General features: G+C 34.0%; 15 protein-coding genes, 1 long non-coding RNA gene and 1 other non-coding gene across 19 annotated transcripts; 9 read left to right on the forward strand and 8 right to left on the reverse strand.

Annotated features, from left to right (window-relative positions):
- Window positions 1-2603: 2603 nt before the first annotated feature.
- On the reverse strand, window positions 2604-3747 carry LOC108221209 (probable BOI-related E3 ubiquitin-protein ligase 3). Its single transcript, XM_017395105.1, has 3 exons — window positions 3689-3747; window positions 3206-3557; window positions 2604-3149 (listed from the first exon to the last, which is right to left on the reverse strand). The coding sequence occupies exons 1-3, from the start codon at window positions 3745-3747 to the stop codon at window positions 2604-2606; spliced, it is 957 nt and encodes a 318-aa protein (XP_017250594.1).
- Window positions 3748-9433: 5686 nt separating this feature from the next.
- On the reverse strand, window positions 9434-11332 carry LOC135152678 (uncharacterized). The gene is made up of 4 exons (XM_064093296.1): window positions 11050-11332; window positions 10341-10716; window positions 9843-10221; window positions 9434-9739 (listed from the first exon to the last, which is right to left on the reverse strand). Exons 1-4 carry the CDS (start codon window positions 11330-11332, stop codon window positions 9434-9436), a joined length of 1344 nt encoding a protein of 447 aa, XP_063949366.1.
- Window positions 11333-11335: 3 nt separating this feature from the next.
- On the reverse strand, window positions 11336-12061 carry LOC108221210 (uncharacterized). Its single transcript, XM_017395106.1, has 2 exons — window positions 11833-12061; window positions 11336-11718 (listed from the first exon to the last, which is right to left on the reverse strand). The coding sequence occupies exons 1-2, from the start codon at window positions 12059-12061 to the stop codon at window positions 11336-11338; spliced, it is 612 nt and encodes a 203-aa protein (XP_017250595.1).
- A 133-nt stretch (window positions 12062-12194) lies between these two features.
- On the reverse strand, window positions 12195-13378 carry LOC108221211 (uncharacterized). Its single transcript, XM_017395107.1, has 2 exons — window positions 12866-13378; window positions 12195-12818 (listed from the first exon to the last, which is right to left on the reverse strand). Exons 1-2 carry the CDS (start codon window positions 13376-13378, stop codon window positions 12195-12197), a joined length of 1137 nt encoding a protein of 378 aa, XP_017250596.1.
- A 2283-nt stretch (window positions 13379-15661) lies between these two features.
- Window positions 15662-16536, forward strand: LOC108220989 (protein PAM68, chloroplastic). The gene has a single exon (XM_017394893.2). The coding sequence runs from the start codon at window positions 15763-15765 to the stop codon at window positions 16330-16332; it is 570 nt and encodes a 189-aa protein (XP_017250382.1). The 5' UTR covers window positions 15662-15762; the 3' UTR covers window positions 16333-16536.
- A 4316-nt stretch (window positions 16537-20852) lies between these two features.
- Window positions 20853-23145, forward strand: LOC108220648 (protein EMBRYO DEFECTIVE 514). Its single transcript, XM_017394465.2, has 2 exons — window positions 20853-21221; window positions 22691-23145. Exons 1-2 carry the CDS (start codon window positions 20916-20918, stop codon window positions 22997-22999), a joined length of 615 nt encoding a protein of 204 aa, XP_017249954.1. The 5' UTR covers window positions 20853-20915; the 3' UTR covers window positions 23000-23145.
- A 3124-nt stretch (window positions 23146-26269) lies between these two features.
- On the forward strand, window positions 26270-27748 carry LOC108221212 (protein RKD2). Its single transcript, XM_064093297.1, has 3 exons — window positions 26270-26387; window positions 26613-27010; window positions 27101-27748. The coding sequence occupies exons 1-3, from the start codon at window positions 26270-26272 to the stop codon at window positions 27431-27433; spliced, it is 849 nt and encodes a 282-aa protein (XP_063949367.1). The 3' UTR covers window positions 27434-27748.
- A 102-nt stretch (window positions 27749-27850) lies between these two features.
- On the reverse strand, window positions 27851-31173 carry LOC108219659 (malate dehydrogenase, chloroplastic). The gene is made up of 2 exons (XM_017393145.2): window positions 31006-31173; window positions 27851-29306 (listed from the first exon to the last, which is right to left on the reverse strand). Exon 2 carries the CDS (start codon window positions 29296-29298, stop codon window positions 28069-28071), a length of 1230 nt encoding a protein of 409 aa, XP_017248634.1. The 5' UTR covers window positions 29299-29306; window positions 31006-31173; the 3' UTR covers window positions 27851-28068.
- A 4719-nt stretch (window positions 31174-35892) lies between these two features.
- Window positions 35893-36390, forward strand: LOC108221213 (probable calcium-binding protein CML46). Its single transcript, XM_017395109.1, has one exon. The coding sequence runs from the start codon at window positions 35893-35895 to the stop codon at window positions 36388-36390; it is 498 nt and encodes a 165-aa protein (XP_017250598.1).
- A 732-nt stretch (window positions 36391-37122) lies between these two features.
- Window positions 37123-42017, forward strand: LOC108222248 (agamous-like MADS-box protein AGL65). 2 transcript variants are annotated; one of them, XM_017396170.2, is made up of 12 exons: window positions 37123-37386; window positions 37872-38057; window positions 38251-38310; window positions 38396-38414; window positions 38508-38572; window positions 38687-38702; window positions 38828-38889; window positions 40024-40120; window positions 40399-40446; window positions 40539-40666; window positions 40909-41290; window positions 41657-42017. In XM_017396170.2, the coding sequence occupies exons 2-12, from the start codon at window positions 37873-37875 to the stop codon at window positions 41666-41668; spliced, it is 1074 nt and encodes a 357-aa protein (XP_017251659.1). In that variant the 5' UTR covers window positions 37123-37386; window position 37872; the 3' UTR covers window positions 41669-42017. The 2 variants fall into 2 exon arrangements, with proteins under 2 accessions (XP_017251659.1, XP_017251661.1); XM_017396172.2 differs by having other exon boundaries at window positions 41660-42017.
- Window positions 42018-42300: 283 nt separating this feature from the next.
- Window positions 42301-43843, reverse strand: LOC108222103 (thioredoxin-like 1-2, chloroplastic). The gene is made up of 4 exons (XM_017396004.2): window positions 43437-43843; window positions 43149-43331; window positions 42888-43052; window positions 42301-42774 (listed from the first exon to the last, which is right to left on the reverse strand). The coding sequence occupies exons 1-4, from the start codon at window positions 43626-43628 to the stop codon at window positions 42583-42585; spliced, it is 732 nt and encodes a 243-aa protein (XP_017251493.1). The 5' UTR covers window positions 43629-43843; the 3' UTR covers window positions 42301-42582.
- A 71-nt stretch (window positions 43844-43914) lies between these two features.
- On the forward strand, window positions 43915-45071 carry LOC108222449 (uncharacterized). The gene is made up of 4 exons (XR_010291795.1): window positions 43915-44502; window positions 44601-44700; window positions 44783-44904; window positions 44984-45071. It is a non-coding gene; the product is annotated as an uncharacterized LOC108222449 (long non-coding RNA).
- Window positions 45072-50428: 5357 nt separating this feature from the next.
- On the reverse strand, window positions 50429-52021 carry LOC108220784 (photosynthetic NDH subunit of subcomplex B 4, chloroplastic). The gene is made up of 6 exons (XM_017394647.2): window positions 51760-52021; window positions 51615-51662; window positions 51372-51531; window positions 51131-51186; window positions 50963-51034; window positions 50429-50747 (listed from the first exon to the last, which is right to left on the reverse strand). The coding sequence occupies exons 1-6, from the start codon at window positions 51862-51864 to the stop codon at window positions 50616-50618; spliced, it is 573 nt and encodes a 190-aa protein (XP_017250136.1). The 5' UTR covers window positions 51865-52021; the 3' UTR covers window positions 50429-50615.
- Window positions 52022-52112: 91 nt separating this feature from the next.
- On the forward strand, window positions 52113-52186 carry TRNAI-AAU (transfer RNA isoleucine (anticodon AAU)). The gene has a single exon. It is a non-coding gene; the product is annotated as a tRNA-Ile (tRNA).
- Window positions 52187-52278: 92 nt separating this feature from the next.
- Window positions 52279-53682, forward strand: LOC108220828 (2-hydroxy-palmitic acid dioxygenase MPO1). The gene is made up of 4 exons (XM_017394691.2): window positions 52279-52753; window positions 53035-53097; window positions 53321-53392; window positions 53483-53682. The coding sequence occupies exons 1-4, from the start codon at window positions 52418-52420 to the stop codon at window positions 53594-53596; spliced, it is 585 nt and encodes a 194-aa protein (XP_017250180.1). The 5' UTR covers window positions 52279-52417; the 3' UTR covers window positions 53597-53682.
- Window positions 53683-53733: 51 nt separating this feature from the next.
- Window positions 53734-57472, reverse strand: LOC108220827 (pentatricopeptide repeat-containing protein At1g59720, chloroplastic/mitochondrial). 2 transcript variants are annotated; one of them, XR_010291775.1, is made up of 3 exons: window positions 55549-57472; window positions 54532-54580; window positions 53734-54418 (listed from the first exon to the last, which is right to left on the reverse strand). XR_010291775.1 is itself a non-coding variant. In XM_017394690.2 (2 exons), exon 1 carries the CDS (start codon window positions 57046-57048, stop codon window positions 55564-55566), a length of 1485 nt encoding a protein of 494 aa, XP_017250179.2. In that variant the 5' UTR covers window positions 57049-57472; the 3' UTR covers window positions 53734-54580; window positions 55549-55563. The 2 variants fall into 2 exon arrangements, 1 of the variants encoding a protein (XP_017250179.2); XM_017394690.2 differs by having other exon boundaries at window positions 53734-54580.
- A 7685-nt stretch (window positions 57473-65157) lies between these two features.
- Window positions 65158-66872, forward strand: LOC108220689 (NAC domain-containing protein 100). The gene is made up of 3 exons (XM_017394527.2): window positions 65158-65536; window positions 65723-66000; window positions 66117-66872. Exons 1-3 carry the CDS (start codon window positions 65356-65358, stop codon window positions 66684-66686), a joined length of 1029 nt encoding a protein of 342 aa, XP_017250016.1. The 5' UTR covers window positions 65158-65355; the 3' UTR covers window positions 66687-66872.
- The last annotated feature ends 844 nt before the right edge of the window (window positions 66873-67716 follow it).

Below are 67716 nucleotides of genomic sequence, written 5' to 3' on the forward strand. Positions count from 1 at the left end.
GTGGCAGATTTATTGATATTTTAAATTAGTTTTAGTTGGTTAATGTGTAACATTAAAAAATTTTGTTCACTTATTCTTTAGATGTTTCTTGTCTTTCCTTTGGATTTGGATACACTTTGATTGTAGTTGTTTGTTATTTGAAATATACGCATTAGTTTTCTTATTTTTGCATACATATTAACATATTATGTATGATATGGAGTGCTACCCTAGATATTAGTCCTTCTAATATTAGTTTTTCTAGTATTTGCATAGATATTGGCCATATAAGAATATCTCATATTATTACTACTATCAATTTGATTATAATAAAATCTCCTAATTTTATATTATTTTTTTATACTTTGTTAAAAGATAATTTTTTCCAAAAATATGGGTGACCTTTTTCTCTACAAACACTTTTTGAGTCAAAATTTTATTATTCTAAAAAATCATTTTTAGATTTATTTTAAATCATTTTTAACTACTTTCTGAAAGAAAAAAAACTGATAATGCTTTCTGTAACAATAATAATACTAAAAACATCCATATATGTGTGGGCCAACTACACCATCATAAATCATCAACGTCATTTTTTTTTCTTCTGAAACAGAGGTGTTAATCTAATAATAAAAAGTCATACGGCATCTACACACCAGTGATCTAAGTTAGAACAAAAAATAAATTGTAATCGATGTTCTCACGAAGAGTTTTGAAGATAATGTATATAAGTGTCCACTTCATGCATTCTCACCATATTCATCATACTCCGATGGAGCTATCATTTGAACTATCGACAGAACTGCAACTCCATATGAAATTTCTATCACAAAATTAAGACCACCACTTATAATCAAAAAGCGAAAACAAACCTCTCACCAACAAAACAACCTGAAAATCCAAGTCAAAAACTGAAAGAAAAGCAAACTGAAAATAAATCAAAATAAAAAATAGATGTGATAATTGAAGTCACAAGATATGCGATTAACTTTCGAATCCGATAAACTCCGCTTGAATCGAATAAAAAAATAAATCAGAAGCTCCCATAATATAGATCTAGAAAAACAAACAAAACTTTATTGAAATGATAGAACACCTTCCCCCAAGGGAAAGATTATTGAAGAAAATAGATTAAATAAAATAAATATGAGAGTTTGGGGCTTTACACAGGTGAAAATTGATGGAAGCCCCTCAAATAATAAAGGGGCTACTCGAAGAATAGAGAGAATTTTAGGGCTTGTTAGAGAAAGGTTTATTCCTTCATTTAATCATTAATGTTATTATAAATTGTATTATAGAATACATATGAAATGTGATTGTAATATAAATGCAATAACATATATTTATTATATAATTTAACACTTAAATTTGAAAAGAAAAAGTTTACTTTCAAAACTGATTCTATAGCAGAATAATTATTAATGATTATTATTCTAGGGTCGCGCTCAAAGACAACCCGTCCTTAAAATAGAATCAGAGACCACTAAGGTACAGAATCCTAAATTTTAAATAGATTTTCGGCATCTAAATCTAAAAACATGTTTTTTCATCGTTGGGTTTCATGGGTTCTCTCCAATAGTTCTCTCTTGAACATGACACTATTATTCTATTGTAAAATCTAGGTTGAGATTCTTCTATTTTATAAATATTTCTATATCTTAAGTTACTGTACCTTTTTATGGATACATGGACGAAAAAAGAAAATGTCACCGTTAATGAAATTCTCCTTTTTTTTATCAGCTAGCATTCACGAAATATATTGCTGTTTCTTGTTGTTTAAAAGATTGAATATGCATGTATAGTGGTGTGAAAAGTTACATTAAATATTATTCTGGATTAACATGCAAGAAGATTAGCCCTTTTTTCCAGAACCATGCAAGAGTATTGGTCTATACATTCTTGATCTTATCTAACTCGCGATTAGTGTCTTATGATTAGGTCAATAGACAAGTAGAGTGGTTGGACTAATGAGTCAAAGCTGAAATTCTTTCCGAGTCCTAATTGCGAGGTCACTCACCCCCACCCCACATGTACCCCCAGAGTTGTCTAAAGTCTATAAAACATGCAGAGACACAGCTTGATTCAAGAGCTCTTTTTTGTACTTGTCCTCTCTGCTCTGAAACTTTCACGGATGCATTACCATATATATATACATGATATATCTAGGGTATTTGTTTTTATATTACGGCGGGTGCAGTGTGCAATTCTACGAGTCTTTGTTAAAAATGTCATCAAATTTTATCTATTAAGATTGAAAGCCTCTTAACATGTTACTAAAAAATAGGGTAAAACCTACTGACAAAAATGGTCAATAACATCCAGAAACGGTCACACTTACTAGTGATGAGCTGATACACGAAAGAAAAGGATTCATTACTCAGAACCGGTCACACTTACTAGTGATGAGCTGATACACGAAAGAAAAGGATTCATTACTCAGAACCGGTCACACTTACTAGGGATGAGCTGATACACAAAAGAAAAGGATCATTACTCAGAACCGGAGAAATGATCACACGTTACATAGTTAAACAAACCACTGGTTTATACTTATCATACTACTCATATCTAGAGGAGCAATACATGTTGCTCCTTTTATTGAAATACATAAACATCTTTTTGATTCATTTCTTGGGGCTAGCAGTCTTCGGGGAGGCACAGGCATGACTGCATGGCATCCCCCAAAAGGTCATCTCCCTTTTACCGCAGCTCTTACACATATTCTCGCCACTACCCTCCCCAGTTTCAGCAGCTCCAGTCTGCACTTTCTTCGCCACAGTTTCACCGGCCTCTTCCACTTTTACTTCTATGCACTCTTGAGCATCACTTCCCCAGTAAGACTTGCCATCCTGCTCCACAGGGGGGCCAGCCACAGCATCACATGCCCACACAAGCTCCTTCAGCCTCCTATTTTCAGCCATGAGCTCTTCCATGTCGTTGCGCAAAGACATGAGCTTGATTTCACAAGTGGTTGCATATTTTTTCCATTCTTTGGTCAGATGAAGAAGACTGTTTCCTTTTTCTATGAGGTCCATCTTGGTTTTCCGCATGTTCACAATCTCCTCATCTTTTTCCTTCAATTCTTTCTGAAGAGAGTTTCTGACGCTATCAACTAGAAGCCCCACTGCTTGGCTTTGTTTCTCCGCAAACTGTGTTCTAACCCTCTTGGTCTACACCAACAACTTATTAAATATTGAAGTAACTATATGAGAAAACTTAAACTCACTTGTTGAGAAAGCATACGGTCAGTCTCCAAAAGTACTGTCATGTCATTTTTGATACTTTCAAGGGCAGGAGAGTCCTCAATAGGAATATTGACATTGAGATTGTAAAACAGATTTTCCATTGAAACTCTGGGACGCTTTCTGTTTTCATCAGCTGGTGGGCTGTTGGCCGGTCCACTGTGAGTGGAAGTGGTTGGAGTAGTTTGTGCTTGAATCACCATCTCATTTGAACCTAAGAACATGTGATTCATGCCCAACCAAGGGTTCTCCATGGTCGTAGCAAAAGGATTTGTAGCACCCATCTGCACAGGAGTGTTAAACCTTGCTGCAGCTGAGTGCTCAATCACAGATTCGCTGCCAATGAAAATGAAAAGAACACATAACAATATATCAGTCTTACAAGATATCAGCAACACACAAAAAACACAATCATATGGTGATGATGTTACAGATATTAGTAATATTGTTTTGGATAGTCTTAGTACCTCTTGGTTGTAGTGATGTGCCTAGAAAAGTGGATTTCTTGAGTTTGCTGGAATGCCATAGTAGGTGCAGGAAAGGTTTAGTGAGGAGAAAGTAGTGTTGGGACTTGTAAAGATGTATGCAGAGTGTTTATGTTAGAGAAGAGAGAGCATGTGATGGTGGGGGTGAATGTCTGAATGAGTTTGGTTCCCAATTTAAAGACCCTGAGAGTCGGTTGGGGGGATTGGATTAGATGGAAGAAAACAAATTAATGAGATGTTAAATTTGTGGAGTGATCGATTAACACTGAATTTAAGTAAATCAGTAAGGACAATGGATTGCAACTAAAATATACTAACACGGACCTTTCCTCAAAAATTAGGGTTCCAAGAGTGACCTCCATTCTTTTGTTTCGTTATATATGTTTTTGTTTATTTGTATTCAAATTTGTTCAATGTTGGATCGGTTAATAATGATTCTAGAGCTCACATTTCACAATCAAGATTCATCTATCACGGTTTACAGGGTTTACGGACATATATGTATAGCGAACACTAGTTTAATATTGATTTTTATGTGATAATGTATGTTGCTTTCTGGGAGGTTGGTGTAATTTGGACCGCTTCCATGTGTTAAACAATTAGTAAACAAAATAATAATTACTTTTACTTTTAGTATGTTACTTATTTTACGATCTCATTTTATATAGTTGGGGGTTTATCCCTACTGTATTTTATTCTAGCATCTTTGTTTTCTCATAAAAAAATAAATATACTAATTATAGTATCCTGAGTGCTACTCTTGTGACATGACCTCCCATTATATTTGTATGCACACCATCCGTCCATTCACATTGTTAATCTTAGAAGGTTTCACACCTATATTTTAATACTCAGTTCCATATATTATTTTAGTTTTTGATTATTTTTCTTTTAATTTTATTAAAAATTTTCAGAAATAATTAAGTTATTACATATTCGTTTAAATTAGTCAATGTTAAAAAATTATAAACATATAAATGGGATGATCCTTTAGTCTCAAAACCCTAAAAATTCTCCATCGGTTTTCGGCTTTCCTGTTTACTTGAATAAGTTCACAATTTATTTAGATTTTGTTTGTTCTTTTGTAACAGTTTGATTTTTGTTTGGGTTTTTTGTGTTGATGATGACCCGGATTACAAATGTGTTCCATTTTCATGGTGTTGATTCAGTGATAAAATTTGGATGGTGATGTATTTATGGTTGATTGCTCAAAGCAATATGGGGAATATCACAAGATGTATATATCTATTCAAAAAAATGGTTTAGTTGCAGAAGAAGAAAAGATTCAACTTTGTTGAATTTCGATTATATTTGTAGATGTTGTATGCGGCCTTTTCATTATTGAATTAATTATTATTTTTTAAAAAAGAATATATATATAAATGGGGTGGAGTAAGTTGCATAAAATTCAATAAGAATCATTAATGAACAGTATAATATATAAAGTTTGTATCAAAGTTTCCTTTGAAAAAAAGAGAAGAAGTTTGTATTCAAATTATGGTAAAACTCATATGCGTGTTGTTTAAGTCCACAACTATATTTGCTGAAGTCTTGGTCAGTTACTGAATATTCATTTTAACTTTAAAAATATATTATTATATAGTTTATAATATTATGTGCCAATTAAAAATTTATTAGCTATATTATTGAAACTAACACTATTTTTTGACCAAACATATTTCATGCTTTACATGACACCATTAAATCAAATATTATATATAACAGATTTGTGCTAAAAATACATATTAACTTACATGTTGCTCTGTAAAAACATGGTTGTTTATAATTAATATTCAAAAAATAATATATTTTCCCTCTAAATCCCTCAAACTGAAAGCCGGGCATACATTTTAATACTTCCACAAAATAGTTTCATAAATTATTTTTAAATTATTTTCTTATAAAAGTTTATATATATTTAAGTTTTTAAACAAAAACAATTAACTATGAAATTATAGTTTATGTACATTTTAAAATACTTTTTTTTGTCAAGGATTTTAAAATACTTGTGGTAAAAGAAATTGTAATTAAATGAGGGAAACGGGGAATATCTGATAGTCTAAATCTTTTTATGTTTCTTATTATGAAATATTAAAAAATATATTTTACAACATATTATTAGAATTATATACAAATAATGTGTTTCATTAATTAAATATATTTTAAAACTTATAAAATATATACTCATAAAAAATTCATAAACGACAAGAAAAAATACCTGACAGACAGGAAAACAGAAAATCTGACATCAGCTGAACAGTTCCGACACATGCAGAGCGGAACTTTCGGATCAGTGTGCTAGGGTTTCTGTCGTATAAATCTTTCCTGTTTTCACTGAATTCATCAGAATGACATCGTTATGCATGTAATGTCAGACCTTCGTAGGTTTAACAAATGCAATATTTACTTTTTACTGTTTTCTATCCTACCCTAATGTGTTCTGTTAAATTATTTATAACTTTTGATATTTAATATATACTATGATTGTGTGTTAATTATTTTGTGATATAGATGGGAGTTAGGTGTTAGTTATGACATTGTTTATCTAATATATAAATATATTTTAAGTTTCAGAAATAAATATATGATCAATTAACTAATTATAGTTATTAAACTTTAATTCGAATAAAACTTTAAATCTCTATTGTATAATACAAAATTTAATATTTATTCAAAATAATATTGTGTGGCATAATTTTGTTAAACAATTATATTATAATTATTACACATTGTTCCCAAAGAATTATAATAGGCTAATATTATTATATTATTATAATTACTTTCGAAATTCTTCCTTCCCCGATTTGATATATATATTATTTTGTATTTTCTTTTTTAATTAATGTTTAATTTCTTCCATAATTTTATTTTAGTTAAAGATCAACTTTAACATTTAGTAAAATATTGACTATACACCTAATCATGTATTAATATATCAAAGCATTTAAAATTAATGTTTAAACAAATTTAAAAAAGACTCTAATAAGTATATTGTATATATATAAGAATTTTTTAAAATTATATATATATATATATATATATATATATATATATATATATATATATATATATATATATATATATACTGAAAATCAAATATTCTGCGTATAATAAGCTGTGTTGATTAGGGATGAGCATCAGGATCATGACCAGGGACGACCTTCACCACAACTCGATCCTAATTTCGGAGGCCTCGCTCCAAGAGCATGGCCTGGGCGATTTGGACCCCCTGTATATTCCTTTTCTTTGTTCTTTATTATTTTTGCGATTTGCATATGTTATTGGGCGTTAACCTTTTTCTCGTGTTTTGCTTGCAGCCCTCTTTACTCTGGGTAATATCTCCAGGAAAAGGGAGGCCCATGCTTCCCAGGTGGTTGCCACGGAAGTCCCCCGGGTCAAACGGTCAAGGAAAGGGGGGGATGGCCCATCGGTCGAGAAGGTCCCGACCTTCCTGAGCCCAAGGCCCCCAGCTGTGTATGAGGACCCCAGCCCATACATGGTACAATGGGGCCTCCAGAATAAAGACACCATTGTCGAGGACTCTCGGGCCGCTGCGGAGTGGTTCAAAAACGTGATCACTCCTCAAGACAAAGCCCACGTTGTGGAGTCCTCCGACGACCTACAAATCGAGCTTCTCGGGGCCCCGGCCGTCGCATCGGTACTTCTCGAGCCCTTCTTCAAAGGATTTTTGTCCCTTTTACTTGTCTTCTCCTTTGTTTCTTATTTACCTTAATTTTACAGGTGAACACTTATCTCCAAGCCGCCCTTCATAATTTAAGGGAGGTGAGGACTAAGAAGACGATCACCGAGCGCGATCGTCATAGATACTTTGAATCTTCGGCCGCAAACTTTGAGTGCTTCCTCCAAGTGGAGGAGTTGGCGGATGAAAAAGAAAGGGTTGAAGACCTTGGAGGCGGAGTTGGCGCGAACTCGTGTAGAGGCGATTGCTGAGTAGAAAGCATCCCAGGAGTTCGAAGATCTTCTGGGGGTTGAGTACGACGCTAGCTTCCCAGAAACGTTCAATACGTGTTGGGAGACTATCATAGTGGAGTTGGGCTCCCAAATTGAGGGGTCACTTTGGAGAGGTTCCCCGTCCCTCCGATCCCGGGGAAGACACCGATATCCCCAGTTGACCTCGAGGAGACAGAGTTCGGGGAATCCCATCCGAATGATACCTAATATGGGGATGCCCAGGACGGGGTCAACTCCCTAATGGCCGAGGACGCAGCGAAGGAGGCTGATAAAGAGGAAGAGGTCCCGGAGAAGGCAGCGGAGGCCAAGGAGGGGGACGACATTTTCGATGATGGATTAGATGATTAGGTTGCCCTGCGTGGCTTAGTTTGTAATTTACTCAAACTCTGGTTTTAACTTAATTCTAGCCTTTGAGGCTTAACTTTTGTATTTAACTTATTTATCTAAGTTAATTTCTGTTTTATCGTATATCATATTTTGCTTTGAGTTTTACTTAGTATTTTTTGGCTTCCAGCCTTTTGTTTTTGGTACATACTATGCTTCGATCAGCTTCGAGCCTTTACTCTGTTTGCCCTTTACTTAGGATTTTTGAATCAATCTTTAAAGAACATGTAAGTAAAATAAAACTTGGAAAATCAAGTTTGAGAATAATCCTCAGGACTTTTTATTAATGCTATAGTAAAAGAGACAAAATATCTTCGAAAATCAACTAAGTGGCAGTGGTCAACATGACCTTCATTCTGTGATAACTACTAACTTCTACTATCTTGTTGGAATAGATATCAAATATAATATATCTTTAAGTTGGTCGCATGCCAACTTCGAGGAACTTCAACTCCTTCCAGGGTCTGAAGTTTGTATGAGCCATGGCCTGTGACATTCATGACTTGGTAACGTCCTTCCCAATTTGTGGCCATCTTTCCTTTAGGGTCAACACTAGAAGCCTCGATCTTTTTGAGCACAAGATCCCCTTCTCGAAATATCGTTCCTTAACCCGAAGGTTATAATAGTAAGAAGCTCGCTTCTGATTTTCCACTATTTTAGCATGAGCTTCCACGAATTTCATCAATCATATCAACTTCATGTCTCATTCCTTCCTCGTTTGACTCTGGCTCATATTGTTAGACCCTGGAGGAAATATGAGTGATTTCAAGTGGCATCACTGCCTCAGCTCCGTAAGCTAACTGGAATGGAGTCGCTCCAGTTGAGACCTTACGGGTTGTTCGATACGCCCAAAGTATAGGGAGTAACTCTTCGGCCCATGATACTAGGGCTTTCTCAACTCTTTTCTTTAGTCCACCGAGGATTATTCTATTAGCCACTTTGCATGTCCATTAGCTTGAGGATGGGCTACCGAGGTAAAACGTAATTCGATTGCGTAGTCTTCACAATAACTCTTGAACTCAGCATTATTGAATTGAGTTCCATTATCAGTCACCATGACTCGAGGTATCCCATACCTGCAAATAATGTTTTCCCATACAAACTGAGCAACTTTCTTGGTGGTTATCTTAGCCAGTGACTTGGCCTCAATCCACTTAGTGAAGTAATCAATCGCCACCAACAGGAATTTTCTCTGTGCACTGGCAAGTGGAAACGGTCCAAGAATATCCATCCCCACATTGCAAAAGGGATCGAAGTATTAATGGAAGTCAACATCTCAGGAGGCTATCTTACAATTGGTGCGAACATTTGACAACGATCACACCTCTTCACATAGTCTTGAGCATGTTTTAGCATGTCTATCCAATAAAATCAAAAGAGAGTGATCTTACGAGCCAATGCCCTTCCTCCGAGGTGTTGGCCACACACGCCTTCATGAACTTCTCTAAGGGCTTTTTGAGTCTCATATGGCCTTAAGCATCTCAGATAAGGAATTACAAACGAAAGAATTCCCTCTATGAGTATGTATTTAAGAGCTCTTACTTGCAATTTTCGTGCTTCATCGGCATTAGGCGGCAGATGACCGTTTTCAAGATACATCTTAATCTCATCCATCCATGTGGCTCCCGTGTCAATTGGAGCAACTAACCTTGCATCGATGCTCGAGGTTCTCAGAACCTGAAAATAAACACTTCTAGAGCAAACCTCGTCATCCGGGGATATATGCAAATTGTGATAAGGCATCAACATTCGTATTCTCTTCCCTTGGTATATATTCTACCAGACAATTTTCAAATTGTGCTATTTGGGCCTTTACAATCCTTAAATATTTCAACATAGTCTCTTCACGAGCTTCAAACTCACCATTCACTTGAAAGACCATGAGCTTCGAGTCTCCACCGACTATCAAACTTTTTACCCTCAGGGTTCTAGCCAATCCTAGTCCAGCTATCAATGCTTCGTACTCAGCTTCATTGTTGGTGGTAGAGAAGTCCAGTTTGATAGCATACTCAACAATGAAACCATCAGGGCTCTGGAGCACTAGTCCTGCACCACTACCTTTTGCTTTTAAGGCTCCGTCAAAAAATAATAGCCAATATTCTTTAGGCTTTGCCTCCTCAACGGGCTCTTCTACCTTGTCCTCTCCCCCCCCCCCCGGACTTCCAAGTTGTTAGTTGTACATTCAACGAGGAATTCAGCCAGAGCCTGAGCTTTGATTGCCGTTCATGGCTTGTATCGAATATCAAACTCCCCAAGTTCAAATGCCCATTTGATCAACCTTCCACTAGCCTTCGGGCTATGTATAACATTAGAAAGGGGTTGGTCTGTCAAAACTTCTATCTTATGCGATTGAAAGTAAGGCCTTAACTTTCTCGATGTTATAATCATGGTCATTGCAAACTTTTCGATCAACGAATAATTGAGATCCACTCCATGCAGAACTTTGCAAACATAATAAACAGGTTTCTGAACTTTTCCATCCTCTCGAACCAAGACAGCACTCAGTGCTTGTTCTGAGACAGCCAAATACACGTATAAAGTTTCATCATCTACGGGGTTCAACAGAAGGGGTGGCTCTGCCATATAGTTCTTCAACTCATCAAAGGCCACTTGGCTTTCATTCATCCATTCGAAGTTCTTAACCTTATTTAATGCTTTGAAGAAAGGTAAACACTTGTCACCTGACTTAGACACAAATCGTCCTAAGGCTGCAATCCTTCCTGTCAACTTCTATACGTCCCTTATACTCTTGGGTGGTTCCATTTCAAGGATAGCTTTTATTTTATTGGGGTTGGCCTCAATGCCTCGCTTGGAGACCATCAAACCTAAGAATTTTCCAGACCCAATTCCAAAGGCACACTTGGCAGGGTTTAACTTCATCTTATGTGTCCTCAGGACTTCAAAAGCCTCTCTCAAATGCTAAAGGTGATCCGCTTTATTCAAGCTTTTCACTAACATATCATCCATATATACCTCCATGGTCTTACCTATCAGATGTTTAAACATCTTGTTCGCAAGTCGTTGGTATGTGGCTCCTGCATTCTTAAGTCCAAAGGTCATAACCAAATAGCAAAATACACCAAAGTCCATGATGAATGATACCTTAAGTGTGTCGTCCTTGTCCATCCGGATTTGATTATATCCACTGAAGCCATCCATGAAGCTAAGCATCTCGTGACCAGTAGTGGCATCTATCAACGTATCTATCCTTGGAAGAGGGAAACAATCCTTTGGGCAAGCATCATTCAAGTCCGTGAAATCTACACACATTCTTCACTTCCCATTAGCCTTCTTGACCATGACTGGGTTGGCTAACCACTCCGGAAATTGAATCTCCTCAATGAAACCTGCTTCCAACAACTTATCGACTTCCCGATTTATGGCTTCCTGCCTTTCAGGATCAAAATTCATCTTCTTCTGCTTAATGGGTTTTCTTTCGGGGTTCACATTCAGCTTATGGGTCATGAAGAGGGGATCGATCCCTAGCATATCAGCAGCTGTCCAAGCAAAGACATTACAGTTGTTCCTCAGAAATTTCACAACTTCTTCCTTCAAATCCTCTTGGAGTAATGCTCTTACATATGTGATCTTATCAGGTTCTTCAGTATATAAAGTGATTGGAATCAAATCCTCGGCAGGCTTGCCTCTCCTTTCCTCTTCTCCTCAGACATCAAGGTCCTCTATAGGCAAAACTTGCCCCCTGACTCCTCCATATTTTAAGGCTGCTACGTAACAACTCCTGGCCATTTTTTGATCTCCTCTTTCTTCACCCACTTCATTCCTTGTCGGAAATTTGATTTTCAGATGATACGTGGACGCTATTGCCTTAAAGGCGTGCATCCCTGTCTTCCCAAGGATTGCATTATAAGTTGACGAGGCTTTGACAATCAAAAAGTTCAACATAAATGTAGCTTGACGTGGTTCGGTCCCCATAGTAACTGGTAGTTGAATCATCCCTTCGATTTTTGACTCCATGCCATTGAAACCATATATGGGCATATCTTATGGTGTTAACTGCGAATCAGCATGTCCCATCTTCTCATGATAAGCGTCATGGAACAAAATATCTACGGAGGCTCCGTTATCAACGAGCACCCTCTTCACAGACGAATTCCCAATCACAGGGTTATTACTAGAGGATCATCATGGGGGAATCATCAAATGTTAAAGCAACTTCGGTCTTCGCCCTCTTCAGGGGTTCTCCTACTATACTCGTTACCTCCCTTGCATAGGCCTTCCTAGAGTTACTTGAGGTACCGGCAGCGGTTGGTCCTCTAGAGATTACATTAATTACAGGCCCTCGAGGTTGAGTTCTCCTGTCATCGTTATCCCTTCCACTGTTATCATTGTCTCGAGGATTTCTATCTCCGTCCTTCGTGTACTTCGACAACTTGCCTTTGCGGATTAAAAACTCAATTTCATCTTTCAGTTGCCGACAGTCATCGATCTTATATCCCGTATCCTTGTGAAATCGGCAATACAAATCTTTGTTCCTTTTCTCCGGATCAGTTCTAATAGGCTTCGGCCAACGGACACTTCCATCCTTTTCAATCTCCATCAAAATCTGACTCCTTGGGGCGTTAAGCCTTGCGTATTCAGCGAACCTCGGTCCTAGTTTCTTCTTAACAGGTGACTTCTCACCATCCTCTCTCTTCGAGTACTTATTATCAGCGTTATACTTAGTATCACTTCCACGCTTCTTAGGATTAACATTCGGTCCCTGATTGTTCTGGGATTTTCTCAAACTTTCCTCCGCCTTAAGTTATCATCTGTGTTACCCTGCTGGAGTGCAATCATAGCTACCTTCTGATCTAAATTCGAGACCTTTAAGGCTTCTTTGGTTAATTGATTCATGTATTCTCGGAGGGATTCGTTCCTACCTTGATGTAAATTCATCAACGAAGTAGAACTTTTGGCATGAGTCTTGCTCCCAACAAACTGACCTATAAAAGCCCTGCTCAAGTCCGCAAAACAAGATATAGAATTTGGGGGTAGAAAACTATACCAGTGTTGTGCCATCCCGCTCAAGGTTTGAGGAAAAGCCCGGCACTTGATGGCCTCCATGACTGGTTGCAATAGCAATGCATTCATGAAGGTCTGTACATGATTAGCGGGATCACCCGTGCTGTCATAAGCTTTAATGGTTGGAAGCTTAAGCTTCCTTGAGATCTTTGCAACCATGATTTCTTCTGTAAAAGGTTGGATGGGGTTGTCCGGATCACCTGCGGGCAACAAATGAATTTGGTTCATACCTGAGCGTCGAGGGTTCTCGTCCTTTGGTTCAGGAGGTTGCTGCCTAGCCATGTCCTTCTTCATCTGCGCAATATCCTCCTCGAAGGCTCGGATTTGTTCCTCATAAACTTGGTTCGTAGGTCCCCGGGACTCATTATTGTTCTGCCTCGAGCCACGTCGGTTGCCTCAGCTATGGTCAGTATCTCTTCTCCTCCGTGGAGGGGTATCATGATCTTGCTCCAAGTTAGAGGAAACATCATCAGTAACGTGCATATCGCATTCGTCCTCATGTCCTCGAGTAGTCGTCACGACTGTTGAGTAATGGGTGCCGGTGTCGGTGACAGTTGCAATCACACGGGTTATTGGGGGCATCGTGCCAAAGATTAGGCGAGTGGATGTTTGAGCGGCGGTAGTCCTGAGGGTAATAGTGGTGGTGATGGGAACCATTGCGGTTGGGACTCCGGTGGTTGTTTGGCTGGATGGAACATGTACTTTGGAGAGTATTCTGGGTGTGAACATTTCGTGGTTCAGACTGCTCTCGGTGTGAGATGCATACGTATCCTCTGCTTAGTGAAGAATCAAGTTTAAAACGTAGTTCTAGTTTGGAGGGGTAGAGCCCTTTATATAGATGCTTCGGAGTTAGAAGCTGAATGGAAGTATGATTCCATGTATCAGACTTCTCATAGAAGTGTGACTCGGAGCAATAGATAAGATAGAACACTTATCTCGAACTCCTGAAGTTTTATCCATGAGAATTCGTTGTATTGTAGGACTTGTATTCGTAGCTGGACTACAAATTAGGCTCCGGGCTCAATTAAATCCCCTTCATATAGTCTCTGAACGTTAGGCCCAGATCCGTATTGGGTCGGTGCTGAATTTCCATGAACTGAATTAGTATCCGGGCCCTTATTGGGTGGGCAGTTATTTAATTATTTCGACACCTATCACCTGATATGATTACTGATATGATCACCGATAGATGTTTATCTCTCGAAGGATGTTTGTTTGATACTAATAAATAAATTTGGTCTTCTGAACTCAATTGATTATGATTTTCCTGACAATGCTCAAGGGAATTAATATACACCGGAAGCAAATTTTCATTCTACATGAGAGTTTTTCTGAATTTGAGATTCTAGAACATACAGACTGCACCTGAGGCAATCACACAAGAATTTTCACCTCAAAGTGATGAAGCAGATCACACCAAGACTCAAATATCACAAAAACCTGCATCTCAATGTGATGTAGCTGATTAAGCAGAAGTTGGAACTAACACACAAGAACCTATTTCTCAAAGTGAAACAGAAACTAATTATTAAGCCCCGGGATGAATCGATATAGCCAGTACCATCAAAACAAAATGTGTTACAAGTTTAACAGATTTTATATAATATCTTATAGGTGTAATTTGACTAACTGTTATAGCCATCCTTATTGGAGATGCTACAAGTAAACAACAACACAAAATAATTTATTATGCAACTAAAATACTTCTTCAGTTCCCCCTTTAATCGTCAATAAGAGAAGCGAACGTAAACAATTAGGTGTGTTTTCTAGAAGTTTACTGGTGCATTGTACTCAAAACAGTTACTTAAAAAAGTAAATTATATATATATATATATATATATATATATATATATATATATATATATATATGTGTGTGTGTGTGTGTGTATGTATGTATATATGTATGTATGTATGTATGTATAATATTAATTTAATCGATTTAGTTCCAGTTTTTACTGGATTTGAACTTATAACCGGAAACGAAATTTTAGGAACAATTCGGTGTTCTATTTCGATTTTCTGCTCACCTTTTATACGAGTGCTGTCATTATGATTGATTGCTTATTATATATTTAAATAATATTATAATATTTATTATATAGTATTTGTTGCGTGTTATTTAGTTATGATTTATTCGATAAAATATTATCCTACATTTCATCTAAATATTTATATTCGAATCGTGCAAAAATAAGTAAAGTAAGAGGGAAAATGTAAGAAAAATGAGCGAGTGAAGAACGAATGTAGTTACTTACTTTCATATATTAAAATTTTATTTATTATTTAGATATCCATAAACATCTTTACACTCAGTCAAATAATAAATCTTATTAAATATTAGAAGTCCCCTCACAGCTTTGGACACAATTTATTTAAGCGATAGTACCTTTGAAGAAAGAAAACAAGAAGACACACAGGTGCACTATTTTCCTATTTCTTTGCCAGAAAGCAAGCCCATTATACAGATTTTACAGTTCAACCCAAGTATCTAAAGCTGCCGTGCTATGCTTATGCACTAACCAAGCCAGCCCAAAGCCCATCAAAATATGAATATGTACATGATCAAATTCCCAATAGATACACACCAACTAGAAGCAAGATAAGCTCTTTTGTCTGAGCCAAGCAATTTAAACAGACATGTAAGTAAAACAGAAACCAAACTAGCATCACCCAAAAAAATGGAAACATGCTCATTTTCTATATCATCACCACCTTTACAATCTCCACAAGCATTTCACAAGTTTAAACACTTGCTCTACTTGACAAAACCCCTACTAAAACAACAAAAAAGAGCACCCTTGTTAGCTAGCTTGAACTCACCAAAAGGGTTTGGACCACCTCCAAGAAAAACCAAGAACCCGAAAAGAGATCTCAAAAAACAAGAAAACAAAGATGAAGAAAATGAGGTTGAGGTTAGGAAAGAAGCTGATGTAATACCAGAGATAGTGACCAATAGAATGATAAAAAGAATGGGTCTTTCAGTGGGGATTCCATTGTTTATTGGGCTGATGTTTTTTCCATTGTTTTATTATCTGAAAGTTGGGTTGAAAGTTGATGTGCCAAGTTGGGTTCCTGTGATAGTGTCATTTGTGTTTTTTGGAACAGCCCTTTTGGGAGTGAGCTATGGGATTGTTTCATCAAGCTGGGATCCAATGAGAGAAGGTTCGGCTTTGGGTTGGATTGAAGCTCAGAAGAATTGGCCTGTTTTTTGGCAATCACTTAGAGGCCCTGATTCAAGAAAAAGGTAGAACATGTTTTGATCATTGGAATTTTGATGTTTTATTTTGATTGAATAGTTCTGGGTACTACTTTGGATCCATGTACTTCATAGACTTGTGTTCTTAATGACTTATGATGTGAAACCAGAGATTGTGTTGATATGGAAACAGTATGCAAGCACATTCTGATTATAATTTACATCGACATCTATAGAGTTGATTAAGTCCTTTGCAGATCACTTACGATTGCAGAATATGTTGTTTCGAGAGGAAATTTTAATTTTATCATTGTGCTTAAACACAGAAAAGTAAACTAGTCCTTGCACTCACATAAAAGATGATTATTATCATCTTTAGTATCAATTAGCAAACTAATATGTTGGGATCAAACACATAGGGCTAGTATTTATGTATTGACATTGGGTAAAGAATTTAAGTTTGTAGCAAGGGACATTAGTTGCAATTGTTATCATGCTGGTCACAATGCCATTTCTAGCCCCATATCCAAGAACAAACAGTTGGAATGGAAATGCTCAATAAATTTCTCCGCCTTGAAACCGTGCATTGCTACAGTTTCTTTCAACATTTTGTACATATTCCTATAGGATCATCAAAGAAATATAATCTAAACATGCTGCAGTTGCTAGACATTGACATATAGCATTGGACCGAATCCTCCCTGTATCATGTTTATTCCTGTATGCAATAAATATCAATCCCATGAGCTTCTGCAAGGAAATTTTCCATAGCAGGAATTTTGTCTTCTGTGTCCCTAAATACAGCTCTCCTCCCACGACCTGCAATTGAGTATAGACAATCAAAAGTCAAAAGTAAGTATTGTTAGTGGAAGATCAATTTCTTTAAATCATCCTGCTTGGTAATATCCATTCAAAACTGAAATGCATCAACTTCTCAACACTCTTATCTGTTTGGGGATGGTCAAATACAAGATGCTAAGAAAAAACAACAGACTACTTTGTCAGCTCTGCTATGGACCTGTTTCGTTCATGTTGAATGCAACATATCATTTTTGCAGACCTCCTGATCGAGTGAATGAAAAAGAACAAGATACTAAGAAAAACAACAGAATCATCAAGTACCTTCAAGTCTGATATCTGTAAATCAATATTTTTTTCCCTCCAAGGCTCCGAATGCATAATCCAAAGTTTCCCATTACCACGTGATCCCTCGCAAAAAGCACCTTGAGTCCTTGAGTGACCTGTATAGCAAGCACACGGACCAGCTGTTGACATATCAACCTACTGAGACAACTATAGGGCAAATCTTTATATGAAAATCTCAAATTTTAAGGCAAATCAGAGTTCCAATTACGTTACAAAGAGTCTAAAAACAATTCTCTCTAAATTAGTGATTCTTTTTTTTTTTCTTTTTTTAAGAATCGACCGACTACAGAGTGTATGAGAATGCCTGTGAATGGCCATTGGATTCTTTCATGGTTTCTTTTCAACCCAATCAGGTAATAGAATTCATGCCACTGCCTTAGTCTTATTCAATTATCATGATGTTAATATGTCTGGCTCACACAAGAGGCTAATAATATCCTTTTAAATCCTTTCTAGATCATTCATTTCTCATACAATTTACAATGTACCGAAATACACTTTTATCATGACATGATTAAAGGCAACTAATCAAAGTATATTAATCATTGTATAGAAATATAATGATTTCAAATCTATGGATCATTAGATTATTATTATTGTCGTCCCTAATAATAATACTCGAATAGAGATTTTTAGAAATATCAACACTATTCTTAAAATCTCATTTCTAAGTCACGTACTTAAAGATATAAAATTCATTTTATATTCCAAAGATATTTGTTAACCTAACATTTATATCGCAGTAAAGAAAGGTATAATAAATTATAAAAAAAAATAATCAATAGAACAATATTATTAATAATCATGTCTTTAAATAGAAAAATATAATCTAACGTTATCTCTAGAGCGCACACACTAACAATACGAATCAAACAGCCTTTAAAGTCGATACTATTTTAAGAATCGATGAAACTTAATATTTTATGCTTGATATCTAATTTAAGCATACCTAATATTTAATTATATATAAAAAATTATTTAGATTGATATTCATTTGGAGAATGCATAATATTTAATACCCAGTCGTAACAGGTCTTTTGAAAGAAAAAAAATTCCGTTAGAAACTCAATCTAAGATACCAATTTTAAAGTTATAATGATAAAGTGATTCCCGTATTAATAATTAATAATAAATGATAAAAGAGATAATTTTGTCCTTGAGTCACCACTATTCTTGTATTTTTAGAACAAGATAAATAAATTATTATAAATTTCAGTAAGTTTAACGTAATATTTTAAAAGTTTACTAGTTTTGATAAATTTTTAGCCTAATTTCTATTATACGTTATTTTGCCAACAAATTGTTTTTGCATAAAAATTGGATAAAATTATATTTCTTGATTGTTTAACAAATTGTACTAAATGTAATTATTATTAAAGAGTTAGTTATATGAAGTCCATATTTTAGTTGAAGTGTTGTAGTATCGGTCATAATTTTTTGATTTAATCATAAATAATATTTTTGATTGTTAAGATTTAAATTATACATTTTCAATTATTGATAATCTTAAATATGATTATCAATTAATTACCGACATCTTTCAAATTTAATAATCATTAAGATTATTATTCATCTTATTAATTGTATTATAGAATATAATGTCTTACTATTTATAAAATTCGATTGTGTATGTTGATTACATAATGGAACATAATTTTAATATTGTTCGAAATCAATAAATACTTTAGCATAAAAAATTAAAATAAATATTATTAGATTATATTTCATCAAATTCTGAAGGATGTGGATTCCACTGAAAAGTGGAATCAATATAATTTTACTCGTTTAGTAAAAATTTAGAGGTAATTGCATATTGCACCCCCTAACTTTCGTTCAAAAACAATATTCTATCTAGGGGTGAACCGTCCGAACCAACCCAAACCGGTCATATTTCACACGAACCAATCCGAACTTTTTTGACCCGATTGATAATTGGATTAAATAATGAGTAACCCGATTTAATTGGATTGGACACGGGTTTCGATATTTTTAACCGATCCAACCCAACTTGATTAAAAAATATTAAATTACACATAAAAATTATTCACCCCACCCCAATAACCCATAATATGTTAACCTAGTCCATTTAACTAATTGTTGATTTGTTTTGTGTTGCTAATTGTTGATTTGTTATGCTTTACTAATTGTTTCTGTTCAACTTAAATTTATTGCTGTAATTTTAAAGTTTCTGGTATCGAGCTTAACTTGGTATCGAGTTTTAATTGTTTTGGTCAGTAGTGCTGGTTTTTTAAGATGTTATAGTGCTTAACTCGTTTTGTATATACTAGGTATTTCACCTACTTGTTGTAGTACATTCAATTAAAGTTTTATTTTTGATGTGTCGAAATTTGGTTTTGCTAGATTATGAAAAGGAAATTATTTTATATTTCATAATCCGATTAAACCGATCCAAACCAATTCGAACCGAAGTATTACATATTGGTTTGAGTTATGAATTTAATTTTTATGTTTTGGGTTGAGAATTTGAAAACCCGATTTAATTGGGTTGGGTTGTTAAATTTGTTTAACACCCCAACCCGAACCGTGTACACCCCTAATTCTACTCATACTTTGAAAAACTCAACTCGCACCCCCTATCTTTACATTTCAAAAACGATACGCACCCCCTCCGTTAAATTCTGTTAACTCGTTAACTTCTGTTAAAATACTCTCCCGTCTAAATGTACATGTCTTTTTTGCTTTTCGAGGAGTCAAATTGACTAATTTTCGACCAACTATTAGAAAATATTTATTTATTATTTTAGGAAATTGAAAGTTACATATTAAAATAGACTTGATTTACATTTTGATGATTTTTTTTTAAAATTTTTTGTTTAATTAAGTACAAGTCAAAATGATTTTACATTTCAAATTTTTATTTAATAAAAGTGTATATATTTATTATAAATATCACATAATATTTATTTTTTATATTTAAAATAGTGTATATTTTAAGTATTTAATATACATATCCCTCAAAATTTAAAATCATTTTGACTTGGGGATAGCTTAATTAAACAAAAAATAAAAAAAAATCATCAAAAAGTAAATCTAGTCTATTTTAATATGTAACTTCCTATTTCCTAAAATAATAAATAAATATTTTCTAATAGTTGGTTAAAAATTAGTCAATTTGACTCTTCGAAAAGCAAAGGGACATGTAAATTAGACGGAGGGAGTATTTTAACGGAAGTTGACGGAATTTAACGGAGGAGGTGCATATCGTTTTTGAAATGTAAAGATAAAGGATGCGAGTTGAATTTCTCAAAATATGAGTACAATATTGTGAGTGCGATATGCAATTACCTCATAAATTTATATTAAATTTAGTTTAAAACCGATTACATATAATAACGATGTTTAGTTTGGGATTGTGGAATATGAAAATGGGTCGGAGTCGGGTCAAGAGAATGAGTACTTAAACGAGGGTTTATTTCAGATTTATAGCTAGGGTTTAACAAGCTGTCTCTTGTGAAATACACTACAACAATGGCGGAAGAAGCAAAAACCCAGATAATTGACGAGACTAATAAGGACCCATCTGCACAAGACATGGAGCTTGAACCTCAGGCGCCTGTATCCGATCAAACTGACGGCGATGTGGCTGAGAACGGTGGCAAACGAAAGAGAGATGATGCTGATGAATCAGAGGATCAGAATGGTGAAGGGGAAAACGGGTCGGGTTTAAAAGGCCCGGTGAAATTGGGGTTCAAGAGTTTTGCAACAGCTGTTGAGATGTTTGATTATTTCTTCGCTTTCTTGCATAGTTGGTCCCCAAATATTAATATCAACAAGGTACTTACTAATTTTTTAATGATTTCATAGTGGTTGTGCAATTTAGATAGAATTGATTTGGTTTTTCTCGAGTGTTATAATCATGAATGAGCGGCAAGCCCGCAACTTTATTAAGTGTCTGCAAACGATGAGGCATTAGATGTATGCAATGTGTAAATCTATGAAATTTGATTTATTGCTGCGATTCCTACAGATGAAAAGTTAGTACCTTCAGTCATAATTTGTTAGATTGTTGATGCGACTTATAGTAATGAGCCATGTACTCTGATAATATATGAATGAATCCATGTAGTTTTCGGGTAGTCCCTGTCTAGTTACAACCCTGCTGTCTGTAAGCGTAATCTCTTAGCGGCATCGTAGGTTGTACATGTTCAATGTGTCCAATTTTACAACTTTATGGAATTTTGACACTTGTGTACGTGATAGAGCTTTTCTCTTAAATTGTGGTATGTCTTATTTAAAGTTTGAGTTTTGGTTCTTGGTGTGCTTTTTGTTTGTGAAAATTTTTTAGATTCATTGCAAATGCAAGTAAAGACCGTGGCCGCTTGTAGTTTTGTTTTCTCAACCAGAGGAGAGATGTCTACTAGATTGGATTTCTTGTGTAGTTGGTAAGGGTATGGAGGATAGAATGCAGTCATGGAAGTTATTATTATATATGTCAAGGCAACTTACTCTTCCTTACTAGCAGTATGAATAAGTGTTTAGACCCATAGAGTTACCTCCTTTTCTTTGTTAGTTGTCTCTGTTTACTATCAGAGTTGGTCCATGTCTCACATTTTCTCCAAATCAGTTTGAGCATCAGCAGACTCAAGTATCAACTGTCTGATTAACTATTTGGCAGTTGAGATCTAGAATTTCATCTAACCTCTTACGCCTATTAGTCAAGGAATGAAAGCTCCTCATCTGCATAATTGGTGTTGGGAAAAGTTATATCCATTCCTAATAATTGTAGGTGCTGAAGCGAAATTTGCATCCACACCTGATAGGTAATTGAAATTAGTAAGATCTTAACCATGACAATTATATCACAGTTTTAAGTCGTGCAACATCGCGAATCGGGGAAGTAGTGTTTCTTTTTGGTTTGTAGTTTCAAGTCATCATGAATTGTAATGCTTGTACTGAATTGTTGCTTAATTATTTTTGATCAAAAGACAGACTTCATAGGCATCTCTTCCTTGGACTGTAAAACTACTGAATTTTGTTACAAAAGAGAGCAAGTAAAAATCTTTTTGTAAATTACAGAGTGTGCAATTGCTTTATGTTATCTGCTATTATAAGCATCTGTCTTGCTAGCACAATGGTTTTAGGTTAGGATTTCGTCCATGCATATTTGCATCTGATTCAGCCATTCAGGTGTATTTTATTATTGCCTGTGAAAATATAGATATTCAAGATTGCTTACTCGGGTTTTGTATGTGGGCGTGAGGGATTGAGTTGCCTACTTATCCTTAACTGTTTGCCTTTTGCAGTATGAGCACGTGATGTTGCTTGAGTTGCTGCAGAAGGGTCATCAGGAGCCAGAGAAGAAAATCGGTGATGGTATTAGTTCCTTCCAAGTCCGGTATCATCCAGAATTCAAAAGTCGTTGTTTCTTCCTAATTAGGAATGACGATTCTGTTGACGATTTCAGCTTCAGGAAGTGTGTGGACCACATACTTCCTCTGCCAGAAAACATGCAGCTGAAACCTGATGTCAACAAAGCACTAGGTGGACGCGGTGGTGGTGGAAGAGGTTGGCGTGGTCGTGGCCGCGGAAGAGGTGGTAAACCTAGAAATTGAGATGGCAATATCATTCTAGTGCTAGGCAGTTGTGTTATTTTTGCTGTGTAACATTATCTATCATGTTATTTAAATTTTGAACTGTCAGGAACAAATGATACTTGAGGTACTGTTTTTCTTTTATCTTATTGTTCAATTTCTCTTTCTATATTTTCTAAATATTTTGAACTGTATCTTAGTTTTTTACTTAAATGACAAGAACGGTAGTAGTGTAACACCTTTATTGTAAGGGATAATGAGCTTTATTACAATAATGTGAACTCCAAAATCAGAGTTCTTAATTTAACGCAGGCAAAACTTAGAATTAAGATAACCAAGACCAATTTGTGTTAAATCTGACATACAAATTAAGAACGCCTTTCGGTAAATGAATTTTACAAACTTAGAATAAGATATAAGTTTAATTGCAGGCAAAACTAGGAGATTTGTAGGAGCTGTTCCAGTCCTAGAAGCAGCTAGCAGGCATTTGGAAGCTATGTTATGGTCGCATGAGGTATCAGATGGTCCTGTGATTATAGAATCTGATTCACTCCTGAGTGTTGAAGCTATCAATCATGGCCATGACAATGTTCTGAAAAATGGAGATCTAGTGCAGCAATGTCAAGAAATGCTTGGAAATCATGGTAGGATCTCACTTAGTCACGTTAAAAAACAAGCGAATAAGGTAGCCCATAATCTGGTTAGGTTTCCTTGTGAGCCTAATTGTTTGATTGTTTTATTGTTTTCCCGTCTCCTCCATCATGTTTGTTGGAGACAATATTGTCAGATGTTTTCGAGGTTAAATAAAATTCTCATTCTCAAAAAAAAAAAAGATATAAGTTTAATATATTATAAATATAAAAAACATATTCTGGAATATACAAAAATTATTTTCTAATTAAGAATTGAGGATACGTTTCATGTAGATTTATAACCGAAACACTTTTTGCAATTACACACTGGGACTGGGCAGCAGTTTTACAACGGTGAATAAATGCATCTTAATTCAGGTTCGTTCGTAATAGTCCTATCCATATAGCCACGATTAAATTCCACCATAAACTGTCAAAAATGATTGTACTCGCATACGGACGGTAACGCTTTGCCATGAAATAAGCTTTATGTACCGTTAATTGTTAACAATAATATAGAGTCTTGCAAGTACTCTACACTCTACAGTCTACTGTGAGTCGGCGCCTTGCACGGGAGAACATAGAAATTGTCATGCAAAATTACTAAGAGGGGACACGTAAACACAAGAGCCAATGGCTTAGAATAAAAATTGACTGAATAGTGAATATACAATCCGATCTAATGATGATGTTATTGGAATCGTGAATCAGGTGCAATAAGTACTTATTCTGTTGAGCAGCTCATCTTGCCCAGTTTTGGAAACATAAACAACTAAGCCGTCTTTGTGTTCTGTGTTGTATCACAGAGAGTAGTAGTCGATCTTATGGCGAATTTTTAAGCACAATTGTTGTATCGATGCACACATTCTTGCTGCATATTTAGATGTAGTCATGAATTTACACCAAAAAGAACACCTATATAGCCGAATGTGCAGAAGGACATTTTATAGTGCACGAAAATTCCACATCATTATTATATTAAACATATAATATACTTTATTTATGATAATATAAAATAATAGTAACATGTAATATTTTGAAAAAAAGCGAATAATATAGTAAATACTTTATGAGCAAAATACATTCCATATTCAGCAACTTTTACATAATCGGTATTTTAAACCATTTTAGTCCATCGTTTCATCTAATTACACTGTTAAAACCTTGGAATGTTGTTGCAATTTCTGAAAATTATTGTTTTGCTAAAAATATACAAATATATGAGCGGATTTAAAATGATTTCATCCAAAAAACATTAACTTTTAAATTTATAAAATACTTTATAATTTTATAATTTATAAAAAGAAAAGATATGGAGAAAATTTTAGGGATACAAGACTGTATGTAATGTACTCCTTTGATCTAGGATGTTTGACTTTTTACACGTATATTTAGGAGGTTTCACCATGTAGAACGTTTGTAATAAAAATATTTATATTTTTTTTTGAAAAAGAAAAATATTTATGTTATATTTTTATTCAGAAATTTTTTTTAGAAAAATATCAATATGTGGCCAAACCTCCTAAACTTACATGCAAAAAATCAAACGCAGAAAATTTTTTTAGAAAAATATTAATATGTGACCAAACCTCCTAAACTTATGCGTAAAAAATCAAACGCAAAGCTCCGTTATTCTCCACCGGCCCTATATAATGGAATGGACTTAGAGAGAGTACATGTACTCTTATTATTTTTGGTGTGATCAATTACTACTACTCAATTACTCCAAGTAATCGTATTTGAATTTCTCAACCTATGATATCATTGGAACTAATCATAAAAACTGACACAGTAATCGATGCTAATGTTGATAAGATTATAGTGAATGGATGTCTCTCATAAAATAAAAATCTATGTGCATGCATGTACATTCATCCATAACTATAAGACGGCACACGTTCTAAACTGAACGCCACAGTAATTATTACTCCCTCCGTCCCTATTTATCTGTCCACTTTGGAAGTAAAAATTTGTCCCTATATATCTGTCCATTTATACTTTCAAAACTAATTTAATGATAGTTTTTCAAATATATCTTCATAATTTCAATTTTCAAGGCTTGACTTATTTAAAACTTGGTTGAATTCATGTTTTCAAGACATAAAGTAGGGGTATTCCACCATTTTCAAGATATTAATTAGAGTTATTTAATGGAAAAGTTTACACAATCAAGTATTCCTTGGTATGTGTTTTTTTTTCCAAAATGGACAGATAAAAAGGGACGGAGGGAGTACATTAATTACCCTAATTACCACTTTCCTATTCACGCTCCTCCCTCCCGTCTTTTCCCAAGAAATACACTCTCTATATAATCATCCCACCATGTAATCATAGATATCTATTCTCTTCATTCCATGCTAATTAAATTAAGAGCTTTCTTTCATATTAGACCTACCTGATCAACACTTGAAATCAAACTTGAAGAATGTCAAGTCTTGAGCCTTGGAATGCATGGTCAAATCATCAAGTTGAAGCTAAACAAGAGTTTGCTCAAGACTTGTCCTTCCCGAGCCAATGCAGGTAGTAAAAACTTTGTGGTTTTCCTTGTCTTTGGTACTACATGAGAGTCTTGTTTTCTGTTTGGTTGACGATAATAATAATGGGTTTTTTTGTGTTATTTTGAACATCAAGTCAAGTAGATGTTCAGTGGGATTTCGGCATGCAAGAGAGTGAAAAATTCACCAGCTTTCCCTTGCTGGACATGTTTGAATACAGTGATCCTCTTTATGCATCTTTGGACATTGTTCCAGCTGAAGAGAATACTACTCTCATGCAAGGTAATCCATATATTTTTCTTTCTTCTTTTTTTTTTTTTTTTTGGCTAATTGATTACACATGCACACCCGGGAGTCGAACTCCTGACCTCCCGCAGGGGGTACCAGAGCTCAAACACTGCACCAACACCGCAACACCTTGTTGGCGTAATTGATATATTTTTCATTGGTTCTTGAGTGGACTGTTTATTCTTTTGTACAAGTTATTTCTTTTGTTCCATTCTGCAGATGATCTGGAGTACTTTTTTTGGAAACTGGATGATGAAGTCATGGGGGGTTTTCGCGATTTTCCATTCAAATATGATGAGCCTCCATTGTTACTATCGTATGATAGTAGTGATAGTAATAATGTTACTAATGGGGATATGAATGGTAGTGGTGATCAAGAGGAGGAAGACAAGAAAAAGAGGATTAGTAGTTGTAGGAATGTGGCAAAGGGTCAAAGAAGCAGTAATGTGTTGACAAAGGAAGAGATTTCCAAGTACTTTTACATGCCAATAACACAAGCTGCAAAGGAGCTTAATATTGGACTGACACTTTTGAAGAAAAGGTGCAGGGAGCTAGGGATCCCCAGGTGGCCTCATCGAAAACTCATGAGCATTCAAACGCTCATCAGAAATGTCAAGGTTCAACTAAGTTATCTCTTATTGTTAAGAATGAAATGTATAATTAATGTGAGTCCTGTTTGTGATGAATGAATTTGTTTGGATGTGTAGGAACTGGAAAAGGAAGAAGACGGGGGAGAGAAGCTGAGGCAAGCGGTAGGGATGTTGGAGCAAGAGAAGAAGTTGCTGGAAAAATCTCCGAATTTGAAACTGATGGAAAACACAAAGAGGCTAAGACAAGCTTGTTTTAAGGCCAATTATAAGAGAAGGAAGAACATGATGGATACTGAATCAGCATCGCGGGAAATGATTGTGGATGGCCGAGATCATTTTGATCAGTATTCATTACCTTTTGCTGACCCTGTTGCACTTCCTGATCAACAGGCCACGGTTGCAAGGGATGGCATTGAAGAAGATGTGAAACCATGGATTAACATTTTCTAATTCTTATTGCTCTAGTGGTATCATGTTTTAAGTCATTAAATCAGTCTAGCTAGTACATACATGGAGTTAAGGCATGTAGATACACATCCTAGTTGTTATCAGGATCAGTTGCTCTTAGTATGAATTGATTCATATTGGCCAGTTTCCAGTAACAGTTAATCAGCAGTCTCAGCTCTCAATGTAACTAATGTGTAGCCTGTTTAAATTTAGTGGATAAATAAATTAGTTGTAATCATACTTGGTACAGTTCTACATATATTCACATTTAAGATCCTATTCTGAAATAAGAACAGAGCAGCTTAGGGTAGTATGAGAAAAGCTTAAGTCATCGATTAAATGTGATTCTGTTTTGGAGCAAGAACAGAACAGTGTAGGGTAGTATGCGAAGAGCTTAACCTTTGGATGGAAAGTCAAGAATAACACAAGGGAACAAAATAATTATCCAGATTTAGCATGCGACACGGCAGTCAGTGCCTAGATTGGCTACATGCTCTTGCCCATAAGAATAAAGTTATACAAGACTGGTATATCAAAATTGCCGGAGTACTCTGAAAAAACTGATGCTTATGCACTACTGTCGAGTTCATCTCATTATGCCAAACTCTGTATTATTCTCTATATGTTGTATATCAGTTTCAAGCAGCCACTGGTTGCTTCTGGGCGAAAGCTATGCCCTTCTCAATGCTGGCCTTCAGTTCAGGTTTCAGGGCTTCAAGAGCTTTTTGCTCATATTCAGTCAATCCTTGGAGGTCAGATTGAATAACAGCTTCCACCCCATTCTTTCCCAGTTTAATCCTTGATGCAAAGTAAGGAAGTTCAGTCAACTCTGACTGGACAAAAGCACACTCATAAACGTCACTATCTCCATCAAGAGCACGGAGAGAGGACTCCACAAATCTTGCTGCAGCATATGCCATGGAAAGTGTAGCAGATCCTGCCCCAGCTTTTGCCTCCACAACTTCTGTTCCAGCATTTTGGATCCTGACTGTTAGCTCTTGCACTTCTTCATCAGAGAAACTGACTGAAGGTTTTGTCTTTGACAGTATTGGCAGAATGGTGATTCCAGCATGTCCTCCAATAACTGGGACATCAACATCTATAAGCCTTAGGTTTTTCTTCTGAGCAACAAATGTGTTGGCTCTCACAACATCTAAAGTGGTCACACCAAACAGCTTCTTTGGATCATAAACACCCTTCTGCTGCAAAACTTCTGCAGCAATGGGCACGGTGGAATTGACTGGGTTGCTGATGATATGAATGAAAGCATTCGGGCAATTATCAGCAACAGCCTCTACCAGGTTCTTCACTATACTAGCATTAATGTTGAACAGGTCATCACGGGTCATACCAGGCTTCCTTGGAACTCCTGCAGGTATGACTACCACATCTACGCCTTTCAGTGCATTGCCTAATTCCGACTGTCCAGTAAAATCCAAAACTTGAGAGGGAGTGTTGCAATGACTAAGATCAGCTGCAACTCCCTTAACATTTGCTATATCGTAAAGATGGAGGGATGAAACTAACGGGGACATCTTTATGAGAAGTGACAGTGGCTGGCCTATACCACCTGCAGCTCCAAGAACTGCCACCTTGAAGGAGGCCTGGATCTGAGGGTTAACAGAAGCCCTCTGGCTTGGACTTTGGGACTTGCTTACAAATGATGCTCGAAGCGCTGCACTGCTGTTCTTTCCCGAAAAAGATGAGTCCAAGTCACAGCCTATAGGTGCAACTGCCTTAAGGCCACTGAAACTTTTAAGGTTGTTGCATCTTGCACTAAAGACCTTTGATTGTGAAAGTGGACTTGCTTTGGAGCCATATGACAATGTTGATCCAGCAGAAAAAGTAGTTGCAGATGTTGCTGCCATCCTGGGCTCTGCGGACAGAATTTTTATTAGCATATATTAACAGACCGTCTTAAATGGACAAGAATAAAGTGACCAAGCTGCATGGATGATGATCTCTGGTGATTTATTAATGATACAAAACACGCTATACAGTATCAGTAAAGTAACATAACAAAGTAGATCAAATGGTTTATACAAATTAGCCGGTGTACGACAGTCCTTTTACTGATTGAACAAGAGAAAAAAAACTTCAAATAAATTATAATTAGTGATGCAATAAAATTAGTATCAGTGAAAATGATTGAAGCGGTTGCAATTTATAACTGGACTGACTGTAATATGTCTTCAAATGCATCTTCTTCTTTTTTTGGATAAGCACATGCATGATGCATCTATTTGCGACGACATATCAAATACTGTTTTTTAAAAGACAATGGAATAGTGTAATTAATATGCATTACAGTAACAGTCAATTGTTGCCGAGTGTATTTGGATCACCTTATGGTCGATACTCGATAGTGTAGTGTCTGAAGCTTCTTTTTCTTTTCATTATTAAAGTACAGAATTTCTCTCACTATGAGAAGCAATATAGAAAAGTAAAATTATACAAGCAAGAATTTCACAACTCCCATTACCAGGTTCAATACAGATATGTATTAGAATGTCATTCCAATTCCCATTTACCGGGTTCAAATCCAATGAGCCGCACCTAAATTATTCCCTACTTTTTCTCCCAAATTCATCAATACTTTAAACAATTGACAATTGCATGGTGCAAACTCAAATGGAACAAGCGCAGGGAGAGGGGGGAGGGGGTGAAAACTTCCCTACCTAAAGTAACTACAAGCTCTGTACAACTACATTGATATAACGAGAGAGATGATATGTGTAGAGAGGAGAAAGAAATGAGATATTTTATTACTTAGAGATTAAGTCACACAGTACTGGAACATATATAGTAGCTATGACATAACAGAATCAGTTACATTTCACACGGGACTGTTTGGGTGAATGGAATAAGTAGTTTGTGTTGGACTGGTTTACTAGTTGAAGCATAATGACTATATATAGTCTCATTAGCCCCTCCTGAAACAGACACCTCCTTTCATTGATCCTCTTCTTCTATTTCTGTAACCACAGCCTTTCCTTCATCTATGTACATATTAGGGGGTCCTCAAATACAAATACAGGGCGTGTGTAAAATTAATTAATTTTCAATACTATGCCAAACTCTTAATATCAAAAATCCCAAGAATGTAACTAAAATGATGTGAAGTAATGTCAGGATTGCGCCTACATACATCGGCATAAGCATGATCCATCTAACAAATTAAGCCTCTTCCCAATCATACAATGTTTCGATACTTAAATAGACATGTTAGCATTATCAGAAACAAACTTTTCAACAAAAACTCTCTACCAAATGCTAACAATCACATCCAAAAATGCAGCTTCAATTAAAAAGGGCAAAAAATAGTACGAGAAATGAATTTAAGTGGAAATAGCAGATCTGACTGATTCTGACATTTTCAATAGTAATGAATGAAATCAACATAAATGTAACTGAACACAAATTACAGGGAATAAAAAAATTCAAACAAGTGGGCACCAATCTGAGCTGATAAAATGGAAGATTCAATACAATTGTGAATTATCAAACAAACATTCAAACACAAGACTGTGTGTGTTGAAAATGTAGAAGAAGCTACAGACATGGAGAGAATTTACCTTTGTTGGTGAAGTAGGTTAATTTGAACTTTGCGTTTAGGTTTTATCTTCCGAGAGACAGAGCAAGACAGAGAGAGAGAGTGTCTGTGCGAGTGTGTTATAAGAAAACAGAGTCCTAGATTTCTCAGCCGTCCAACGTTGAACAAATCTTACCATCACTTGTTTCAATCTCACACTCTTTTGTTCTGTTTCTGAATGGGTTAAATATCAAAGTGGTTACTGAAGTGGAAGTCATATATCACTTTGCTCACTAATCTTAACAGGATCTCATTTTAATCATTAAAATCATAATAAATATCAATCAAGTACTTTCAAATTTTAGTACAAGGAGTAAAATTATTATTTATAGAGTTTGGCACATTACTTTTCATTACTACCACAACCAATTAAAAGGTTATAACTTTTAGTATTTATGACAATATATTTAGATTTTATCAATTTTATTTACTATTTATTTTTAATTAAAACAAAGAAAATATTAATATAATAAAAAATAAATAGTAAATAGACTTTATAAAATCTAAATATATTATCATAAATACTAGAAGTCATAACAGTTTACTTGGTTGTGTTAGTATTCAAAAATAATGTGTGAAACTCTATAAATAATTTTTTTACTCCTTGAACTATAATTTGGAGGTACTTGATTGATATTTATTGTGACTTCAATGATTGAAATGAGACCCCGTTAAGATTAGTGAGCAAATTGATATATGACCTCCACTTCAGTGACCACTTTGATATTTAACCCGTTTCTGAATGCATTTCTTTATTTTCTTTTGTTTTAAAAAACAACTGAAATTTTGATAAAAATTTATAATATTAGTTATATATATGTAACATATATTTTTTTTGAAGAAATATATTTAGCATATAGTAATCATTAAAATAATTAAATCACTCCGGAACCAAATTTAGCGCGAGTGAAAATTTTTCCACTCACCCGAACATAATTAATTAGAACAAAATTTTACATAAATTATAATATTATAGGGTTAATTTTCAGTTAGGTCACTTCCTGCGTTCAAATATATCGAGTCACTCATTACAAAATTGACTCAAATGAGTCACTCATTTGAATTATTTTGTCAAATTTATCACTTTATCGATAGTCAAAATTCTTAAAATATTATATATTGAGTTTCACACATTTTTTTATGAATGATATTACATTCATATGAAAGATTCTGAGTTCTAATATTTTAGATAATATTTTAGACTTTTTAAAAATTATCCACTATTTATTTTTATTTAAATCAAATAAAGCAATCAAAAAATTAAAAATAAATAGTTGATAAAAATTCCTGATAAATTATGAATCGATAGATTAATCGATTAGTTTGAATTTCCAATTTCTACAATCATATTTACAAGAATAGTCTCTATCGTAAAGAAAAAAAGAAAAAAAAAAAAAAGGAGAAGAAGAAGAAAAATGTTCTTAAAAAGGTAATGACGCTGAGACATGTACGGTAATTTCATGTTACTCGTATTATTAAGTTACCAATTACACAAACAATATAGTAATATATTGGGACGAATTTTGGGTCTCTTATCATTTTTTTATGAAATAAGAAAATTATAATTATTAATTGTCCAATGTATTAAAAAACTAATTTTCTTATGTTGTGTCGAAAGGTCGTGGCACCCTTAGCGCCGCGAAGAGAGATGGCCCCTTGTGGATTCAGTGAGCTCAATTTAGACACACTTATGAGATGTGTCACCTCTGAATCCTTGTTTCAAGAGTCATGTCATGTTTCTACCAACCGCCATTAAACTGATGCTTACATCAGACTTCATAACAAAAGCTCGGAACAAGTCCAGCAGTTTTCTTAAAAAAGATCTTTAAGGCTCAAATATAGGAAAATATAATTTAACATACGGCTCCAACAGATATATCCTCAAAATTATAAATCATTTTCAATTTTAGATAAATGTTTCAAAATAAAAATTCGTTTTTTTACTCTCCGCTATCTTATACTTACTTTTTATTTGGAGTGAATTTCATTAATACTTTGAAAGAAACTTAACAAACCCTCAACTGATTATGCGATCAGGTTGAAAAATAAATAAACGAAATAAATAACTAGTTTTATGGATTGTTTAACTAACTGGATAATATTTTGAAAATTAAAAATGAAGATAATAGTTTTCCGAGCGATCAGCCTGCATCTCCCTTGAAAATTAAAAATTAAGATAATGATTTTTCGAGCAATACAGCCCGCATCTCCCCTAAATTCAGTAGCTTCACAATTGACTATCACCGTAATTTTAAAAATAGTGCAAAGGACGAAGTTGCAAAAAACTGAACGAATTTTTATGAGAGGTGAGCACATGATTTTCATTACTTTTCTAAACACACCCTAACTATCTATCTACTATACACTTGTCGAAAGTGTTGTTGATACGAGATTTTCAGATTTCCCAGTATATCCAAAAAGTCATTTTCTACATAACCAACACATAGCATAAAACGAGACATATCGCACAAAGCGAGATACCAAAACACACAAACAATAACTCAAACGAAAGGAAACTAGAAAATCCAAATTGAATTTTTGAGTTTTGTGGATCAAAACTTTATATTGGAAAAAAAAACAAATATAAGAGAATTTTTAGTAAATAGAAAATTAAAGACAAGAAAAGAGATATTATGTCGACAGAGAAAAGTTGGCTAGGAATTGACATTAGTAAAAGAGAGCGAGAGAATTGAGATGAAAAGAAAGATGATAGAGATGAAGATAGGTAGAAAAAGTGGATGTAGACGATTAGAATTAGAAGAAGATGGGCCGGCCAACTCTTATCAGAGAGAAATAATTATACAAATTTCCTAATAGTTTAATACTAACATGTTCTACCTGTATTATTTTAAATATTGTTATTATAAGAATGAGGAACAGATAAAAATTATTGTTATAATTGATGTACAAATTAGTGATTATAAATCACTTTTTTTTAGAGGATTCAATATTTTTATAATATTTATAAAAACAGACTAGAGTATTATTGGACTAGCCTTTGACAATCTATTAGAAATACTACAATTCATTTTCTCTAATCAGAATACTACTAATTCGTTCATCGGGTTGTCTATTCTGTATCCGACACAAGTTAATTTATCATAAATAGCTCTCTTTTTCTGCAACTACCCTCTTTTTTCTAATTTTAACGTGAAACAATGTTTCATTAATTAATGTTTTTTGACTGTTGTGTTTTCTTCTTTAACCACATAACTAATGTATTTGATTTTACTCTTTTTACATATTATATTCAAAAAAAATATTATTTATTAATCATATACAGGTTAAAATTTTATTATATACTAACTATATATTCACTTTTGATTTATCATTAAAAAATTTATATTTATAATAAAATGTTATTTTATTTTAAAAAATGTCAACATAAAACAAATTTTTTATCAAATTTTATATGACAATTTTTAATTAATTTCGTCCAACAAATAATAACGACCTTCCCCTGCATACCTAATTTCCTAATTAAAATCACCTTCTAACTAATTTTTTTATTAAATATCAAATTGGATGGTTTTAGTTAGAAAATTAGTATGCATGCTGGGGGTCTCGTTATTATATGTGTGACGAAATTAATTAAAAGTTTTGGTCAAAGAAGTCCGCGAATTTATGCAGAGCTTTTGATCTACAAAATGAAAGTTCTTCCTAAGTGCTAACTTTCTTTCACACAGCTATCTACTTCTCGTTTTCAATTCAAAGCACATGAGTTCTTTTCGATATATGCATGTCACAATTCACCAAGGGACTCCCCGTATTTGAGATTAGCTTTAGGCCTAAAATAATAATATCTTTTTTAGAGTAAAAATAATAATATCTTACTTTTATTTAAATAAAGTAATATAAAAATTAATCTCAAAATTTAAATTTACAAAATAATCTAGAATGAATTTATGCAAACGACATAGAACAAAATCTTGCTAAATAATAATTAATAACACAATAGATTAATATTTCAGCTACAAATTTTTGGTTTCAAAATAATAATGACCGTACATATTTAATCTCAATTAATTACTAATCTCAATAAATTAATAAAATCCAGTGGTTCTTATTGATTTATAGAGATTTTAATATAAATAAATATTTTAAAATCAAAGACAAACCATGCCATCTACTGTATTCATAAAAACACTGTGTTTTTTGCCAGAGTAAAAGCTGCGAAAATAAGATTCTCTTTGAAAGTATGACTCACAGGTAAACTGCAGTCCAGCATTGAATTTCTTTGAAGTAATACAGTAAGTTTCAGCTAGAAATGGAATATGTCATTAAGTTTCGAGGATGACATTTTGGCGATGATGTTAACTTAAAACGTCAACTGCAGCTTCATTATTCAATGAAAACCAAAATTTTCCGCGTTATAATTTTTGTGCAATGAATTTACCAGCAAGTTCCTGAGCTTTTCCTCTTGCAACATGAGCACGTTATTCTCGAGTGTTTTATATTATACTCACTCCGTCCCTCCCATTTTTTATCGAATGGGTTGGGCTTAAGAAATATAAATAAAGTAGTGGAAAAAAAAGCCGGTGAAATGGTGCGACCTATTGATTTTTAATGTATAAAAAAAAGATAACGAAGTAAAAGTAGTGTGAAAAAAGAAAAAAAATGAAAAAGTGATGGGACTCATCGACTATTTTTAATAATTTTTAAAATATAAAAAATCGGATGAGACACCAAAAGTGAAAGTACAAAGAAATAGTTAGGGACAGAGGAGTACAACGTAATGCGTATGGAAAATTCTGCAATTTCTTGACGAAGACTTGCATATTATTCTATGCTTATTCAACGCTTTACATATACCCATGCATGCTAACAGAGTTCTGCATAAAAATTCACTAACTTAGAAGGGCTAAATCTGATGGAACTAAGATCAGTAAGCTTCATCTACATATGCATGTTCTTAAACTGGTTGTCAGAATTACATGACTTCTACTCTTTGAAACTCCATGCAACACTAGACTTCATTTACAAAAACTCCGCGGCCGAAAAAAGAAGCCTCCCAGAAGAAGATAGTGATTCTGGCCATGAACCTGTGTTGCTTCCCGGTGATGTGGAGTTCGTATTCGAAAAACTAGGCTTTATTTGCAGCTCTGGCGAAAAGTTTGATGAAATGGAGAATTTGTTTGATGAAAATGAACCGAGTATTGATGAAGTGAAACAGGCGTTTTGTGTTTTTGATGAGAATTGTGATGGTTATATTGATGAATATGAGCTTAAGAAAGTTCTTGAGAGATTGGGCTTTCAAGGATTGTGCACAACAGAATGCCAGAGGATGATTGCGGCTTATGATTTTAATGGAGATCACAAAATTGATTTTGCTGACTTCTTTAGAATTGTACAAGACAGTTTTTGTTGATTTTTGTTTTTGCAAATTTGTTGATTGTGTGATCTTGGCATAATGTAAATATCAAAATTTGAGTTAAGTTTCTTGATCGCCATGATTTTATTCCATAAGGTATTGTAATTGGACATGAAATTTGACTCATGTTCGTCATTTATAAAAAAAAAAAATAGCGAAAAAAACACGCTTTGCGCGAAATAGAGAATTATAAATTACAAGATATTTTAAAAAATCTATAACATAGATTTGATTGGAATTGATATGGTTTACCCATGAATAAATATGAATGAATTTAACATTCATTAAGAATATATAGATATAGATATAGAATATAGATATATAGATATAAATATATAGATTTAGATGATTATTAATACTGATTATGATATTTTTTTTAATAAAAAAAATAAATAAAGACTAGATTAATCAGCGATATGATCTGTTTTATATTTGTTCGACTTGATTGTTCTTGTAGATGCCGTATGGTTTTCCATTATTAAATTAATTATTTTTTTTTCAAAAAAAAAAAAACTGTCCAGATTAAAATTCCATTCTTGCTCATCGTTCATAAGAAATGTCAATTATTTCGATCAATTTTAAAAGAAAATATTATAACCATTTAACAATTTTCTAGTTAAAAAAATAGAGATGAGATAAATGGGTGGAAAATAATAAAATAGCTGATTGAGTATGTGGGAAAGACGAAAATAACCCTAGCAATGGAACTCACGTTCCATTGTTGGTTCATCGGAAATACCGAAGGTTTGTCTGGTTAATAAATATGTAGTCTCCCTCCCTCCGTTGATCTCTCCAATCTCCCCCTGCATCTCTCTGCAAATTTTACATGAATCATATAACAACTTTTGTTTTGTTTTTCTTATTTTTCGTGAGTGTATAATGTATTCGAAAAAGTGCATGTTTTTTGTATTTAAATTCGTAAACTCACCACCCGGTTCTCCCGTTCCTTTCTGACGACCGAATTCTTAGCTCAAACCCCGCTACACTTTTCTCGTAAGTTGTCTTCACCTTCCTCCTCCTCTCTTTTCTTCTTATTTTTCTTGCTTTTTTTATATTTCTTATAAGCCTCTTCTTGTTCATGGATACCCTTGTTGTTCCTTTCAAGTTTCATGCTCTCCACAGTGTTGTAGCTCATGATTTGTAGCTCTTTTTCCCGTTCTCTCATCTGGGTATTTTCTTTGTTTCAATATTTGTGACCCCTTATAATTATGTCACATGTTATGAATAAAGGCCTTGAATTTCTCATGAAGCCTTTGAATTATGACATATTGAATGTGAATTTTGATGCTTGATTGTTTATGTGGAGGAATTGGTGTATGTGTATTTTTTATTTTTTTTTTGACGAATATGGCTTATAAGTTATAGCCTTAGAAATGAGTATTTGTTCTAAGAAATTTTCGGGTGAGCCAGGGTCGAACTCAGGACCTGGGACGACAGAGGATAAGCTCTTGAACAATTGTGTGTTAATGTTTTTGCAGGATGGGGAGGGTCAAGCTCAAGATAAAAAGATTAGAGAATACCAGTAACCGCCAGGTTACTTATTCCAAGCGCAGAGGTGGAATCTTGAAGAAGGCTAAGGAGTTGTCGATATTATGTGACATTGAAATCGTCCTTCTGATGTTTTCTCCAACGGGAAAACCCACAATGTTCACCGGAGCTCGCAGGTTCTTTTCTCATCTTCAATTGAATCATGTTATTACTAATATTGCATGCATGTTTATTACCTTGTGGCAAAGTACACATAGAATTTTCGGGAAAATGCAGAGGATGTGATTGCATTTCTCAGCATTTGACAAGGGTCCTTACTGTGTAATATTGAGGGTTTCATGATTTGCATTGATTTTTGTTACTTTGCAGCAATATCGAGGATGTGATTGCAAGATTTGCTCAGTTAACTCCTCAAGAAAGGGGGAAAAGGTGCATATATATTCCCTTAAGAACTTCAATTTTTCTTCTTATTCTCTTGCAATTTTTTCCTAATAATTTATTACTGAATGGACAGGAAATTGGAGAGCCTTGAGGTATTTAAGACTCACTCATTTCTTTTAAGTTCATTATTTTCGTTTCAATCTGTAAAAGACTAATTTGTGTTTTGTGCTGTTTTGAGGATTCAGGTTTTAAGAAAAACTTTTAAGAAGCTTGATCACGATGTAAATATTGATGAGTTTTTGTGTTCAAGGTATATGCCTCGTGTGGAAATTTTTTTTCTCGTTTACAGATTATTATGCATATTATGTGTTCTGTCATTTGTCTAACACACTTTATCCCCCTCTCCCAATTTCTCTTTTTGCAGTCATCAGTCGATTGAGGTAGACAGCATAACACATCACTAAGCTCTCCTAAACTTGATACATAGTGTTACAGTTTTCATTAAAAGTTGTCGTATTAATTATTGCAACGAATGATATGTTCTGCTGTCTTGTTTTGGTTATAGGAAATGAGCAACCATGTAGGTATGTTGCGAGCTCAAGTGGCAGATGTGCATAAAAGATTAAGGTTAAATACTGAAGTAGCAGTTTAGTTTTATTTTCTTTTTGTTTGGTTCCAGAACTGATAGAGTAGCACATAACAATATTAAAGTACATACTTATACTTTGTTATGATTCTGATTATATAGACCGGTAACTAGAAAGGGATATGACAGAACTGCATTCCTACTTAATATTCTCACAATTGGAAACTGTATGCCAGGAGCAAATGACTTGAGTTTGTATCTAGAACTCATCATTCATAAGAAAAATATGAAAAAAATCTCTTTGGTTTTGCTTGAATAAGCTGATAGAGGGATTAGAGTGTCTATACTTTCAGATGGTTATTCCATGCTAAAAAATGTTAAACCTGTTAGGTGCATTATTAGAACTACATCCTGGATAACTTGTCTGATGAAACATATGTAGAAAGACTATATTTTTTTTCTCTCAAGAAAATTAAAATGAACAAAAAATGAAGACAATATTTGTGAGGCATACTAGAAGGAAATTAGGTATTCAGAGGCGGGATTTCTTGTACGGAAACTGGCATTAAGATCATATTTTGTGTCTGCATCATCTTTATGACCTTCCCTCTCCCATTCTAATTTTGATAATCAAGTAATTTCATTATTGTCCTGAAAGATTGTTCTCTACTTTCTACAGCTCCCATTGCTCCTCGCGATCCAACTATCTTTGATTCTCTATCTCATACATGTGTACGACCTTATATGCATAACTCTCTCGAAACTCCTTAATCCTTATATTCTACTACAAAACCTTCTCATTTTTCAAATAGATTGTCAGGATTTGTTGGTTAATATGTAATGAAAATACTTATGGAGAAAAGAGATATACCCTGTTTGGTTTCACTTGTCCTTTATTGTTTTGTTAATTACTTCACTTGTCTTTCCTCTTATAAGAGGTGAGAAGCACCTGGGTAATAGGGAGTGTCTATTAAGGTACTTGTTACCTCTTATATAACACGTGCGAATTTTTATCCCAAAAATTATGTAATAATGTTTGATATTGTGACAAGAGGGAGTGCTTATTGGTGAACCCATCAGTCTGATTTTCCGATGAATTCTAATAAGTATAATTAATATTCTTAGTTTTGCTTTTATATTCAAAATTGATTTTATGTTATTGCTATGTGTTTCAGCTACTGGAGTGATCCAGATAAGATTGACAATATTGAACATCTTAGGCATATGGAAGAATCACTAAGTGAATCCCTTAGCCAGATTCGTATCCACAAGGTATGATATATTTAGTAGAAACACTCAAGCAGAAGGGGCTACTAAACTATGGTACCAAACCATTTTGGTTTCTAATGCTGAAGGCAAACCTTAAGTCCAGAATTTATGTCTGTATGCTGCAGTGATATAGACAGTAGAAAGTTATGTATGTTTAGACTCTGGATAATTTTTGCACCTGCTCCTATAACATCCTTTTGGTGGACTGGGTGGTTTTTACCTATTGGAATAATATTTTTTTCGTGTACTATAAACACTCATATTGTTTTTACACTTGGCAGGAAAATTTTAGGTCTCACCAGCTCTTGCAGCTAGATTGCACTAACCAGGTAAAAATGGGTTTTGAATTCCAATTAATTTAGAACACTCTCATACTGACAATGTGCATGAATAATCTTGCTTTTATATTCTTATGTTGCAGTACCAAAATGGGATGCATTCTTCTCTGATGATTGGTGCTATGCAAGAGTCCCAACCCTTGTCATGGCTTCCCTCTAACGAAAATCACCAAGTAATACTACCTGCCGAGCCAAGTTATATGCAAGGAAGGTGAGGGGAATCCTCTTCTACACCTTAAAAAATTAATTACATTCTCCTGCAATAGATAATTAATAATTCTGTAGATCTGTGTTGTTAACACCTAGCCATGGTTCCCTTTAATCAAATTTCAAGGAACATGATTTGTTCAGGCAAACATTCATGCGGACATTATATAACTTTTACTGAACTGCCGCAGTGATAATGTATTCCCTTGATATTATGGTAATAGATTGAACAACTTCTTTCTCCAGGGATCCAGTGTGTTCCAGAGACATATCACTTCCCAGTTATTCTGGTTTGTTTGAGACTGGCAAAGAAACAGATATCGATAATACGGGACAGATAGATAATACAAGACAGGAAAGTTCTCTTAATGAACCAAGTAGCACAGATTGCTTAAAGCTACAACTCAGTGAACATTATCCGTTCCATGCATATAGCAATCTAAATTTGGCAAATGCGGGGAAACTAGATGCTGGCACAGAAGCAAACCTTCAAGCAAACCCTGTCAGTTATCACATCAATAACAGTTATGAACTTCCTAGGCCTATCTACAACCATATGCATCAAAATTGGATCCCTGAATCTGGTTCTCACATTGTTCCCATGTTTATTGAGAGCTCGTACTCAAAGGTCAGCATTCCTTCAACATCTTATGGTACTTTTTCAGCATTATAGAATCATAAATCCGACATAATTATTCTGTGTGTATATAGTTTATACTGCTGTATGAACAAATTGATATCATTTAGAAATGTAAAATGCTCAATATAGTGCACAGAAAGTTATAATGTTTTAAGTGAGAATTGGTTAGGGGCTTCGTGCATAGAAAGGGTACTCGGACTTTTGGAATGGACCTGTTTTGCGGATTTGGTCATAGATTTTTAAGGTCACTTGAATTTGTAACCTAGCTAGGATATACTCCCCCTGTTGATATCTTGTATGACTGCAGAAACAGCTAGCTGTCTAATCTCTCCGTGAACTTATTATTTCTTGTAGCAGCCAGATTAGCTACTGAATGCATGCAGGATAACTCATCTGCATCATGGACACAACTTGAATTGGAGTTTGCAGTGCTTGATATGATTGTCCCAGAAGGTTACAACATACTTTACGATACCAGAAGTTGGTGTAATACCTACATAGTTAACACATTCGGGCTAATATATGGAATCAGTGGTCGAAGCTCTGAGATCAGCTGGTTTTCACTTAGTTTTTCACTTGTATCTGGCAATGTGCAATATTTCAATTACTGCAGATGTATAGTATGAGAATATATATGGAAGAAAATGAATGAAAAGTGAGTCATGTATAATATTTTATTTTTAATGCATACCTTATAGGTTATATGTTATAACAATTGTTCCTAGTATTCCCAAGCCCCTGTAGTTTCTAGTATTCACATTTGTCCCATCAACAAGAGGAACCAATGTGGCTCCATAATTATAATTATGGACTCCAGATTGATTTTCATGTTCATTTCTTAGTGAAAATTGATTAAATGTTATCATAATTCTCATTTATGCACATGAATAAATTTTTGAGAATAATCTTCAAAACCACCTAGAGTCCCTAATAGTGCTCTTCGCTGGAAATCAGATTACAATATCTAAACTTAATTAGAGAATAAAGGAGATTATTTAAAGGATTAATTTATAATACTCATAATTTGCTGGAATCAGATTACAATAATAATAATATCCTGAATCCAATAAATTCAAAGACAACAATGCAATGCTTGTGGACAGTCTAATGATTTAAATATCTACACATTCAAAGACATAAATAAGTGACCCTAACACAATAAAAATCGTAGAATTGGTCTTGAATTTATAGATCAATCTTGTAAAAAAGTAAGATTTGATCCTATATAATTAATGCATTATCTTCCCCTTCTTTTTAGTCCTGTTTCTGCCCCTGTGAAGTCAAGCAAAGGCAGATAGAACCAAATCTTCCATTCTAAGCTCCTCACTTGTAGAGGGCAACATAGGTGAATCAAAAGAAATTTCTCCCAGTGAGGCTAATCTCATTAGCTCACTTTCATCCAAACCTTTAGCTGGGCCAGCACAAGATAGATCAGTACCATATTTTGCCAGTGCATCCTTGAATTTCTTGATCTGCATCCAACATATCAAAAGATTATTATAATTCATGAGAGAGGGGGAGGGAGAGGGAGAGAGAGAGAGAGAGAGAGAGAGAGAGAGAGAGGTTTTATGGGATGAATCCTTACAGTGGCATTGGTGCAGCTGAAGCTACAAAGTTTGCCAATGTCGCCCCTGTAGAATCTAAAGAAGGGCAGGACATGAATATGAAGGGCTTGACACATTTTCTTGTGCTCTTCATAATTGACTTTGAGAAAGATGGCATCAGAGTTTAATTCAGCTAGCTGACAGATCTAATAACATAAACAAAGTGAGGAATCATCAGCACCCATTGTGTCAACCCAAAACAAGAAAAAGAAAGAAAAAACAGAGACATGGATGTATATTACCTTGGGGTGCAAAGCTTTGCAACCTCCACAACCAGGGGAATAGAAGTCAACAATGACCAATCTATCCCCTGCATTTGACAATGTCTCAACAAGCTGTTGGCCTGAATGGATCTCTATCATGTTTGGTTTCAGTGTCTTCTCCCACCATCTCATGCTTCGGCTTACACAAATGGATGCCTGTGCCTGAAATCATACAACATTCATTCATATCACAACATGCAAACAGAGAGAGAGGGAGAGGGAGAGGGAGAGGGAGGGAGAGAGGGAGAGAGAGAGGTGATTACATACACGAACTGAAAAGTTCCTAGGCGCTTTAACATTGTCATTGCTGAAACTTGTGTGATCTGTCGAAAAACCTATACATTTTCCCATGAATTTGGAATCTCTAAGATTGGTAGGGCAAGGAGTAAAAGGCCAAGTCTTGAAATTGTTCTCATTGGAGCAACAAGTCAAAACATTCATCTTCAAAGAACAAGCCATTTATAATTTTTTGCACAAATATCAAACAACCAAAAAAATGAAATTATATATTTAAAGAAATGAAGAGCCTAAAACACTGAATGATCAACAACTCCTTTTACATGGAAGATGGGTGTAAAAATGGAGATTTCATAGAGGAAGGAGAAGAGAATGAGATGTGGGAATTTATAGTGTTTGTAGGAGAGTAAAACTGAAGAAGATAGCATGGATGTGGATATGTTCAAATAGTAAGATTTATCCACATGAAGAGAATAAAAAAAGGAGATTAGTAGGGGTTTGGATAATTTAGTCAAAGTAGTGTGATTGATTAACGAGGAGATGAGTGGTGGCTGATGTGTACTTGACATGATTTTCGATTTCTTTTAAGTATTTCTCACTCCCACTGGTCTTTCTTTAGGAATCATGCTCATTTATTTAAAAATAATACTCTCTCTGTCCCTCCCATTTCTTATGGTTGGACACGGAGGTTAAGAAATATGTATAAAATAGTGAAAAAGAGAAAGAAAAATGGGTGAAATGGTAGGACCCATTGATTTTTAATGTATAAAAAGAAAATAGTGGAGTAAAAGTAGTGTGAAAAGTGAAGAAGTAATGGGACTCATTGACTATTTTAAGTAAATTTTGAAATGTAAAGAATTGAATGGGACATCCAAAAAAAAAGTGTAAAAAAATGGGAGGAACGGAGAGAGTAGTACACAAAAATAAATCTCGTGCGATCAGGATTATGTCAATAGGAGGTGTTTGGACAGGTTTGGCCGTTTGGGTATTGTTTAATATGGACTTAACATTGTGGTAGAGCATCTCAGACCATTAGAGTTTTTAGCTGAAAATTGAGCTTGTATACGAAAAAGAAATATAGTCAACTACCTCATTGGTTAGTCCTCTTCCTGCCTATAACCATTCATGTTGGTTGGTTACAACCATTGATCAAAGCATAGTAACCACTTTCTAACCTACTGCTTTCTTATACAGACGTTGTTGGTGTTATGCAACGAGTAGATCCAATCCTTACCTACACCAACAGATATAATCAGCAGAAATCAAGCATCAAGTTTACAATCAATGATATCAGGTCTCTGCATAACTACTTAATATCTAATTTTACATACATTTTACATGTTACAGATTTTATATACACTTTCCAATTTTGACAGTGCTCCAACAGAAGTTACATTCCACGATGAAGTGGCTGATTCTTTTCAACAGCAGCTTAATCAAACTGATGAACATCCAATAATTGTTATCATCTCAAGTTGTAAATCTACTTTCATTCAAGGTGGTTGTAAGTACATATATTTTCCGGTTTCTAATGTCTTCAAAACAAATAAAGTAACTACATCCAAGTTATGTTGTAGGTGAACCAAAATTAACAAACAGGTCGGCAACAAGGTTCTTCATCAACCATGATCATGAGGCGGTGGAGGAATTGAGAAACGCAGTCAGGTTCTACCTCCTCAATTTTTGGCAAAAATGAAATGTCAAATTAGTTCTAACAAAAATCTTCATGGATACAGGTTGGCTAATTGGCGTTTTGACTGACCTCTCAAGTAAGATAATGCAACGAGAACAATCTACTGAATGTGCTTCTTTCCACCAGCAACATCTAAATATTGTTATTCCTCTGTGTTTGTAAGAAAATGTAATGTGCTATTGGCATTTCATCTCCTCCGCTCAGCATAATTTACTGTTATGCTCTTAATCAATTTGCAGTGCGTTTGCAAAGAAGTTTTCTGTATTATCTACATGACCAGCCAAGAGATAAGTTTTAAGGTCCTGCAGTTTTATGAACTCCTTCCAACATACAGCAGTGATCAACAAATACTACATTCAACACAGTCATAATATATCTCCTATACTGATTAAACTCTGTTACTGAAATCACATCATACCTTGGTCATCACATTGTAACTTGACAAATCAAAACTATACACCTACAGAACAATTGCATATTTACAAACTGATAATAACAACAGCAGAAATTGGAAATCATAGTCACCATACTGGACACCAATTCTATGCAACAAAAAAGCCTAAGTAACCATGACACAATTACGCATCTACGCTTCAATGCTTTGTCTTTCCTCTAAACAACCTTATTTCAATATATAGAATTTCCTTTATTCGATAGCTTTTTTTTTAGATTTCAAAGCCCTGCAAGGCGGGCATCAATACTAGTTGTTTAATATGGACTTAACATTGTGGTAGAGCATCTCAGACCATTAGAGTTTTTAGCTGAAAATTGAGCTTGTATACGAAAAAGAAATATAGTCAATCTCTTCAACAAATCACACTCAAATCACACTAATCAATTGTCTTTAAATTTTTTTAAACCTTTTATGAATGACAATATTTATCAAAGCCCTACAGGTTTGTAAAAAATTTGTAGAAAATTGCATATCATTTGTTATTACATTTTATTTATAACAATCGAAACATTAATAACATACAATTTTTAAATTATAGTCAATCAATATAGCCAATAGAATCGAAACTTACACGTATAGCAAATTTTACATAATGTCTTGCAGGTTCACTTTAGCTAAGAGCATTTCCAATCATCACAAGCCCTTAGCTAAAAGTCCATGTGGCTTTCCAAAATTAAACTTTATAGCCAATGTTCACAAAAAATAGAACTCCAACCACAGCAACCCTTGTGTATAATTATAGCCATCCCCCTATGGATGACTATATTTGTCGATCCGCTATAGATCTGTAACGAATTCCACGTCATCTCCCGCAATTTATTTTCCTTTTTCTCACTGATTACATATTATTTATTACCATATTAAACTAATATATTCTATTTATAACAATCTAAATATTAATAACATACTATTTTAAAATTATAACCAACCAATATAGCCAATACCATTGAAGCACAATATCTTACAGGTTCGGCAAATTTTACATAATGTCTTACCGATCCAATTTAGCCAACGAATAGCCAACGTCATTGGAGATGCTCTAACGGTTTAACCGATCTCATTGGAGATGTCGTTAAGGTGATAATTTAGTCAATTTAAAATGTTTAGTTGAATAGTTTTGTTATTATAAATGATTTATGAGTTATTAAAATAATATAACAAAAATAAATTTGATAGGTGATAGGTTATTTATTTTGAGTGATTAAATTAATTTTTATTAAAAAATCACAAAAATCAGTTCTTCAAAATATATATCATACCACTTTCTAATTTTAAATTGGTTCTCAATTTGCTGCTAAATTTAAGTTAGTTTTTGACTTATCATACAAACATTTTCGATATAAGATCGAAAATCACTTGCAATCTTGACTTTAATCGACACAAAACGGGCTCGGATTCTCCCCGGCTTTGTTTAGATAAATTATATATAATCTTTAAAGAGTGTTCGCATTCTAGAGAACACGTATAAATTGTTTCTGTGGGCAATTTTAAGAAAAATTTTGTAACCATTTCTGAAAAGAATTGAAAATAGATGTAGCGAGATGCATAAGATCAGTCGGTGGTCTATCTTATCTGAGTTTGTACTTCTGCCAGAGCTTGTAATGCAGGTAGGGGTAGGTGCTCAAATTTAGGATAAGGCGGGCGGGCACGATTTTCTAATAAGACCCTGCTCGGTTTCCACCTTCTTTAACGCTTCGTTCCCTTTTTTACCGGCCTAAGTGAAGGCCAAAATGTTAGGTACTCACTCCTCCGTTTCAAATTAGATGTTTATTTTAAAAAAATTACACTGTTTAAAAATAATGATTATCTACAAATTAAATGCATTAAATGATCATAATGTGTGGTATGAAATTGATTGAAATATACACCCTATGTCCCTTTTTACTTGTCTATTTTGAAAAAATAATGCATCTTAAGAAAATGTTAGTTGGATATCTTGTTTTCATACATATCCCTAATAAATGTAATGAATTAGTAGATAGAGTTGTGTATATATATATGCTAGTCAAACATCGGAAATTGTTACTTTTTGAAAAAAATACAAAAAGTTGCTTTGAAAAGAGAAGTGGACAAGTAATTTGGGACAATTTTTTTTTCAAAATGGACATGTAAAAGGGGACGGAGGGAGTAAATAGGAGATATGTGGAGTAGAACTGATTTTGAAAATCTAATTTTGCATTGAAAATTGAAGTGAACAACTAATTTAAAATAATTTTTTTTTCAAAAGTGATAATGTAAATTAAAATGGAAGGAGTATAAAAAAATGTTTTAATTATTTTTTTCAAATTCAAATGACATTCTGGTTACATTAATATTAATAAGATCTTCTCACACTAATAATAATGAGATTTACAAACAATGTTCTTGGAGTTGGATAAGATGAAACAAATCGATAACTATTCCCTCCGTTTCGAACAGAACTGAGCATATTTAGCAGAACTCGATCCAAAATGTTTAGACTGAAATTTCAATTTATTTTTTTTTTGAGACGGACTGAAATTTCAATTCTTTAATGATCTGATTTAGTTACAATATTAATGATCAAAAAATTGACATTTTTGTTTCAATATGATTTTCACGTTCAAATCTATCAAAATAATTAATATGAATACATGCATTTTATAAATAATACTTTTATAATTCGATTTAAATATTAAACCCAAATCACTAAAATTTATAGCCAATTCGTGTGCGATTCTCCGCCATCCAGCTGAAAGGAAGGAGTAAATGAGCAATGTTGATTTAATATACAAGGGGCTCCATTCTCGTGGCAGGATTAATTATACAAATTACCATGTCACGGGATAGCTGTGACCTTCATATATTTTATTCACATAAATTCTTTAGTAAGCATTTTTTGTTTTTTGTTTTGTACTTTAATTGTTTTTAAAAAATTTCATATATTTTACCAAGAAGTCTATCTAAATTTGATTATTATTTAAATATATATTGAATAACAACATCAATTCTAATTTTAATTTGATATAATAATTATGACTTATATGAAATTGTCATTGATGTATATTCATTATTAATAGAGTAAATTGAAAAATGATGGTTAGATTTTATGGATTCTTAATTTTAGTGGTCGAAATTATAAATTTTGAAATATGGTGGCAAAGCCAAATAATAAACCCATAAAAGGATTTGTTAATATATATTAACTTCAACCGAGACAAACTAAATTTTTTTAATATTAAAGCAGAGATGTGTTGTCGTTTTTTAAACAAAGGTGTTAATCTAATAATAAAAAACCATACGACATCTACTACACCAATGATCGAGTCGAATGAACTGGAAATTGCAATAGCCTGTTAGACATGAAGATACAGTTAAACGATATTTTAAAGATAAAAGTATATACAAATACAAGGACCCATTTGAATCACCGATATCCTCTTCATCATGTCCTAAAAAGCTATCGTGTGGTTTAATATGCATGTCACAAAAGTCAAATAAAGTATAAGTTAGAATGCCTTGCAAAATAAGAAAAAAAAAAAAAGATAAGTTAGAATGAGAATAGCTGAAAGTTAATAAAGTGGGAGGCTGTGGCTGGGACTGCAAGGATGGAATAGAGCAAAGGAAGAGGACATACAACAAATAAAGCTTCCCCATGCTTTGGACCAGACATGTAATGCCTAAAATCTAAATGCATTCACTTGGCATAGTGCCATTTCTTGTTCTTTAGTATGATGGATATGATATGATACAATTTATCATGCACTGTCATAGCAAATGGTTTTGGAGAATCTATGTGAATGCATACTGAGTGAGTGATACTGGAGGCCATAGCCAGTTGTTTCCCAAGTCTGTAAGGCCAAATTGAGCTTCTAGAGGATGGCCAATGGCCCTCCCTCTCGATATGGGGTTTGTGGATCAGCTTCTGCCCATATTTTAGTCCCGGTATCTATTTTATGGCCAATAAGAAAAGAGCTCTCTGGCTTGTCACCTTTAAACAATTTGTTTTCTGACACAGAATCGCCAAGTGTGTGTCCCGAGATGTGGAATGTAATAAAAATGACAAGTGGATCAAGAATTGGTAGAATAGTATTGTCAGTATTCAAATGATAAGACTCGAAAATTTGTTTCCCACCTATTGGAAATTAACTAGAGATGGCTGCACCAGTCACTGCCAGTGATAAGAAATGTGATCTATTTAACTAGGTTTGAGTTGTGTTGATTATCTTTTTTCATTCCTCCTTAACGGATACAATCTCAGTAAAAACATTTCTACTAGAATTTTTGGGAATTTTAGACTGCTTTCATTTGGTCATAATCAGTATTTTGGAGGGATGATGCACTCTGATGTCAAAAAACTAGTAAGCAGGGCTAGGACATGGACATATCCCTTCCCTTCCGTTGTTGATTAATATATGGCAGAGAACGTGAAGATCCTCCTTACTTCATCTTTTTTGGGTGAGCGTGAGCGAGAATTGAACTCAGAATTCTAAACAACAGATAAACCTTTATCACTAGGCTATCCCTACACGCTCACTTCATCTTTTTCATAAACGGAATTGAAAATTTATTATTTCTCATTGCTAATAGCTGACTCTGATCATACTGACTACCTACATTAGTCTGCAAAGCTTTTAACAATGTCAATTTAATTTTTAAAAAAATCTGATGTTAATTTCGACTATCAAAAATCAATACTAATGTTTCCAAATTTATGAAATTCAAAATGCTCTTTCAGTGTCAGTCAGACAGTCACACAAATTACTGATTTGGGTTGCCAAACATGAGAAACTGAGTAAGCATGTAACTGTGGTAGCCAGGGGAGGAGCAGCACATACATCCTTCCTACTAAATCCTACCAGACTTGGTTTAGCTCATGTTTTACTTTACAGGGTCTATGCACAAACAAGTTTCATCTATGCCCAACAAGTTTACATCTATGTGAAACTAAGATTTCCTTACATCTGTGCGCAAACAAATTTCAACTGTGCTTGCTCTTTACATATATATCAAGAAGATTAATTATTCAAAAGCATGCACATATTAGGAGTTAGAAGAGACTGAGAACTTGATCTGTTCTCATATATATGTAATATGTACATGGCTAACGAACAAGCTCCTCCTCCTTCTTGCCAGCTTCTTCCAGTTCTCGGAGCCCTCCAACCTTCTGCTCAATCTCTTCAATCAGCTCCTCTCTCCACAGTGCTCCTCTAGCTGTCTCTTCTATATCCTCTTGCTAGAACCAACAAACATACATTTCAAAAGTTAGTCTTTTGCTTGCTTTTCTTGCAGGCACAATACATGTACTACAAATCTTAACAACAGGAACCATTCATACTGTCTTAAACAGATAATAAACATAAATGTAGCCTTTGTTTTTATTTTAAAATCGCGATTATCAGTTAAGGATGAATGACCATTGACCAGTACCAAAGAAAAAAAACTAGTTACCTTTTCATATACCCAATGCCCTGTTCCATCTCCTCCATCTTTTCTGTACTGCTCTGAATCATAGTATGGATCCTAAGCCATATCAAGGGTTTCATAACACACTTTAAAATTCTTTGATATAATCCAAAGGCATGAAAGATAGACAAGAGAGTAGTTAGAATTGCTCACTTTTGTGGAACCAAAGAAGCAACATCCCCAGCATGTAAACATGATGTAAAAAGTATCTGCAATAAACAGAGAAGCAACATATCATTCTTTTTTATTGACATTTCACATTTGTTAGATTTTTAAGTATTCGGGGAGGGAAAGCAAGGATTCAAACATATAATGGCATATTAAGGAGACTAGAAGAGTCTGGTCACTAGGCTATCGACGAATAAAGATAATGATAAATAGTAGTAAGACTCACAAACATTCTTCATAGCTACATCACTGAGGTGCCATATAGATTTGTGGGTGATCATGTCTCTCTGGCCTTCCATGTGCTCAACCAGTACAGCCATCAGTGTTAAATCTGGCAAAGCTCTCATTTTCTGTAATTCTGCTCTCTTGTTCTTGCTGCCCTCAATCTGCTTGGAAAGATTCAAATAATTGTATCAATAATCGCGTACTCATTATCACTCAATCCCGTGTGTGTGTTTGTTTTACGTACCTTTTGACAACCATGGCTAAATCCAGAACTCGAGTAGGACTGCCTGAGCTGCAAAGGAAAGCATGTAAGTTTCTAAGTACAAGAATCCATTGACATTAGAGATTAGACTGAAGTGTAAAAAGCCGAAAAATATATATTAACTTACTGATTTCGATGATAAAGAGTTTAAGTCGAGTCTAGTTGTTTGAAGGCAAGAAGTGGGAGCATTAGGTTTGATAATTTTACTGAAGCTGAGGATAGCTTCAGCCATATTTAGTGATATAGTCACTGCTAGTTTGGTCTTGTTTTGTGTAAGCTGAGATAATAGTAATCTGTATTCAGGGGAGGGGAAACAAAAAAGGATAAGGAAAGTATTTGTATCCACCCCTTTGTATGAATTGCATGCACCATCTATTCCACTGTAACAAAGTTTGATTTTGTTACAGAAAAGTTCCAATTTAACTATTCACAAATACAGATCTTCTAATTATATATTATAAATTACAGACCTCCAGACATGGCCTATTAGCTCAGCTGGTTAGAGCGTCGTGCTAATAACGCGAAGGTCGCAGGTTCGAGACCTGCATGGGCCAGAGTTTTAATTTTTCTGAAAAAGGTTGCTTAATGAAATGTGAAAATCTTGTGGGAGCTTTACCACTTTTGCCGTTGTGTCCCCTGTTTTTCTTTTCTTTTTCTTGGACGAAACCTTATTTCTTTAACCACTTTAAAGAAAACCCACTTTTCCAAATTGGCCACTCATATATAGATGCAAGAATTGTTGAACAACTTGGATAAAAAAATTGAATTTTTCCTGGAATAGAAAGATGGGATTGTTTGATCTTGAAAAACACTTTGCATTCTATGGATCATACCACCACAACTCAGTTAATATTTTCATTCATACCCTTTTTGTTTGGCCCATTTTCTTTACTGCCCTTATTCTATGCTACTTTACTCCCCCACTTATTAGTTTTTCCAAAATCTTGTTTCTGGGTCATCCCTTAATCTTCAATTTTGGGTTTTTGTTAACTGTGGTATATGGGTTATTCTACATTGGGCTTGATTTCAGAGCTGGAGTTCTTGGAGCTATTATGTGTTTTGGCTGTTGGGTGTTTGCCAGTGTTTTTGCAAGTATTTTGGGCTTCTCTTTGGCATGGAAGGTACTGTAATATAAATCAGTTAAGAGGGCGTTTGGAAATGTGCATTTCATTTGAAATGATGGATTTCAAATGACACATTTCAAATTATCAGGTTTATACTAATATTTTAATGTCTGGATTTCAAATGAAATCTAAATCCAAATTCCCAAACAGGTTATTTGATCAAATTCAGAATTTCAAATGAAATCTAGGTTTCCAAACAAGCCATAAATAAAATGAGGTTTGTACTATTAGTAGACTAGCAATTCTGATAATATTCACTTGTTCATTTCAATTTTCAGGTAGTCCTAGCGGCTCAAATAATTTGTTGGACTGCACAGTTTATAGGGCATGGTGTTTTTGAGGTACATGCTTTAATTAGATATATCAGTTATACTTTTGTACATTTAAATTAATAATAACCTAGACGGATAAAAAATCTCGATCCCATGTTATAATCAATACTGATATATAAAACTGTTTGTGTAAACTTATTTAAATTGATAATTTTTTCCAGTCCCAACGATATCACTCTAAAATATCACTTTGAAAGAGTTTTAATGTTACGGCCTCAATTGTTTTGTGTAGAAGCGAGCGCCAGCTCTTTTCGACAATCTGGTTCAGGCCTTCCTGATGGCACCTTTCTTCGTGCTGCTCGAGGTAATTCTGTAATCAGATTCTCCTACAAAATTTAGAAGGATTATTTTTCTTTTTGTCTATATCATAATGATGTTATCTGTGTTAATCCAGATACTAATGTTATTGCATTATGAACCATATCCTGGGTTTCACAAAGCTGTTGAAGCAAGAATAGAAGCGTTAATCCAAGAATGGAAGGACAAGAACAAGAAGAAAACATTTTAGCTCGAGTTGAGACGAGTACATGGACAAATAGAATTTATGAATCTGAATAAATTCAAATGTTTGTTCAGGCCCCATGTGTTATCTCACTTTCACACATCTCTCTTACTCCTTAAACAGACATCCCCTTAATGTAATAATTTGTGTCAACAAGTAATTACTTAAAATAAAAATAAAAAACTGATTTAAAGCCAGAGATTAGTGGCAAGTAGTTTTTATACAACTTATTTAGAACAGAACATAGAGGCCTTGGACGGGGACTGGGAATACATAAGACCCGTCTCTCAACATACAAATAAGCTCTGGCTCTAGTAATCTCTTGTCGATTTATAAAAACTGAGCCGTTTAAATATCCTCATTGCATAAATTTGAGGAGCTAATGAATCATCCTCCTTTTCCATTTCCATTACACACATAAAACCATCAACATCCTTTCTCAAGTCTGTGCGAGTCTTTTGCAAAGTTTTTTGCCCCTTGCAAGTGCCACAACGAACCACACCCGGTGCGCAGTGCGGCACTCAAGTGCTGCACCTGTGCTTCCTAGGTTCCAGGAGATCAGCCGGGTTTTCAAAATTTTGCAAATCTTCATCAGTAGTTAGCTATCTCACTGTTTTACTTAACTGAAATTGGAGTTGACATCTGATCAGAACTTGCAGATGACAAACCGTGCAACTAACTTCGTAGACATGTATTCACTCATCTCAAGTAGGCAGTGTCCTCAACTTCATCTAACCAGCTTACTTGTAGATTATCAACTTGTTTACATAAATCTTCATTGGAGTGTCTCAACAAATTCTTGTCTTCGATCTCCTCAATAATGTTGCTCTGAGAAGTCGCACAATATAATACCAGGGGTACATAATTTCTACTAATGCATTTGTGATCTTATAATATTGTGTATTAACAATAAGAAAACATAAAGGGGAAAAAGATAATACCTCTTAAACTTCTGCAAGAGCAGCCAACTTAGATTCCGTGGAAAAGAGTCTGCAAGTAAGGAAATTTATAAATAAAGTCTGTAGTAAGCATTGCCGGGAAACAGGTAGATGCTCAAAGCCTCAAACTACAAGTCAACAAAGAACTTCAAACGAAATCTCTTGCAATGGACGATGAATCCAATTACAGCAAAAGGTTGTTTTAAACAGAGCTCCTAAAATAAATTTGAAATTGCATATACTGAGGGAAACATTGAGAATAGGGAAATTTACGACTGAAGTCCACAGTTATATGGCCAAGTTTGAGGGAGATTAATGTACAACCACGGTCATGCATTACCAAGCAAATGCCATGAAACAGTTCTATCTTCTTTTTTTTTTTTTTTTGACAAATGCAAGAAGATTTCATTAACTTGAATATAATCGAGCCGGGACAAACCCCCAACTGAAACAGTTCTATCTTAAGACTTAAATTCAGTGTATATAATACTTGTGAGACAGCCAATACCTTTTCTTTTTTTCTTTTTTTTGTAAAAGGAATGTATTTAAAAAAAGAGAAAGGAAACAAGAGGGGGGCAGGGGCGAAGAGGCATTCCTCTAACTCAAGGGAGACTTAGCTACCCAGAACAAAAAATTACTGGAGAAAACTACTCACTAGAAAGCATAGGAGAGAAAACTAAATAAAAACATAAGAAGTTAGTTTGCCGTCCATGCAGTGAGGGAGGGTTGTCGAAGCCATTACCTTTTCTCAATCAAATGCAAAGTTGGTATATTCCAATGGGTGCCTTATTATTTTCAGCAAAAAGTGATATTTTGCCAGTCATTTGAATTCGTTTGATGTAGTATAGCGATTCAAATGCTTCAGTTTATCAATAGTAGAATTTCGTACAATGGCAGAAGTTTTGGAAAAAACAGAAAACAGTTAACACTTAAATAGACAGATAGATAGATACTGTAGATCTTGATTTACTAAATATGTTGATGCACGAGTTTTTTGCACTGAATAAGACATTTTATTACCATTTCCTTCCAAGCTTAAAAAGCTCCATGAATAGGTTGCATGTCAATGATGCTATTGCCAGGCATTGGTTTCTGGACTCCCCTAGTCGACATCGCATGTCTCTCATTCATCACATCTCTCCACTTCCCTGAACCTGCATACATGTTTGCAAGAAGCACATAATCGCTGCTATGATCTGGCTCCAATTCCAACAAATGCCTTCTCACTACTTCTCCTAGTTCGACGTTCCCATGAACTCGACAAGCAGCCAACAGAGTCCTCCACACAATAGCATTGCATTTCAATGGCATGCTTCTAATAAAATGGTAAGCCTCATCAACAAAACCAGCCCGACCCAGCATATCAACCACACATCCATAGTGTTGTATGTTAGCTTTGATTCCATACTCTCTTGTCATCAAATCAAAATACTTTTTCCCTTTTTCTACCATTCCTCCATGGCTACATGCACATAGAACTCCCAGGAAAGTAACATCATTAGGAACCTGCAACTTTTCAGCTAACAAATTAGAGAACAGTTTCAATGCTTCACTGGCGTGGCCATGCGTTGCCAATCCTAATATCATTGAATTCCACGTCACTAAATTCCTCTCGCTACTCGCATTAAAAATCTTGTACGCTTCCTCAACTTGTCCACATTTTGCATACATATCAATAAGTGAATTCAGAACCATAACATTGCTCCCCATGCCAGCATTATCAGCAAGGCGACGAATCCACCTCCCAAAATCCAAATTCCCCAACGCAGAACATGCTGTCAGAACCGCAACCAATGTAACATCATCAAAATCCACACCACACCTCCTCATCCTCGAAAAACACTCAAGCGCCCCCTTGTAATCACCACAATTAACATGACAATCAATGATGACATTCCAAGTCACCACATTCCCACCAGGCCTTTCATCAAACAGCTGCTGCGCAGTGTCGATATCCTTCAACATCCCATACATATGAATCAAAGTGTTCCTCACAAACACATGACCCTCCAACCCATGTTTCACAACACTACAATGTATCTGTTTCCCCAACAAAACAGACCCCAATTGCCCACTCACTTTAAGCAAAAAAGAAAAACTAAAATTATCAGCCTTTTCTCCATTTTCTTGCATTTTCTTGAAATACCCAAAAATATTCTTAACTTGCATTGTCCTAACAAACCCTCTGATCATTGTGTTCCACATAAACCCATCTGGGCTCTCAAGATTCTTGAACACAGAGGCTGCATAGTCCATTGAACCGCGGTCCGAGACTGCGCAAAACACAATGATCTTGCCCATAAGATAGAGATTTTGGTCAAGGCCAGATTGAATAATTTGTGCATGTACTTGTTTTACATCTTTTAATGTGACACATTTCTTGAAAGTTGAGAGTAAAGTTTGGTCCTTTACTAAGCTGTTGTTAGAAGGCAGTTTGGAACAAAAGAAGCAAGAATGTTTAGAGATTGGTAGTAAAACTTGGGAAATTTTGGTTTTGAATACAGAGCTCAAGAGAGCCATCAAGTAAGTTAGATTATCGTATACTAGGAAAAAACTGATCAGTTTTATCGTTTGTACAGTAACTTTGTATGGGAGCTCACTTGATTCTGATTCTAGTATGATATATACTCAAATCTCTCCATCTCATTTTTCTAATTTTTGGGCTCTTCTTCATAGTTTAAAATTGAAATATTCTTAAGTTAATAATCAACCCTTTTATTTTCAAGCTTATTAATTATTACAGTTAAGGACTTTTGCTTTCCATTTCAAAGCTTCCGGTTCTAATTGCTCCTCAGATTCTCAGTTTCACACAATCTCTTCGCCATCTGGTAATCTCTCTCTGTTAATTATCTACTTTGTTTTTATGTAATTGTTTATTTAGTTATTTTCATTGTAAAATTGTTGAAATGCAAAGTGTTGTGACATTTGGCAATTAGAATGGTTAGCGCGTCAGTTTGTTGTAACTGTGAAATCGATAGATATGAACTAGATGATTAATGTGTTGCTTTCGATTCGGTTGAATAAATTGTTAGTTATTATAGACACACGTGTTCTTTGGATTAATGTGCTAGAATTGTTATTGAATGTGTTGTATTTGGTGTTTTTGAAGCGGTGATCCGAGCTCTTGGAATTTGAAAAAGTTCGTGATCGAGTAAAATTAGGAAAATTCGGCTCCTCAACGTCGATCACTGCACCACATGGCTGACCAGATGCAACAGAGTAGTACTGCGTCAACTGGTATGTATGATCAGCCTAGCACTACTATGGATCGCTGCACAGGACGGCTTCTGCTAGTGATGCTGGTGATACAGTCATGGCACGGTGGCTTCAGTCTGCAGGGTTGCAGCATCTGGCCTCATCCTTGGCTACTTCAGCTACAAAATGATCAACGCAATATGGTCATGCGGGTACATCTGAATTCTGGATTGAGTTGTTATCCGAAAAATTGAATATACCTTTTATGCCTTTGTTCATGCTAATCATTTCAACACTTGTGCAATGTTTATGTTTTTGGTTCCTGATCAAACATGACATAGGAATTGGAATTTTTAATATATGTATATCATTTGATGATATAATAAAAGACAAGAAGATGATTTAGTATAAGATTTTGTTTGGCAATAACAGTGGCTAATGTTATTCTTTGTCAGTTTGATTGTTCGAATTGTTAGTTTTTGTTGCACCAAGATATGAGTTAATATAAAAAAAATTTGATAAGAAATCAAGTGTTGTCAAATGCTATAAATTTATGGAATTATTAGCTTATACTCCCTCCGTCTCAATTTATAGGTCCATTTTGGAATAAACACACATATTAAGAAAAGTGTTGGTTAGATGGAATCTTATATCATGTATCATTAATTAGTGCATTGATAAGTGAGAATATTGTTGAGTTTCAAAAAAATCACAATAAATATAGGGATTTAGTGCATTGAGAAATGAGAATAATGTTGAGTTTCAAAAAAATCACAATTAATATGTAGATAAATTTGTATTGAAAGAAGAGAGGGACAAGTATTTTGGGACAAATTTTTTTTCCAAACTAGACCTATAAATTGAGACGGAGGGAGTAACCAATTTGGTGTTTTTTGTTCCTTTTCTAGGGCTATGGAGCACAATCTGCTGAGGAGGAGCAGAGGCTTTTCAAACTAATGAGAAACTTCAATCTTAATGTAGAGTATGGTTCTGAATCTCATATCTATTTAATATGATTCTTGATTTCAAACCCATATGATGTTGTGAATTAGACGATCCCTGAGGATAATAAAACTATAAAAAGGGCCTGTTGAGATCATTTGGACTGTTGTATCATGGAGGACCAACAACAAAGACCCTGATTTTATGGGCATGTGAATTTAATTTGGTAAAGCTTCTACACTAACTGGCCCAGTATCATATGAGTCGAGTTCTTTTTTTTTTTGAACTGATATGGGTGAAAGTTCTATAAATTCGTTATGTTATTGGAGTTCTCGGAGTCCATTTATATTTTATTAATCAAATATCTTGTGTTATCTCGTAAAATATGTTCCATTAATATCATCATTTCAATGAAATATTATAAATCTCATAAATTTACGAATACAATATGTATGTTATGCAAAATGAACATGCATATTCTGCAAACTAAACATGTTTTATAAAATAATATATTTTATAATATTTTATTTGTAAATGTATGGGATTCACAAGATTTTCAATAAAATAATGATGTTTGTAGATTTTTATTCAAAAAAATAATATAATTTATAATATTTTAAGTTATATTTAATTTGCTTAACATATATGGACTCCAAAATTCCAATGAACTGTAGAAACTAGACATACAGACACGCTTGTGATTAAATGACACAAAAAAATCAATCAAACCAACCCAAAATTGATGCAAAATGACTATGATAAGACATAGATGTGAGATTGATGTACTTTCAAAGAGACAATCGGCAAGTCACATTATAAAGTCCATGTCCGCAATTCCTTTTTATCCGGCCACCTTTCATATCTCAGTTTCTCCTACTTTTTTATTTTTAATTATTGTATTTAGTCGATGAAAACGAAGAACAATATCAAACCTCATGTAATAGTGGGTGTTTTGGTGGGGCTTTAAGCCTCAGTTCTGGAATTTTAAGTCAGAAGCACTTGTGCAAAAAGTCAAGAAGTACTTATAAAAAACTAAGAATGCTGGCTTTTGTTTCATGTTTTCTACTTTTCTCCCAAAATACTTTAATCACTTTTAAGTCTTAATTAACTTCTAATTCATTTTTTTTATTTTAAGCAAAAAACACTTATTTTAAGCTCACCCAAACAGCCCCATAATCTATGACACACAAAATCCATCAAGCAAAATGTGATCTCAGTCGCACATAAACTAAAACGAACCCTGAAGCGTGGACACTTCCAATCCATTCACAAACTTAAAAAAAATTTACTTAATGTATATGCGTGACAAACCACCAAGAGATTAGCATGACCAGAGATGGATTTAATAATCGAGCTCGCAATATTCGTGTGAGGCCAATTATAAGAACTGGAGTTAGGCCATTGGATGGAAGGTTGAGGAAGTCTTGAAGCAGATCAGCAGGGAATTTCTTAGCGTTGACTGCTGCCTAATCGCTTTTTAAATTTATAAGTACAATCTTCACTTATCTTCTTAGGCTTCTAATTAAGTGGACATGTTGTGTTCCTGTCCACATGTTGGAAGATAAGCAGCAACCGCGCAAGGATAAATTCAAAAATATAATCTCGACCTGATTCCGTCACTGATACTGTACAGTATATAATGAAAAAGTTAAAAAAAATTACACCCGACATGTTTGGTCTTTATGAGAACCATGAGACAACATCTCTCCAACAAAGTCCAGCCTACAAGTGAAATAAGAAGAACAACTTCAAGAAGAAGGAGCAAATTTAGCTTTCGTCTCTCAGTGTCAAGTGTCAGTGTTGGCTGAGCAGAGTGGCGTGTTATTTATATATATTTTTTTATTAATTCATAGCCCTTCTTATTATGGAAGGAAGTAGGGCTGTTAACGAAATGAATTCGAAATAAATATCTTAATTTTCATATTTGTATTCGGTTTAAATACATATATTCGGATTTGTATTCGTTTATTATCCGATAATTATTTGTTTTTGTATTCGGATTCGGTTAGATTCACGAACTATTCGTATTCGTTTAAGGTACTCGTTTAAAACAAAATGGAACTAAATAAGAAGTGCTGGCCTGTGACAAAAGTTATAAACTCTCGTATTTCACCAATTCAAACAAACTATAAAGTACTAATTATATAGACTACAATCATCCAATTTAAAGAAAATAAAATTCAAATTACAACCAAAATGTAAAGTTTAATACGCCTTAATTAATTCAAAGATCATACAACAGAACTTCCACTGGCTCAACCTTTTAGTAAATGGACTGGACTGGTTTAATTTAATATCTGGTCCCAAAATAATTCATAATCCTATTAAATAAGAAATATAATATTTTTCTATATAATATAAAATAATATATATATATATATATATAATATTTAATTTCCGAATAATTAAGCGAATAGCGAATACGAATATTTATCTATTCAAATTTGTATTTTTTAATGAACCGGATATTTTTTAAGATTTGAATTCGTATTTGTATTTGTTAATAAACAAACACGAATAATACTAAACGAATTCGAATACCGAATATTTCATTAAATATTCATTTCGTTAACAGCCCTAGAAGGAAGCAGGTACTGGAACATCATTCAGTCGGTGTCTGTGTACACCAGGGTGATAGACCGTTTTACAATTGATGCATGAACGATTTTATTACTTGTATTTATAGTCCAAGTTCAAAATCAAATTAATTGAGTTTTGAATGATACAAATTCCAGTTCTCTGAATAATCCACAAAATTTAATTTTGCTTATTGGATTACTCTGTCTGTGACCATGTAAGATAAGCAATTAGGCACAAGATTAACGAAAGCACTCACTAATCAAGTTTTGTTCCAATAATCTGACTGGAATGTGGATGTGTCATATGATTGTTTAACCAAGAGCTAAAGGAGTAAAGAGTGTGAAAGTTACAATAGTGTATTTGACTTTTGTGTACCACAGGGCACGCGTCACGTTGAGAAGCTAACCAGATTAATATTTTCTGCAGCATCTCTTGGCTTTAAAAGTAGTCACTTTAACCAATGATAGACCACGAAGAAGATAATTATCTTCTGTTTCACAGTATTGGGGCAGTTGGGGCAGTTTGGAAAAGTGCAAAAGAAGTGATTTTTTGTTTAAAATAAAGAAATGAAATCGAAGTTAGAAGTAAAAATAAATAAAATATTTAAAAAAGAAGCAGAAGTTATGAGTGAAGTTAGCATTCTCAGCTTATTAAAAGTGATTCTATTTTTCAATACAAACAGGTCAAGAAAAGTAGAAGCCCATTCTGATCTGGCAAATAAACATACACATTGGGACCGTTTGGGTGAACATAAAATAAGTGCTTTTGGATTAAAATAAAAAAATGAAGTAGAAATTAGAAGCAAGTTAAAAATTATAAGTGATTAAAGTATTTAGGAAAGAAGTAAAAGCTCTAAAAAAAACTAGCATTTGTAACTTCTAAAAAGTGCTTCTGCTTTTCTACATAAACGGGTCAAGAAAAATAGGAGCCGACTTCTTTTGAAAAGAAGCGCTTCTGCACAGTTGCTAAACAGGCACATTATCTGTCATTTTGTCTCATTTTTTCCTAATCAGAATATTCTAATTTTAATTTCAAATGGAGCATAATTTTTTTTCTTTTCTTTCTGTTAATGTATAATTATTTTCTCTGACTCATCCATTAATTTTTAAGCAGTAATACTTTGTTTGATACAGATTTGAATTTAAAAATTTTATGAACGTGCAGATTCATAATTTTTTGTAATAATTTTTTAGAAACTTATATTGCTGTCAGATTTTAATCCGGCAGCTGTTGTGAAAACTTCTCTAATCCTCTTTATGTGCATACAGCTGGGTTCGTTTTCGTAATAAGATTTTAAATTCAATCAATTGTAATGAAATATGATATCAAAAGAGAGAAACTTTTAAGAAAGTTTTTAATCTGATTAGAGGACATCCAAAAATATTTTATAAAAATCTAAATTAAAATTTTTATTATTTGAAAAAACCACCAGAAAAAAGAGAGCAAAATCATGAATATAAAAAGAAATAGAAAAGTTTCATAAAAGGATTTTATCTTTCTAACTGAAAGTCATGCATAATGATCTGTCTATAAAATTTTAATGATTGAAAAGAAAAATTTAGACAGAAGACATGAGATCAGCTAGAAAAAAAATTAGTTAAAAGGCACATGATCCATGAAAGGAAGGAAAGAAAGGAGAAAAATAAGGAACTAAACACAAAAATCACTGCTACGTACAGAAACAAATTCATCAAAAAACGACACAAATTGTCAATGAACAATAGAAAAATTATCAAATAATGTCAAATAATCACCGAATATGACATTCCCTTGAAAACACATAAACAACTAAGACACAAAAACATAAACATAAGTTAACTAGATCAATTTATCCAACTAAATCAGTAACAAGTCTAGCCACAGATCTATTCCAGAGAAAAAAAAAGTCTAGCTATAGATCAATCACAAATATAATCAAATTACCAAATATAGAATCAATAAGAAAGGACACAAAATAATAGCTATATGTAATACCTAGAAATTCATATCACAGATTACAATTCTAACAACTTAACTCATATGTACTATCTTATTAAATTTTATTAAATATAAAATAGTAATCAAATGTATATTTAAAAATGTTAAATACATTTTTTTAACTCATAAAATTATCGTGGGTCATTCACACGGTCCTTGGAGCTGACAATGGTATCATGTCATGTTTCATTTAGTGTATTTTTATATTTTATGTAAAGGTAAAACACGTATACATCCGTTATTGAATTCATGTACTTAATTTAAAACACGAATCTAATCTAAAACATTTCGTTTACTATTATTTTATACAAATTTGTGATGTGTATATAATATACATATAGACATATATGTGTGTGTGTATTACATGAAAATATATTTTGATATATTATAATATAATATATATATATATATAATTAAGTACAAATATTTTGTACTTCCATGTATCCAAATAAAAATTTGTATCTGACATGAAATCTTTCGTGTAATATCATGTTCGTATATTTTTGTGTTTTGTTATCGAAATCATAATTCGAATCCATTTTTTTTCATGTTATTTCATTTCGTGTTAGCATGACATATGTTAAATTACCGGACCCTACTTACCGGATATAAAAATATGTGTAAACATGTGATGTGCATGGTCTAACTCATCGTTAACTAATCCTTAATTGTGTAGGCTGAGTTATACCACACATCAATTGAGATCACCGAATTTGAGTATATAATATTTTTTTCATCAACTTAGCATCAATTACAAGTCTAGTATTTATATAGTATCTATATATTTCTCCATGCATATGAATCTGAGGGGTTTTCGATTCCGATAATTAGATATACAGATCATTAAGAAAAAAACGATATCATTCGAAAATTAATAAAAAATATTATATTTGTGTGATCGATTTATTTGGAAGATGAAAAAATTTGACCAAAAATTTGAATAGAAATGAGAGTTTTGTATAAGCTTTCATTAGTTTGATCACGACTTATTTGGAAAAAATTGGGAACAGACTAGACCAAATTGTGCAGTACGGCAACAAAAATTAAATAAAAATTATTATAATTACAGCTGGTTTCACTTAATTAAATTGATAATCAACAATAACCCGCAGCTTTATTTTGTTTTAAAGCAAGTACCTCGAGTCCACTACTAATACTATATCAATTCTTAGCAATTTACTGATTAATCATAAAATACTTTTAAATCAAATGAAAGTGATATATAACATATTTAAATATATAATAATGCATGTTGGAAAATTCTGGTCTACAGTTGAAACAAGTGTTAAAATATTTCCCAACTGTTCATTTTGTCTTCAACTGTTATGTCATCAACAGATAAAGCTTAACAAATTTCCCTACTTTTGAATTTTACACATTGTATTAACAAATTCCAAATATAACTTATTTACATGAGAAATGAATATTTAATTTTTCAATTTCGAATCGAGCTATCTATTATATTTTGGTCACTATATTTAGGTGGTGTTTGACCAACGCTTAAAAGTCCAGCTTCTGAGTTTATAACTTAAATACATTTTCGTACCGTTTGCGGTAAAAATTAAGAGGCACTTAAAAAAAGTTATGAATACCAGTTTTTGTTTCATGACTTCCACTTATTTTCAAAACACTTTAATTACTTATAAGTCATACTTGTCTCTGATTTCTATTTTCATTTTTTTACCTTAAACAAAAAGTACTTATTTTAAACTCACCGAACACAGCATCTGGTAGACTGTTACAGAGTTCATGCATGAGTAGCCTTAATACTTGCATATAGATGAGTTGTATATATCCCATTATTTATCAGATGAGGAATTTATTGCAGAAAGTTAATAAATAGAAGGCCAATAAACAACCTCCCTCCTAGTTTCCTTTTAATCCACGTTTCTTTCTTTTCTCCCTATATGTATCATATTTTGTGAATTTTTTCTCAACATTTCCAAGATTTATTCTGAACTGCTCTTGCTTCTTCATGGCTTGTCTTTTTCTACAGCTTTCTATTCAAATCAATTCATAGTTACTGTCAAATAAAGACTTTTGCATATAGATTTATTCTCATACTGTTAGATCTAAAGAGTTCTGCATAAAAATCAGTATTATTTATCAAGCATCAGAGAGGTGTAGGTTATCATGGAGAATTTTTATGCAAAAGAAGATGATCAAGTGTTGTTGCCTCCTGGTTTTCGATTTCATCCGACAGACGAAGAACTGATCAGCCATTACTTGTCCAAGAAAGTTGTTGACAGCAACTTCTCTGCTACAGCTATTGCTCAGGTTGATATGAACAAGATTGAACCTTGGGATTTACCTAGTAAGCTTTTCTATTGGTTCTCTTTTTTTTTATGTTTTCTTGATTTTATTTGATTTTGTTCTTTATGAAAAGTAAAGAGAAGACGGTGAGATGTATGCAGACCTTAAGACTAGTACGCGGATTCTCTGTTTTTTTTTTATTTTAATATTCTCTTATGGTACTATTGGTTTTTGTTGATGAATGAAGGAATAGCAAAAATGGGAGAAAAAGAGTGGTATTTTTTCTGTGTAAGGGATAAGAAGTACCCGACTGGCTTGCGAACAAACAGAGCTACTGCAGCCGGATATTGGAAAGCAACCGGAAAAGATAAGGAGATTTACAGAGGAAAATCACTGGTTGGAATGAAGAAAACCTTGGTTTTCTATGGAGGGAGAGCTCCAAAAGGAGAGAAAAGTAATTGGGTTATTCATGAATACAGGCTGGAGGGTAAATATTCTCTCCAAAACCTTCCCAAAACTGCTAGGGTATGTACATATTTTCATATTTTTTCCAATATTTTGGTAAATACTATCCTGTTTTCCCCTGTTTTTTCCAAGAAAGATTGCTAATTAATTATGTTCTTGTTTTTGTTCAAGTGCAGAATGAGTGGGTTATTTGCAGGGTATTCAAGAAAAGTGCTGGAGGAAAAAAAGTTCATATTTCAGGGTTGATGAGGATGAATTCAGTCGAAAAAAATGAAATGAATCCTATTTCTCTGCCACCATTAGTCGACAACAGTGCAACGGATTCCCTTCACGTTCCCTGCTTCTCCAACACCTTTGATATCCATAAATCCAATATGATGACCTACTTAAACAACCCTCTCTACCCTCTAAACAATTCCAATCCATCGGATTTATTCCCGAGATTATGCCCTCCTAATCCTTCTCAGTCACTTGAAATTCAAGAAAATTTACAGTGTCCGGGTACACTCCCGGGGCAAGACCAGGGAATGTTAAGAGGTTTATTCGAGGATTATGGCACCAGTGTAAGACAAAACCTGAAGACTGAAAATGAAATGATAAGCCTATCTCACGAAACAGGGCTGAGTAGAGACATGAAAAATGAAATTTCTTCAGTTGTCTCTAATCTTGATGTGGGAAGGAGGCCATTTGATGCACCATCAACTTCAGTTGGACCACTAGACTTGGATAGTCTTTGGAATTATTGAAACCTTCACAAGTCCTTTCTGTTAAGAGTTATAATTGTAGCCAAAATTTGAATTGAGGTGAACCTAATTAGGTATGAACTTCGAAAAATCGCCATTGTTGCCACAAAATTATTGTGATATTTATGTATTCTTATGATTCCCACTCATAAATTCATTTCTAGTGAAGATCTGTTATGCATGAAAGAAGTAGAGATCTTTATTCTTTTGGATTTGATATATGTCTTGGTGTACTTATTCATTCATTATTATATGTGGAATGAAATTTTGGTATTCAACATTGTGATACATGAGAATCTAGTTGGTGGCTAACTCAGCTGATTATTGAAATGTATATTATAAGGCTTCTCATATACTGCAATTTTTAGTACTTCTCCAGTATTAATCTCCCTTCTGTTCAATGGCCGCCGGGTGGGGCCGCATAAATCTGGCTTTCTTTACGGGAGGTCGAGGGTTTGAATCTTGTCAGAAGAAAGCGTGTCTTTTTTTTTATATTTCTTTTTTAAATATTTTGGATGGCGGTAAATGTTAAAATCTATGACGACACCATAAACAAGATATAGTTCAGTATCATTATCTTGATCCAGTTCAATTATGCAAACCTGTTTTTCTCAAATTCATTATGAAGGTATCTGTATAGTTGTGTGATAGTCAGTAAGTCTGAATCAGTGTTTGTTCTACTAGTACTTAAACACCCTGTTAAGATTTATAATTAGAATCTGTAACACTATTTCATAAAACGTTAAGAAATTAATTAGAATCTACCACACTATTCCATCGGTTCAATGATATCATTATTGTCGATTTGTTAATGATACAGCCATTTAAGTTCGTGTAGACCCGGCTATTATGTGCATAACTACAAAACCCTTCTTCTTGATTCAGATTCTAAGTCTTCACGTCTATTTCTCTAACAACAAAGATTAAGAAGAACCAGCTGCATTTACCTCTATTCCTTAAGGTGTCAATTCATTCATCTAGCACTAGGTCTAGGTACATCGGAAGTTCTGTACCCTACTTGCGAGTTTAGGTG

Source organism: Daucus carota, chromosome 5 (assembly GCF_001625215.2).
Source record: "Daucus carota subsp. sativus chromosome 5, DH1 v3.0, whole genome shotgun sequence".
In the NCBI taxonomy this organism is placed as follows: Eukaryota; Viridiplantae; Streptophyta; class Magnoliopsida; order Apiales; family Apiaceae; genus Daucus; species Daucus carota.

Coding starts and splice junctions, on each gene's coding strand:
- LOC108220828 (XM_017394691.2), top strand. CDS start 52,418: ATGGGATTGTTTGATCTTGAAAAACACTTTGCATTCTATGGATCATAC. Junction 52,754..53,034: donor GCTTCTCTTTGGCATGGAAG/GTACTGTAATAT, acceptor TTCAATTTTCAG/GTAGTCCTAGCGGCTCAAAT. Junction 53,393..53,482: donor CTTTCTTCGTGCTGCTCGAG/GTAATTCTGTAA, acceptor GTGTTAATCCAG/ATACTAATGTTATTGCATTA.
- LOC108221211 (XM_017395107.1), bottom strand. CDS start 13,378: ATGAAGAAGGACATGGCTAGGCAGCAACCTCCTGAACCAAAGGACGAG. Junction 12,819..12,865: donor TCTCGAATTTAGATCAGAAG/GTAGCTATGATT, acceptor TGATAACTTAAG/GCGGAGGAAAGTTTGAGAAA.
- LOC108220827 (XM_017394690.2), bottom strand. CDS start 57,048: ATGGCTCTCTTGAGCTCTGTATTCAAAACCAAAATTTCCCAAGTTTTA.
- LOC108221209 (XM_017395105.1), bottom strand. CDS start 3,747: ATGGCATTCCAGCAAACTCAAGAAATCCACTTTTCTAGGCACATCACT. Junction 3,558..3,688: donor CACATCACTACAACCAAGAG/GTACTAAGACTA, acceptor TTTCATTGGCAG/CGAATCTGTGATTGAGCACT. Junction 3,150..3,205: donor ACCGTATGCTTTCTCAACAA/GTGAGTTTAAGT, acceptor TTGTTGGTGTAG/ACCAAGAGGGTTAGAACACA.
- LOC135152678 (XM_064093296.1), bottom strand. CDS start 11,332: ATGTGTGTAGATTTCACGGACTTGAATGATGCTTGCCCAAAGGATTGT. Junction 10,222..10,340: donor AGCCCGAAGGCTAGTGGAAG/GTTGATCAAATG, acceptor ACAACTTGGAAG/TCCGGGGGGGGGGGGAGAGG. Junction 9,740..9,842: donor CACAATTTGAAAATTGTCTG/GTAGAATATATA, acceptor GTTTATTTTCAG/GTTCTGAGAACCTCGAGCAT.
- LOC108221213 (XM_017395109.1), top strand. CDS start 35,893: ATGGAACTAAGATCAGTAAGCTTCATCTACATATGCATGTTCTTAAAC.
- LOC108220648 (XM_017394465.2), top strand. CDS start 20,916: ATGGCGGAAGAAGCAAAAACCCAGATAATTGACGAGACTAATAAGGAC. Junction 21,222..22,690: donor CAAATATTAATATCAACAAG/GTACTTACTAAT, acceptor TGCCTTTTGCAG/TATGAGCACGTGATGTTGCT.
- LOC108220989 (XM_017394893.2), top strand. CDS start 15,763: ATGGAAACATGCTCATTTTCTATATCATCACCACCTTTACAATCTCCA.
- LOC108220784 (XM_017394647.2), bottom strand. CDS start 51,864: ATGGCTGAAGCTATCCTCAGCTTCAGTAAAATTATCAAACCTAATGCT. Junction 51,663..51,759: donor ACTCTTTATCATCGAAATCA/GTAAGTTAATAT, acceptor TTTCCTTTGCAG/CTCAGGCAGTCCTACTCGAG. Junction 51,532..51,614: donor TTAGCCATGGTTGTCAAAAG/GTACGTAAAACA, acceptor CTTTCCAAGCAG/ATTGAGGGCAGCAAGAACAA.
- LOC108221212 (XM_064093297.1), top strand. CDS start 26,270: ATGCAAGAGAGTGAAAAATTCACCAGCTTTCCCTTGCTGGACATGTTT. Junction 26,388..26,612: donor GAATACTACTCTCATGCAAG/GTAATCCATATA, acceptor TCCATTCTGCAG/ATGATCTGGAGTACTTTTTT. Junction 27,011..27,100: donor CGCTCATCAGAAATGTCAAG/GTTCAACTAAGT, acceptor TTGGATGTGTAG/GAACTGGAAAAGGAAGAAGA.
- LOC108219659 (XM_017393145.2), bottom strand. CDS start 29,298: ATGGCAGCAACATCTGCAACTACTTTTTCTGCTGGATCAACATTGTCA.
- LOC108222248 (XM_017396170.2), top strand. CDS start 37,873: ATGGGGAGGGTCAAGCTCAAGATAAAAAGATTAGAGAATACCAGTAAC. Junction 38,890..40,023: donor GATGTGCATAAAAGATTAAG/GTTAAATACTGA, acceptor TATGTGTTTCAG/CTACTGGAGTGATCCAGATA. Junction 40,121..40,398: donor GCCAGATTCGTATCCACAAG/GTATGATATATT, acceptor TACACTTGGCAG/GAAAATTTTAGGTCTCACCA.
- LOC108220689 (XM_017394527.2), top strand. CDS start 65,356: ATGGAGAATTTTTATGCAAAAGAAGATGATCAAGTGTTGTTGCCTCCT. Junction 65,537..65,722: donor TGAACCTTGGGATTTACCTA/GTAAGCTTTTCT, acceptor TGATGAATGAAG/GAATAGCAAAAATGGGAGAA. Junction 66,001..66,116: donor ACCTTCCCAAAACTGCTAGG/GTATGTACATAT, acceptor GTTCAAGTGCAG/AATGAGTGGGTTATTTGCAG.
- LOC108221210 (XM_017395106.1), bottom strand. CDS start 12,061: ATGCCCATATATGGTTTCAATGGCATGGAGTCAAAAATCGAAGGGATG. Junction 11,719..11,832: donor TCCGACAAGGAATGAAGTGG/GTGAAGAAAGAG, acceptor TCTGAGGAGAAG/AGGAAAGGAGAGGCAAGCCT.
- LOC108222103 (XM_017396004.2), bottom strand. CDS start 43,628: ATGGCTTGTTCTTTGAAGATGAATGTTTTGACTTGTTGCTCCAATGAG. Junction 43,332..43,436: donor CTAGGAACTTTTCAGTTCGT/GTATGTAATCAC, acceptor GTATGATTTCAG/GCACAGGCATCCATTTGTGT. Junction 42,775..42,887: donor TCAGCTGCACCAATGCCACT/GTAAGGATTCAT, acceptor TGTTGGATGCAG/ATCAAGAAATTCAAGGATGC.